At 48.6% G+C, this 64,844-nt stretch overlaps 10 protein-coding genes across 13 annotated transcripts in view; 8 read left to right on the forward strand and 2 right to left on the reverse strand.

Annotated features, from left to right (window-relative positions):
- LOC130402996 (proline-rich protein 36-like) overlaps nt 1-2,334 on the forward strand; it is a 7,989-nt gene extending 5,655 nt beyond the window's left edge. Inside the window, exons 7-9 of the mRNA XM_056607091.1 lie at nt 1-558; nt 946-1,665; nt 1,745-2,334. The exon at nt 1-558 is cut by the window's left edge and continues 147 nt beyond it. Of these exons, the coding sequence (XP_056463066.1) occupies nt 1-558; nt 946-1,665; nt 1,745-1,938 (1,472 nt within the window). The 3' untranslated portion in view covers nt 1,939-2,334. The remainder of the gene's footprint in view (nt 559-945; nt 1,666-1,744) is intronic.
- A 419-nt stretch (nt 2,335-2,753) lies between these two features.
- On the forward strand, nt 2,754-6,014 carry LOC130403418 (cleavage and polyadenylation specificity factor subunit 5). The gene is made up of 7 exons (XM_056607763.1): nt 2,754-3,056; nt 3,469-3,669; nt 3,751-3,814; nt 3,908-3,997; nt 4,309-4,384; nt 4,514-4,628; nt 5,143-6,014. The coding sequence occupies exons 1-7, from the start codon at nt 2,935-2,937 to the stop codon at nt 5,162-5,164; spliced, it is 690 nt and encodes a 229-aa protein (XP_056463738.1). The 5' UTR covers nt 2,754-2,934; the 3' UTR covers nt 5,165-6,014.
- Nucleotides 6,015-6,421: 407 nt separating this feature from the next.
- ogfod1 (2-oxoglutarate and iron-dependent oxygenase domain containing 1) lies at nt 6,422-12,622 on the forward strand. 2 transcript variants are annotated; one of them, XM_056608445.1, is made up of 12 exons: nt 6,422-6,707; nt 7,598-7,743; nt 7,826-7,872; nt 8,028-8,128; nt 8,447-8,563; nt 8,723-8,814; nt 9,613-9,741; nt 9,855-9,968; nt 10,050-10,129; nt 10,244-10,560; nt 10,655-10,783; nt 11,508-12,620. In XM_056608445.1, exons 1-12 carry the CDS (start codon nt 6,548-6,550, stop codon nt 11,726-11,728), a joined length of 1,653 nt encoding a protein of 550 aa, XP_056464420.1. In that variant the 5' UTR covers nt 6,422-6,547; the 3' UTR covers nt 11,729-12,620. The 2 variants fall into 2 exon arrangements, with proteins under 2 accessions (XP_056464420.1, XP_056464419.1); XM_056608444.1 differs by having other exon boundaries at nt 6,428-6,707; nt 8,435-8,563; nt 11,508-12,622.
- A 1,373-nt stretch (nt 12,623-13,995) lies between these two features.
- Nucleotides 13,996-20,323, forward strand: tradd (tnfrsf1a-associated via death domain). The gene is made up of 5 exons (XM_056608463.1): nt 13,996-14,135; nt 16,064-16,205; nt 16,385-16,665; nt 17,297-17,438; nt 19,072-20,323. The coding sequence occupies exons 1-5, from the start codon at nt 14,118-14,120 to the stop codon at nt 19,359-19,361; spliced, it is 873 nt and encodes a 290-aa protein (XP_056464438.1). The 5' UTR covers nt 13,996-14,117; the 3' UTR covers nt 19,362-20,323.
- A 1,397-nt stretch (nt 20,324-21,720) lies between these two features.
- gnao1b (guanine nucleotide binding protein (G protein), alpha activating activity polypeptide O, b) lies at nt 21,721-28,706 on the forward strand. 2 transcript variants are annotated; one of them, XM_056607294.1, is made up of 8 exons: nt 21,721-21,873; nt 22,018-22,060; nt 24,060-24,201; nt 24,666-24,826; nt 26,026-26,154; nt 26,278-26,407; nt 26,503-26,656; nt 26,751-28,706. In XM_056607294.1, the coding sequence occupies exons 1-8, from the start codon at nt 21,756-21,758 to the stop codon at nt 26,936-26,938; spliced, it is 1,065 nt and encodes a 354-aa protein (XP_056463269.1). In that variant the 5' UTR covers nt 21,721-21,755; the 3' UTR covers nt 26,939-28,706. The 2 variants fall into 2 exon arrangements, with proteins under 2 accessions (XP_056463269.1, XP_056463268.1); XM_056607293.1 differs by having other exon boundaries at nt 26,026-26,407.
- On the reverse strand, nt 28,706-46,783 carry cog4 (component of oligomeric golgi complex 4). Its single transcript, XM_056607291.1, has 19 exons — nt 46,608-46,783; nt 45,317-45,399; nt 44,796-44,910; nt 40,576-40,750; nt 39,780-39,973; nt 39,178-39,283; nt 38,717-38,874; nt 37,627-37,688; nt 37,254-37,378; nt 36,047-36,165; nt 35,031-35,197; nt 34,322-34,487; nt 33,611-33,673; nt 33,409-33,522; nt 32,536-32,628; nt 32,147-32,230; nt 31,836-31,937; nt 29,979-30,107; nt 28,706-29,868 (listed from the first exon to the last, which is right to left on the reverse strand). The coding sequence occupies exons 1-19, from the start codon at nt 46,743-46,745 to the stop codon at nt 29,734-29,736; spliced, it is 2,328 nt and encodes a 775-aa protein (XP_056463266.1). The 5' UTR covers nt 46,746-46,783; the 3' UTR covers nt 28,706-29,733.
- Nucleotides 46,784-47,120: 337 nt separating this feature from the next.
- On the reverse strand, nt 47,121-51,936 carry gfod2 (glucose-fructose oxidoreductase domain containing 2). Its single transcript, XM_056607295.1, has 3 exons — nt 51,394-51,936; nt 50,075-50,406; nt 47,121-49,546 (listed from the first exon to the last, which is right to left on the reverse strand). The coding sequence occupies exons 2-3, from the start codon at nt 50,325-50,327 to the stop codon at nt 48,645-48,647; spliced, it is 1,155 nt and encodes a 384-aa protein (XP_056463270.1). The 5' UTR covers nt 50,328-50,406; nt 51,394-51,936; the 3' UTR covers nt 47,121-48,644.
- Nucleotides 51,473-55,218, forward strand: thap11 (THAP domain containing 11). The gene is given in 2 exon segments (XM_056607296.1): nt 51,473-53,363; nt 53,365-55,218. Coding segments are annotated over 2 exon segments (822 nt in total). The 5' UTR covers nt 51,473-52,578; the 3' UTR covers nt 53,402-55,218.
- Nucleotides 55,219-57,401: 2,183 nt separating this feature from the next.
- Nucleotides 57,402-60,715, forward strand: LOC130404084 (neuritin-like protein). 2 transcript variants are annotated; one of them, XM_056608696.1, is made up of 3 exons: nt 57,402-57,486; nt 59,200-59,347; nt 59,525-60,715. In XM_056608696.1, the coding sequence occupies exons 1-3, from the start codon at nt 57,453-57,455 to the stop codon at nt 59,823-59,825; spliced, it is 483 nt and encodes a 160-aa protein (XP_056464671.1). In that variant the 5' UTR covers nt 57,402-57,452; the 3' UTR covers nt 59,826-60,715. The 2 variants fall into 2 exon arrangements, with proteins under 2 accessions (XP_056464671.1, XP_056464670.1); XM_056608695.1 differs by lacking the exon at nt 57,402-57,486 and having other exon boundaries at nt 58,956-59,347.
- Nucleotides 60,716-63,562: 2,847 nt separating this feature from the next.
- The window catches only part of LOC130404083 (putative sodium-coupled neutral amino acid transporter 8), a 6,276-nt gene continuing 4,994 nt past the window's right edge, over nt 63,563-64,844 (forward strand). The window contains exons 1-3 of the mRNA XM_056608694.1: nt 63,563-63,751; nt 64,145-64,343; nt 64,620-64,776. Of these exons, the coding sequence (XP_056464669.1) occupies nt 63,563-63,751; nt 64,145-64,343; nt 64,620-64,776 (545 nt within the window). The remainder of the gene's footprint in view (nt 63,752-64,144; nt 64,344-64,619; nt 64,777-64,844) is intronic.

Genomic DNA, 64,844 nt, shown 5'->3' on the forward strand with positions numbered 1-64,844 from the left:
AGGAGGCTGACGCCCGTCCCCCAGACCCCCCCGTCTCCACCGCCGTCTCCGCCCCCGTAGACCCCCCAACCCCCACCGCCCCGGCCGCGGCCATCGCTCCCTCCGATACTCTGGAGCTACGTCAGATAGAGGCCACGATTCCGATAGAGGCCACACCTCCGATAGAGGCCACACCTCAGATAGAGCTCATCGCTCCGGTAGAGGCTACTCATCCAATAGAGGCCAGCCCTCTAAAAGAGGCCACAGCTCCAAAAGAGGCTACTCCTCCGAGAGAGGCCACGCCTCCGGTAGAGGCCACACCTCCGATAGAGGCCATGCCTCCGGTAGAGGCCACACCTCCGGTAGAGGCCACACCTCTGATAGAGGCCACACCTCTGATAGAGGCCACGCCTCTGATAGAGGCCACGCCTTCGGTAGAGGTCACAGCTCCAGTAGAGGCCAAGCATCCTATAGAGGCCACACCTCCAAAAGAGGCCCCGCCTCCAATAGAGGACACTCCTCCGATAGAGGCCTCGCCCCCGGGGCTCCTTGATGGCAGCGCTGTGGTCGCTACACCGGGTGTGTCTGACCTCCCCCTTCCAGCCCGGCCCCTTTCCTCCTCAGCCGACCCCAGCGGCTCTACAGAGCCATCATCACTGGCCCCTATGCCAAGCGCTGCGGCCCCGGGCTCCTCCACTCCTCCACCCCCTCCCACCACCGTTGCCATGCCCATTAGATCCTCAGGGACATTATCGCCGCTTCCTTCCACTCCCTTTGAGTCCATTACTTTAACCCCCCTCAGTCATTCTTCAACAACAACATCAACAGCCATGCCCTCTGGCCCCTCCTCCTCCGTCTCCATTAGCTCCTCCTCTGCGGTGCCCCTCAACTCATCCCCTTCTTCCCCCTCGCCCGGTCCTGTTGCGGCCGTCCCAAACATGGCTGGTTCTGCTCTGGTTTCTCAAGATCCGTCTTCAGACGCCACCACTGTGGACACGGTCTCCGCGGGAACCTTCCAGAACGCAGCGGGACCCCCCCCCACACATTCCCCCCGTACCGTGAACCACCCGCACCCCGTCCGCACCACAGATATCTCCACCAGCTCTGAGACTCCGGCTCCATCCATAGCGACTCCGGTTCAGGGTTTGGCCAACACGTCTTCTGTCTGTAAGACGCCTGTGGAGGCGGACCCCCCCCCTAGCGCCGGATCAACGGCGTCGTCCTGCGTGGAGGCCACGCCTCCTACCGCTAATGTCACCAGCCTGGTGTCTACTGACAGCGCTCACTCTATTGTAGCATCTCCAAACATTCAGCCAGGCCCCCCCCTCCCCTCTGACACCAACCAGACCTCCTGCCCCGAGTTCTCCACCTCAGGGGCCCCCAACACATCCATCCCTCCCTCCACCTCCACCTCAGGGGCCCCCGACACATCCACCCCTCCCTCCACCTCCACCTCTCAATCAGAACAGCCAGCTTCAGTTAACCTTCGTGTCACAAACCGCCCCGGTGCAACAGGACTGAGCAGTATCAACACTGAGTATACAGAGGTTCCCTCTGTTACCATGACAACGGCAGCTTCCCGTCCGGATTCCACCAGTCCAACAAATCACTGTCGAGCCGAGGTTAACAATGTGCAAACACCGCCGGAGGAAAAGCCCCGGCATGAATCACCGACAAAGGAGAAAGGTATTTGCTGAACACTTAAGTTTATAGATGCCTTCGTCTTAAAGTGGAGCTTAAACTGACTTTGGTGTTTTTCTTTCAGCGACAGATGATGATGTAGACCGCAATGTTCAAAGGAGCAAGCAAGAGGAGAGGAATGGAGACAGCCAGGAGGAGAGCACTACCAAGCACCCAGAGGTGGAGCGAGGAGAGGCCCAGCAGGTCCGAGCAGAAGAGAGGGAGGACCATCTAGTTCCAGACAATAGCACTGTGGTTACAGACCCAGAGACGGCCTAGGCTCAGAGAGACGACCGGAAGAAAAGGAACAGGGGAGACCAGAGGCTGAAGCTCAACCAGATGAAACCAGTTCCATCCATGAAAAATAAGTTCCTAAAGAGAGGCCTACAATAACAATAGCATCCACGTGGGACCAACTACTGTGAGGAGGAAGGAGAGCCAGCAGTAGGGAGTTATGAGGAGGGGCACACGAGTCATGGGACCAAAGAACAGCCCTCCCATTGGATGAGATGATCCAGCAGCGACTTTGTCTGTTTTTTGTTGATGTTTTTTTTTTTATGGATATGATTGAATATTGAACTGCACGTATAAAATGTACTGTATGAGAAGAACTGTGGTAAAAAATATGTTTACAATAGATGGATAAGAGACATACTCTTCACTATTAAATGGATTGTCGACTTCATAATTGAATGTTCTCACTTTTCTCAAGGAAAAATAATGATTATAGAAATTAATTATTCATATAATATATAATAATACTGATATAGTCTGGATTAAAGATTTAAAATTGTTCAGAGCTAATTATAGGCCGTGTGTTATGATTCTTATTTTGAACCAACTAATGAGCCGTAGCAATAAATAAAGAATATCCATTGTACATATGGGTATATATGGGTTATATCATGAGAATATTTTCAAAAGAATGCTTATCTATGATACATCCATGCAATAATTGCGTTTACACTTGCCTTATTACAAGGACATCAACGGATTGAAAGAATATTGAAAATATTGTATTTGAATCAATTCCAAATGACTCTATGGTTGAGTGTAACGCCTGCCTCCCGGACTGAGGGGGCGCTGTGACATAAGCTCCCACTAGAACTACAGCTCAGGAGGCGCGGAGAGGGAGGGCCGAAATAAAGAAACAAGCATTTTTCTTTGTAGTTCCGCGGTTTCTGCAATCCTAACTTTATTTTCCAGATTCGGGCGTCTAGTTCCACGCCGGTCCTCGAAGAAGTGTTGCCGGTTCGTCGCCCGTCCAGCAGCAGCATGTCCATCGTGCCCCCGAGCCGCTCCAGCGCCGGCTGGCCGCGCGGCGGCTCCGTTCAGTTCGGGAACAAATACATGAGCGGGCCCGCCAAGGCGCTGAGCCTGGAGAGGACGATCAATCTGTGAGTCCACACTCCACAGACACAGACACAGACACAGACACAGACACACACACACACACACACACACACACACACACACACACACACACACACACACACACACACACACACACACACACACATTGAGCCTGGAGAGTCCACCACACACACACTGAGACTGGACTGGGTTAAGATCGGTCGCTAGTCTGTATTCATGGAGTATGAACGCTGTGGGTTTGCGTGGCAGATCCAGGTGTTTCCTGCAGGGTCGTTAGGAGACGGGGCAGACGGGTTCACTTGAACCTTCAGGTTCTCAGTTCCCTCTCTGTGTGTGTTGGATGTGTTCCTGGGTGCTCCATTATCTGTACCCCAGTGATCATTTCCGTGGGTCAATAGGAGTTCAGCTCTTCTTAAGCGAGTGATTGTATTCCAGATACCCGCTAACCAACTACACATTCGGCACCAAAGAGCCTCTGTACGAGAAGGACAGCTCGGTGGCCGCCCGCTTCCAGAGGATGAGGGAGGAGTTCGACAAGATGGGGATGAGAAGGACGGTGGAGGGGGTCCTCATCGTCCACGAGCACCGGCTCCCCCACGTGTTACTGCTCCAGCTGGGGACCACCTTCTTCAAGCTGTGAGTACCATCATCCATTGAGTGTTTCCGTACAGTCTGTGGTACAGAGTTCAACACCGTGCTTCCCCCCCCCCCCCCCAGGCCCGGAGGAGAGCTGAGCCCCGGGGAGGACGAGGTGGACGGTCTGAAGCGGCTCATGACGGAGGTACGTACAGAGTGCTCCTGCTGAGCAGCTGGTGGTTGCTGATCTGTTGTTGTTGTTCTGTTGGTCCTACTGCTGCTCTCCGTCCGTCGTCAGATCCTCGGGCGTCAGGACGGAGTGAAGCAGGACTGGGTGATCGATGACTGCATCGGGAACTGGTGGCGCCCCAACTTTGAGCCCCCGCAGGTGAGAGCCCCTCCACACTTCCTGGGGGTCATGAGGCCACGATCTGATGATCAGACATGAATCAGTGCCGACTAGAGAAGCTTCATCTAATATTTGCCTCCATGGATTTCTTTTTTAAAGTAAATCAGTGAGGAACAATGCTGGCCAATCGTAACCATATAATTGTTTGTTAAATCTCTGCCTCATACGTTCCTGGTAATCAAAACATCGGTTGTGTTTTATGGATGAGAAAACACACTGTACATATTGTACAGATTGCATCTCGTTGAGTCTCTCTTCAGCCTGATTGACACGTCCGTCTGTCCGTCCAGTATCCGTACATTCCGGCTCACACAACCAAACCCAAGGAGCACAAGAAGCTGTTTGTGGTTCAGCTCCAGGAAAAAGGTCAGTTTGAACCCAAGCTAACGTCAAAATAGGGCATTTGCTCGTGAATATGATTTCAAAGTTTTGATTGATGAACGTCCAGTCGGGATTGACTCGTGTCCTTGTTTCCTCCTGTCCTTGTTTCCTCAGCGCTGTTTGCGGTCCCTAAGAACTACAAGCTTGTGGCCGCGCCCCTCTTTGAGTTGTACGACAACGCCCCCGGCTACGGACCAATCATATCCAGCCTCCCGCAGCTTCTGAGCAGGTACCTGCCGGCTCCCTGCATGTTTCTTGAAGAGGGGCTGTGAAGTGTCTCTGTTGTATACGGGGAATAGGTTAACCTAGTGATTGTTATTGCTTGGCACATGGTTCTATGAACATCCCTACTGTACCGACCGCGATATATTGCTGTTTCTCTTTCTTCTGAACAATGTACTTGTAAGTCACTTTGGCTAAAAGCGTCTGCTAAACGCTCTCAATGTAAGTAAGGTGTAAAGGAATATGTTTTGGTTTGAAGGTGAACAGCTTAAAGCCAGTGCCTTTATTGGGCTCAGCAGCCTTCTACTGCTGAGCCCAATAAAGTCTTGATGTCTGTTTTTCTCCACGTAGATTAAAAATGATATGCAACTTTAGAATGCAACGGGTTAAGTTTATAATTTGACTTGAATATAAGTATACAATTCTTGGTGTATCATAATACTGACAAAGGCTTCAACATGCAAACCATTATCTTTGATCGTGCTTTTCTTTTTTACATTTCTTTATTTTGTTTTTCTTAGGTTTAACTTCATCTACAACTAAGAGAGGAACGTTTATCTGACGCTGTCTCTGTGAGCACAGCTGTTATGGATGTAGTTCAAGAGGATCTGGTTGTTTTGAAAAACACTGTTCATCACTGAAGGACTGTCCCAGCAGCTCTCCCCCTCACTGGGTGTACGGGACTGCACTGGGCTCCGCTGGGGATGGAGAGGAGATATGGGCCGGGGAATTTGTGTTTGTTTTTTACCAAAAAAAAAAATGATATTTTCTATCTTGTTTCCTTATCCCAATGCTACGAATTCATTTTACTCAAAAGATTTGTCTGATTAAAAAGAAGAAACAGCTACAACTTTGAGTTCCTTGTTTTAACCTGTGATGATGTAAGTGTTTTTTTTATTTTAATAAAACAGTTTGTTAAGAGGAATAAGCTCTTTCTGGAGTGTGTTGATGGATTTATTCAGGTGGTGAGTGCTCACATTTTCCAAAGGGATTGAGACTAATATTTATTAAATTACTAATAAATAGTTTTTTTTTGTTTTTTTACAATGGGGTGAAAATGAAAAGCCATGTCAGGGATTTGCAGCCGTATCGTAAAAAACCGTCCTCCCGAAAATGACAGTTCTGTTCACACTGCAATGACAAACGTTATAATCTGTAAACAAAAGACAGACTCTGGATTAAACTGCTGGGATGAGGGTGTATTTATAGCTTCAGCAGGCAGGATGCTCCAAGTGTTGCTCTGCCCTTCTCTAGGAGTTACAGGCGCAGGCTTGGTAAACCCTTTGAGCATTTCCATTATGTGTTTTATGTATTAGGTCAACTGTTAACATATTCTTTGTAGTGGTTTTAGTGGTGTATTATAAATTGATGCACTACTTGGGAGTGCTCTGGTAAAATAGGCTCCTGGAATATGTTCATATTCTTCTTCTTAATGCAGTAAAGCCAATAAAAAAGGTATTGTGTACATGTGTGTGTATATATATGCATGTGTATACATATGGATGTATATGTATATGTTTATATAAATTATCAAGTCTTTTTAAAATGTTATTTTTATACATTTACTGCATAAATATTTCTGGCCTATACAAATCTATAGATATAATATATATATATTTAATATATATAATTATTATTTATATATTGGCAAACAATATTAATATAATATAGTACATTTATAAAAAAATATTAAAAAGACTTGATAATTTTAAATTGAACAAATGTTGAAAGATAACCAAATGAGGGTTATTTTTATGACGGATACAAAATGTTCGAGCCCGGCCTTAGCTTTTGTGGCGTAGATCCTCCGCGACGTCCCCGGCTGCTAGCACGACGCTGACGTAGACACTGTGCGACCGGACCGGACTTTAATAGAGTGGACCTAACCAAAGTAAACATCCAAATGTGGAGCATGAGGCGTTAGCAATGAGTTCTAAACGATTACAAGAGCACAGCGACAACCCGGAGAAGCGAAAAAGGATAAAGAAACGCGAAGAAGTGGCTCAACTTTCTGTGGTTGTGGATGACGAGGAAGTGAAGAAAGCCGTGAAGGAAGCATGGGCACAAGGAGTCCACTACTCCCATGGTGAGTGGACTAGAGTCCTTACCCTATAGAGTCTTGGTCCTGGAGTCCTAAACCTACACAGTCCTGGTCCCAGAGAGTCCTAACCTACAGAGTCCTGGACCTATAGAGTCATAAACCCAGAGGGTCCTGGTACTAGAGAGTCCTTGTCCCAGAGAGTCCTGGTCCTATGTAGTCCTGGTCCTATGTATTCCTGGTCCTATGTAGTCCTGTTCCTATGTAGTCCTGTTCCTAGGTAGTCCTGGTCCTATGTAGTCCTGGTCCTATTTAGTCCTGGTCCTATATAGTCCTGGTCCTATGTATTCCTGGTCCTAGAGAGTCCTGCAGTTGATTCACTGTACCGGGGTACCAGCCTGGTTTGGACGGGGGGGGTGGGGGGGAGAGACAGGTTAGGACGGAGGACTGAGACGGGTTAGGACAGGGGGGTGAGACGAGTTAGGATGGGGGGAGACGGGTTAGAACACAGGGTGAGAAGAGTTAGGATGGGGGGGGGTAAGACGGGTTCGGGCGGGGGTGTGAGCCCGGTCTCCGGTCTCCTCCAGACCCAGACTGTCAGCTGATCCGAGCATGAAACCATCATCACCTCAGTGATGAGGAGGGGATAGCCTTTTGTTCTCATTAAAAGGACCCCCTACGTTAATGTTACGTTTGTTAATTACACGTTTGTATCCTGTGGAACAATTCATGCATTATTAGAACGTCATCAAACTGAATGTTGTATCACCTGTCCTAAAGCCCCCCTCTGTCTGGGTCGAGTGGTCATCTAGTTTCATCGTTTTGCGCCAAATTCGTCATGGTCTGTTGTGGATCCTCAATGCAATCCGATGGGATGAGGAACACATCAGAACCAGAGTGTATTTGTTCTCACATTTCCTATATCTTTTATTTGACAGAGAACTTGGAGTTGAACTGCTACCCTTTCCCACATTGCATCATCAAGGACTTCATCCACAGTGAGGCGTTCACAGAAAACCTCCAGAAGGAACTTCTAGAGCTGAACTTCCACGAGAAGTCCAACGACCTCTACAAGTTCAAGCAGGTTTGCCCAGTCTCTTGGTCCTGCTGTCCAGCCTGCAGGGCCATGCTGTGGTTAATAACATCTTCTCTCTCTTCTTTTCCAGTCTGATGACTTACAGGAGAGAACAGAATCCCATATATCAGGCTTGAGGTAAAGAGGAAACAACATCTCCCCAGCAAATTGTCTTCTGTATTAATGTTTGCAAACTGTATGATTGGTGGATTGGTCTTGATTTTCTTAACTCACTGTTTTTGGGACGGTCTGTAGTTGATTTTTATTAATTCGTTTTTTATTCTCAATATCAGGGCAGCGTTATTTGGCCGCTTCCGTTGCTGGCTCGGAGACGTTCTGGGTGTTGAGCTCGAACCCACCGTGGACATCTCCTGCGCCAAGTACCAGTATACCGGTAATACTATTAATAATACACCGGCAATGCGTATTATTACACAGGTAATATTTATTAAGAATACACCGCTAATACTATTAATACAGTGGTTATATTTATTAAGAATACAGTGGTAATATTTATTAATACACTCGTAATGTTTATTATGAATATGGGGTAATATTTATTAATAATAGACCAGTAATACTTGTTATCACAGTGTTAATATTTATTAATAAACACGTGGTAATATTTATTAAGAACACAGTGGTAATAATAATTATTACAGTGTTAATATTTATTAAGAATACGTGGTAATATTTCCAGTCCTTCCTCCAGATATCCTCCTCTGTCATGACGATGAGCTGGAGGGCCGGCGGGTGGCTTTCATCCTGTACCTGGTCCCCCCCTGGCAGAGCAGCGACGGGGGCACCCTGGACCTGTACGCCACCGACAGTACGTAGCTCACAGCAGGGGGCGAGGGTCCTGGTTCTCCTTCAACAAAACAAACCATTAAAGATGTCATCAATATTTAGCCTTTTAAGCCCTTTGAGACTGTAATGGTGACTAAGGGCTATACAAATAAAATTGAATTGAATGTTCCCCCTCCACCAGGTCACCTCCAGCCAAAGCACATCGTCAAGTCCCTGGTCCCCTCCTGGAACACCCTGGTGCTGTTCGAAGTGTCTCCGGTGTCCTTCCACCAGGTGAGCCCATCCTCTCTCCCCGGGGGGGGGGGGGGGCAGGACAGACTAGTGTGGAGGGGGTTCCACACCCTTCTGGGTCCGGGCCCCAACGTCTTCCCCCTGTAGTCCTCAAGGATGTTTACTTCAACAACAGTAGTCTGTAAGGCGCTTTGGATAAACTTGTCCGCTGACCTGCCGGTCTAGACCCAAGAATAAAGTCCCCAGAGCACAGGCTTCTACTGCCCCAGAGAACAGGCTTCTACTGCCCCAGAGTAAAGGCTTCTACTGCCCCAGAGTAAAGGCCTCTACTGCCCCGAGTAAAGGCTTCTAATGCCCCAGAGTAAAGGCCTCTACTGCCCCAGAGAACAGGCTTCTACTGCCCCAGAGTAAAGGCTTCTACTGCCCCAGAGTAAAGGCTTCTACTGCCCCAGAGTAAAGGCTTCTACTGCCCCAGAGTAAAGGCTTCTACTGCCCCAGAGTAAAGGCCTCTACTGCCCCCGAGTAAAGGCTTCTAATGCCCCAGAGTAAAGGCCTCTACTGCCCCCGAGTAAAGGCTTCTAATGCCCCAGAGTAAAGGCCTCTACTGCCCCAGAGTAATGGCTTCTACTGCCCCAGAGAACAGGCTTCTACTGCCCCAGAGTAAAGGCTTCTAATGCCCCAGAGTAAAGCCCTCTACTGCACCAGAGTAAAGGCTTCTACTGCCCAAGAGAATAGGCTTCTACTGCCCCAGAGTAAAGGCTTCTACAGCCCCGTTTTAACGGCTGCTCCTGCCCCAGAGTAACGGCTGTTCCTGCCCCAGACTAACGGTTGCCCCTGCAGGTGGCGGAGGTGCTGTCGGAGGATAAGTGCCGTCTGTCGCTGAGCGGCTGGTTCCACGGGCCCTCTCTGGAGCGGCCGTCCCGCCACATTGAGGAACCCCTCCCCCGGAGCCCCCACCTACCCAGGGATGTGAGTCGGGACTCCTGCACACATCTACCTCTGCCTGTCTTGGTACGTACCCATCTTGGTACGTTCAATCTCCATTACCTGAAGCTTGACACGCTGGTCTTTTTTCTTCCCAGGAGACGTTGCTGCTGGAGTGGGTGAACCCCATGTATCTGGACATCTCCTACCAGGAGCAAATCCAGGAGGAGTTTGAAGAGAGCGCGGAAATCCAGCTTAAAGACTTTTTAAAGGTGAGCCTCCTTCTTTATTAGTGTTATTTTTATTTCTTGTTTTTTTCCCCTTCTCGCTGTTGATGCTCTGTCTGTCGTCAGGAGGAGAAGTTTGCGGAGGTCAGCGTGGCTCTGAGGCTCCACGACATCCAGTGGGCCAGGAGAGGGCCGCCCAACAACAGGTCGGCCACCTCCCCTCTCTCCCCCCCCTTTACCTCTCCCCTTATCCCTCCCTTAAACACTGTGGTTACGACAGCGGGAAGTGGTGTTGCTAAGTAACGGCATCTCCTCCCCAGGTCCTATGAGGTGGCGTCTCTGGAGAGCATCCCCCCGTGTGTCAGTGAGTGCTGGGAGCTGCTCTGCTCCGAGGCCTTCTTCCTGCTGCTATCCAACTTCACCGGCCTCAGGCTGCACTTCCTCTGCCCCAACGACGAAGACGACGACGAAGAGGAGGACGAGGATGAAGACGGGGAGAATGAAGAGAAGGAGGAGAAGGAGGAGGAGGAGGAAGAGGAGGTAGAGGAGGCGGAGAGCCAGGAGAGTGCGAGGGGCGGAGAGGCCACGGGGTCCGCGATGGAGACGCCGTCGACGAGGAAGAAGACCAAGGCCAAAGGTAGGGGGGTCCAGGGGGGCGTCGGCCACGCTAGGCCCGCCCATCCTCTCTATGTGAGTCTGTGACGTCTCGTTAACCTCTAACCCCTCCCCAGAGCCGAGCACCCCTGAGTACGTGGGAGAGCTGCGCCGGTGGACCCACGGGGGGTACACGCTGCTCCACGATGGAGAGGCGACGAGGGCCGAGTACGCCTTGGACCTCATCCTCCCCTTCGGCTGCTCAGGTCAGAACACTGACCCTAACCCTATCCCTAACCCCGACCCCAACCCCCGACCCTGACCCCATCCCCAACACCATCCCTAACCCCGACCCCAACCCCGACCCTGACCCCGACCCTGACCCCATCCCCAACCCCGACCCTGACCCCAACCCCGACCATAACCCTAACCCGACCCAGACGTTACTGTGACGCCGTTATGTACAGTTTGACGTAGAGATTTACGGATAACATTTTTTCCTTTCCAATCCCTGAACTTGAGTATCGGCCGATACGAGTATATATCGATACAGCCGCTAGCATTGTAACTTCTAACAGCACTTCGGTTCACTTGCTGTCAACATTTTATGATTTATATTTATAATCTATAATTATAATAATCCATTTGTATTCTTGTAGTTAAGGGCCCATGCATCCATGTTTATTCGACTGGGTAGCTCGAACCCCTGTAGGTCGGAGATGACGCCTTTCCCATTCCGACTTTCCACCTCTGACCGTTAACGAACGCAGCATAACAGTAGTGCAGTGTTTGATGTTCTCTGCCTGTGTAGCTAAGGAGTCGTGTGATGGTATCGGATCGCGTCATAGACTTGCGTACTCGCCTCAGATACGCCTCAGATAGTCTATGGTGAATTTAGTATGATGTTTTGCGATGTGTCTCTGGTTCAGACTTTAAGTGTGTGTGTGTGTGTGTGTGTCTGTGTGTGTGTGTGTGTGTGTGTGTGTGCAGACTGGCCGTCAGAGTTCGGGGGCTTCACGTCGTACGTGGCCAACGAGGAGGACGAGGAGCTGCTCACGGTGAACCCGGAGGACAACTGCCTGGCGCTGGTCTACCGCGACAAGGAGACCCTCAAGTTCGTCAAACACATCAACCATAAGAGCTCCTGTCAGGAGAACGGCAATAACCTTCGTAGAACATTTTACGACTTCTCTTTTGTGTACTATGAATAAATCTTTGTGACTTTTACTGTTTGGTTGTTTCTCCAGTGCTGAATCGATCCAAGCTGTCAATCATACAGTATAAATCAATATCAGGTTATGGAAGGGTCTAGATTAATTACAGCAGGAGGCAAAATATTTTAGATAATAATGTTTGGTAGGTTTTGTTGTTTCTCTGTTAAACTGTACGTCCACACCAGGAGCGACCAAAGCGTCTTCGCTTTGGTCGCTCACAAAGTTTCGCTGCGAATTTTTCTGTTCGCTTTGGTCGCTCATGACGTACAATTCAATCATGCAGACGCAATTAAAGGAACCGTATGCGTTTAGTAGGCCCTACAGACAGCCATATCAAATAGTGAACTCTCCCATACACCTTGGCCATATTGCCGAGACGGTTTTGCTTGTTCGATAAAGTGCTTCGACAACAAGTAGGACAGTGATTCCCCCCAATATAAAAAAAATCCTAAAATGTAGGCTAATTACAACCGAGAACAAAAAACCCTGCATGCTGTAGTAGTTGAAATATGTTTCACTGATCTGGATCTGCAAATCATGATCTGCACTCATTCGTCGCATTCAAAACAAATAGACATTGGCGCACATGGCTAATTTGCATACGTGCACAGGACTGGTTGGCTCCGCAAGGCAAATAATGGAACATATCTATCTATCTAGGCCTTTCTGTCTATCTATCTATCAACGCGTGTCTAGTTTTAATGTGATGTATTGTGTGTATGTCCAGTCAGACTTGTTCTGTGTGGTCTTGTAGGCTACTGTCCTGTGTGGGCCGAAACACCTAAATGGATTCCCGACGATTTGTGTCGTTTGGTATTAATAAAGACTTGACTAGGCTATCTATCTAGACTATTTAATTAACAATTATTCACCTCAGGCTCCGGGAATAGAGGGATAAAAGACAAGCGATATATCCCTTGTCATTTATCCCTCGTCTTGTCGATTAGTTTGTTTATGTGATGATTTCAAAAACGTTTTTGGTTTTGTTTAAAGCATGCTACACGCGATTGGTTGGTTAGATTGGTGGCATGTAGAGCAAATTAAAATGATTCCCGCTTAAATACGAACGTTCTAGATGTAGCCTATAAATACTCCCGCTTATCATCACTTGATATCCAAACCACTATGGCGTTTCGATCTCTGAACTGAAAAAGGGTGGGTTCGTACAACACCGGGTGCCGAGTTACAGCCGCGATTAATACTTCAGCCGACATTTTGTTCAGTGAGTGAATAAAGGAAGGTAGGAACCAAAGTGCCTGCCGATGTTCCCTGGGATCCACGCAAGCGAAGAGCGTCTACATTCCGATTGGCTGTCAGTGTTTGGCCGCTGAAGCGAATAATAGTCATTTGCATAAAGTTAAAAAGTTTTCAACTTCTTTTTGACGCTCTGGTCGCTCAACTTTGGCCGCTGGTAGCGTTGGTCGCTTTGGTCGCTCTGGTCGCTCTTGCCCATAGAAAGTGAATGACTTCCGGCGATTTGGTCGCTCAATTCGCTTCTGGTGTGGACGTAATACTGAATGTGTCAGAAAGGCCAAAACCGTTTCTTTACTAATAACAATTTGTGTATCTATGTTAAAATTATGAAATGTACGAAATAAGAATTGACTGAATTAATAAAATGCATGTATTGTAATTGATAGCAACTAAGACATCCACTTAATGTAGAAACAACTCTGTCGCCCCCCGGTGGCTTAATGAAAACCAACCATGTTTTATCCTGTGGGGCTTAATTTCACATTTTGATGAGAAAAAGGTACTTATTATTCTAAAAGCAATCTCAATCACGTGATTGCGATTGCTTAATCACTCAAACACGAAACGATGATTCAGATAATATAATTACGACTCTGGCGTTTAAATTAATTGGCCAAGACTCCAAATACTTAGTGCTTGGTTGAGCTGCGCAGAACTTGTTCTACCGGCCGGTCTGAGAGGTCCATGGTCCACCAGTATGGGTCTGGTTTAGTTCACCAGTATGGGGCTGGTAATGTCCACCAGTATGGGTCTGGTTTGGTCCAACAGTTTGGGACTGGTTTACCAGTACTAGAATGCTTTGGTCCACCACCAGTATAGGTCTGGTTTGGTCCACCAGTATGAGACTGGTTTATTTCATCAGTATGGGTCTTGTTTGGTTCACCAGAGTGGGCTGGTATGGTTCATCAGTATGGGACTGGTGGTATGGTTCACCAGTATGGGACTGGTTTGGTCAACCAGTATGGGGCGGGTATGGGGGATACGCCATCAACCATTTCCTCTCTGCTGAGGGTCAGCCTCTCGACTTAACCTCGTCCAATCGCAGTGTTCATTGATCTCAGTCAACCAATCACAGGCCGTGACGCTCATAGCAGGCTGTGGGCGTGGTCCTAAGTAGGAAACATCTCGGAACATGGTTACAAAGTTCGAGGTAAGTTCTTAAAAGATTCTGTATCAGAGAGACAACAAAGAGGAACTATCTGTAGGGTGTATCGTCATTACATGTGTGTAGGAGTCGTTTCTTTGTACTTATTTGTAAGTAACTGTCTGTCCTGCAATCCCCGAAGATATTGGTGTTGCTCTGAAACCCATTCAGCAAACCAGTCATGTACTGGTCCTGTACTGGTCCTATACTGGTCGGAGGACTCCGGTTCGTTTTATAAACGAGTCTTTGATAAACCCGATGTGTTTGTTTCTCGGACCGGTTCCTAATTGCTCTCCTTAACACTCCTGTCCCCTGAACCTCGCTGAGTTGAGTCGAGAGTGAGTGGATCTCAACCTGAGGGCACAGTGAACCGCACATTATCACATAATCCTTTACATCTGCGGGGATCTAATCTTACCATTATATTTATAGAATATCAGTGCATAGACATATAGGCATATGATTACATATGGGATAAGGCATCGTATTAGTTTAACAGAAAAGCATAATCCCTTGTGATGTTCTTTCCACGAAGAGCCATTAATGTGCAGAGCAGAAACGCATCAGAACGAAAACAAGTCTGCATCAGAGAGTCAGTCTGTATTCAACGACAGGGGGATTCTGATATTATATTATGGGTTGTACTTTAAATTGGCTTTTTCATATACCTTCTGCTGAAAGTGTCCTCCTATCTGACATGAGCCCTGAATATAAGATTATATTTCCTATAAACCTAATGCTCATGGAAAAATAGTCCCATATATTTTATTAGATTTTCTTAGATTGGCTTAATAGAATAATATAGTAATAATAATAATATATGCATGATATCATCCATTAAGCTTTCCAACGGTTAAACCCTACATTTTAATAGTTATCTTCTAATTTGAGTGAGTTATTTATTTTCTGTGAAGCTAGTAAGTAGCTCTGGAACAACATCTTGGCTGCTAGATCTCCCCCTCTAGAAATCCAACCAAGTGATGGTTTTTCACGTTGCTTATCAGGAAGCTTCTTATAACAACGATATGAGATCCTGCCTTGTGTATGAACCCATGGTTCTTGTGAGCCTGTGTTTAAATGAAGTATAAGGGGAAGCTGGTAACTGTAGACCCTGTGAATGTGTTATTACACCACAGCATTACACCACCAACATGGCTAAAGCAGGACACTCAATTTGGCCAAACGCAAATAAAGAACCGGCTATTTAAAACGCACTCCTGTTATTATAGGCATTACGAAATAAAACAAGTGTTATGAGTGTATTAGTGTCCCCTCACCCCCGGGGACATATCAGGGGCCGCACTCTGAAAACCAGGACCATAAATTATCATAAACTTCAATGTAATGAAGCTCAATGGGATTGTTGAGAATGGATCCTGAATACAGGAGCACATTGTAATGTATATTGGTGGTGTTGCATAATATTTGCTGCAACTGCTGAGATGATTGTTTGATTCTCATGTAGCCAATGAGAGGGGGAGGGGGTGTTGGATATCTGGAAATGAGAAAGGAGAAATGTAGAAATGAGAATGACAAGAAACCAGAATGCTAACTTTTTTTCTACGGCTCAGTCAGTAAGTTGTGGGAAGGTGGAAGCTTTAGTTTATAGCGTGAGCGTGAGTTAAAAACACGGTGCTAATTCCCTCCGGGAGGGATTTGGAGAATGGGAGGTTGTAGGACAAGGAATGATACACGGCACCTGCTCGGTTCCAGTGGCAGATGCATCCGTAAATATTGCGTTTTTTATTATAGTTTATAATTGTTGTAATGATCCCATTAGATTGTAAAAGTGGCACGGCCCTGGTTGTCAAGACTGAAGGATCACATTCTCTGTGTCCTAATGAACTGTGTGTGTGTGTGTGTGCGCATGTGTGTGTACGTGTGGGTGTGTGCCTGTATGTGTGTGTGTGTGTGTGTGTGCGTGTGTGTGTCAGAGCATGGCAGAGATCGGCGGCTGGTCGGGGGGTGCGGTCCTCTTCCTGGAGTCTCTCTGTCCTCACGTGAACCTGCTGTCGCTCTACAAGGACCCGCACCACAAGTTCACCCTCTTCAAGGTCATCAAGCTGACCCTGACAGGTAGACCCCGCCCCCCTCCCCCCTCCCCCCAGGCCCCGCCTCCAACGGGCCACGGCAACCAGACCTCCGACGTCTGTGTGTGCGTGTGTGTGTGTGTTTGCGTGTGAGTTCGTGTGTGCTTATGCATGTGCGTGCGTGTGTGTGTGTGTGTGTGTGTGTGTGTGTGCGCGTGCCCCCAGATTCTGCGGGGGGGCTCGGTGGCTATGAGATCCTGAAGCTGCACGACGCGGACCCCCTGCTGGGCGTGGAGCTGAAGTTCGTCGAGCTGGAGGCGTGCCGGCGCTTCCTGCAGAGCTACGTCTCCGGGACGCTGCGGCAGGCGCTGGCCCAGCACGCCGGACGCCTGCTGGCCGCCGCCCCCGAGGTCAAGGTGGAGACGCAGCTCAAGGCCGGGACGCACACGCTGGACCTCTGCCTGGACAGCCTGGAGGACTGCCTGGAGCACATACACCTCTCCCAGGTAGGGTGCTGCTCATACACCTGTCACAGGTAGGGTGCTGCTCATACACCTCTCCCAGGTAGGGTGCTGCTCATACACCTCTCCCTGGTAGGGTGCTGCTCATACACCTCTCCCTGGTAGGGTGCTGCTCATACACCTCTCCCAGGTAGGGTGCTGCTTGAAGTATTGCCGTCGTTCCTCGGGAGGCGTATTGAATATATCAAATCAATCATTATTAAATGATTTATATTTTATTATATACAGCATTAGTATTAATAACTGTACAATAACATATCCAACATTTAACCATGACATCTGCTATCTACACCTCCGATCTGATCAGGTTATTCCTCACTTCATCTGAGTGTTGTTCAACCCCGATAGCCGTGACCTTTGACCTTAAGGGACGTCCAGGAATGAGGGGTGCAGCGGAAAGGGCAGAAAATGATCAGATGATACCAGTCAGACCTAAAGGCCTGACTGTTACAGTGTTGTCATTTGAGACACAAACCAGGTGCTCTGGTTCTGGTCTATGGTTCTGGGGTCAGTCGTGTTGGAACCCAGAGGATTACTGGGGGGACTGGTGTGGGCCCCCCAGTCTGTGTCTGAGAGGCTTCCAGCTCCCTAAAGTGTTTGATTGATGTGTCCTCAGTCGGCGCGTCTCTGTGACGACGAGATGGAGGACCTGGAGCAGCGGCTCCAAGAGCAGGCCTTGGGGGGGGCGGCCCCGGAGCCCCCCCCGGCCCCGCAGCCCCCGCAGAGAGACTGCTTCCGCTTCCAGACCGGGACGTTCGGTGAGGACTGGTCCGGCCTGAAGTCAGAACAGTGGATTATTGAAGAGTCGACCTTTGACGGTTTTAACGATTTCTCCAGACAAAGCTTGTGAACGTCTTTGTTCTGCTACCAGGACAGATACAGAGGCTTAAGTCCTCAAAACAATCATGGTGACACAGGACTACGTGAAATCAAACAATATCATCTATATCATGAATTAGGAATTATATCATCCCCTTTTAAAGTTGAAAAACAGAACCATATCATATCTGTGTTAGGTGTTCTTCAGTAGACTGAGAGTGATTTAATCAGAATCAAGCCTCACATTAAAGGGGTAGTTCGGAATTTTGGAAATAGGGCCTGATTCCGAAGTGAGCATTGGTATTCTATATAACTGGAGACAGTTTTCAACACATTTCATTCAGTCCTTCTAGTTGCAGAGTTCGCTCGTGCTAGGCTAGCGCACATCAACGGGCAATGCTAGCCTGCTATTAAAAACAGTCTTACCCACTCCACAGTACACCCGAGGTAAATCAATTATAACGCCAGACTATAGATTGAAATGTCTGTGTTGATAGAATAATGTTAGAAATAAAACTAACCTTGCATCGCATGAATCATCGAGGGACTACTTTCTCAGCAGAAGCGGAATTCTACTATGCGCTGGTTAGGTTTGTAACCGAATCACGACAGAAGAACGTAAACAGAGAAGCGTGGGACAGAAGCGCAATTGAACGACTAGGCAACATGATGGTTCAGTGTGCTTTTAGAAATTGTAGAAATAAACGGTACAGATGGGCACCACAAAGTTTCCACCAATTTCCAGTGCGAGATCCAGAAAGGACTCAACTGTGGCTTGTCAAAACACCGGCTCGTACATGTACGGTTCGTTGGATACAACAAATTCCTCATAATCGTCTTCAAAAGCAGATGCATCGCTAAGTCCTCCAAACATGGCCATATCTTGTTAATTTAATACGCTTGTAGAATTCCTTCGTTCACTGTACTCTGCGTTTGTAGCAATGCCGCTGCCGTAGCCTACGTACAGGAATATAAACACTGCTGCTGAGACCCCGCAATTCCCTCAAAATGCAATGCAATGCAAGGTTGGTTTTATTTCTAACATTATTCTATAAACAGACATTTAGATTTATAGTCTGTCGTTATAATTGATTTACCTCGGGTGTACTGTGGAGTGGGTAAGACTGTTTTTAATAGCAGGCTAGCATTGCCCGTTGACGTGCGCTAGCCTAGCACGAGCGAACTCTGCAACTAGAAGGACTGAATGAAATGTGTTGAAAACTGTCTCCAGTGATATAGAATACCAATGCTCACTTCGGAATCAGGCCCTATGTCCAAAATTCCGAACTACCCCTTTAACACCTCTCCCTCCCTCTCCCCCTCTCCCTCTCTCCCCTCCCCTCTCCTCTCTCTCCCTCCCCCTCTCCTCCCTCTCCCCCCTCTCCTCCCTCTCCCCCTCTCTCCCCTCCCTCCCCTCTCTCCCCCCCCTCCCTCTTCCCCTCTCCTCCCTCTCCCCCTCTCACCCCTCCCTCCCCTCTCTCCCCCCCTCCCTCTTCCCCTCTCCTCCCTCTCCCCTTCTCACCCCCCTCTCCCCCTCTCTCCCAACCCTCCCCCCTCCCTCTGGTGGGCCAGAGGACCGTATCCTGACCGCCGCTGACGTCCACAGCTTCTCCAACGGCGTGGGCCGGCAGTGGAAGCACGTGGGCCGGGCGCTGGCCCGGGGCTGCCGCGCCCTTAAGGGTCCCGCCATCGACAACTTGGCCTACGAGTACGAGCGGGAGGGGCTGTACGAGCAGGCCTACCAGATGCTGAGCCGCTTCACGCAGGCCGAGGGCAGCGCCGCCAAGCTTGGCCGGCTGGTCGGCGCGCTGGAGGACTGCCGGCTGACCGGGCTGGCCGAGAGCCTGCTGGGCTCCCAGTGACCGTGTACTCTACTGGGACGGTCTCCATGACCCTGTACTGTACTGGGACGGTCCCATGACCCTGTACTGGGATGGTCTCATGACCCTGTACTTGGATGGTCCCAGTGACCGTACTGTACTGTGACTGTCCCAGTGATTGTGTACTGTACTGGGGCGGTCCCAGTGTACTGTACTGGGACGGTCCCAGTGACCCTGTACTGTACTGGGACAGTCCCAGTGACCCTGTACTGTACTGCACTGGGACGGTTCCAGTGACTGTACTGTACTGGGACGGTCCCAGTGACCCTGTACTGTACTGGGACGGTCCCAGTGACCATGTAACTTACTGGGATTGTCCCAGTGACCACCGGGTTCCTTTTACTGTCCCAGTGACCGTGTACTGTACTGGGACGTCCCAGTGTAGGGTGCAGAGGAGGGGTGGAAGATGTACTTATGAAATTTTTGATCTTTGGTTTGTTTGTGTGTGTCTTTTTTTATGTTTTCTCTATGTGTTTGCGTGTGTGTGTGTGTATGTGTGTGTGTTCCGGTGTTCTTGGTGCAGCAGGCGGCCTTGTGTCTGACTTCCATTTTTATATTTTGAGCGTCGTTGTGTTAATCCTCCAGTACACTCAGCCTCTGGTCACTCCTGTTCTGGCCAAGAGCAAATTGTCAAACGTGCCTTTTCTACTCTCCATTTGTAACCAAAGAATGATTGAATCAGATATAACCTTTGAGGTATTAGACTTGTAAATGCTGAGCACAAATGTGATTGTTACTGGGTATTTCTGTTTAGCCAAATGGGCGGATTAAATGGTTGTAAAACAGTCTGCATGTTTATGTTGGATGCATTAGTATAATTGAAGATGAAAATAATTTAGAAAAAAATTCCCTCAGGTATAATTTGCAATAATCCCTCTCTCTCTCTCTCTCTCTCTCTCTCTCTCTCTCTCTCTCTCTCTCTCTCTCTCTCTCTCTCTCTCTCTCTCTCTCTCTCTCTCTCTCTCTCTCTCTCTGATTAAACGGTTCAGTACGGCCGTATCTTGCGTGTGTCTGTTTGGCAGCGGCTCCAACACCAGGGGGTTGGGGATCCTGAGTCTGGTCCTCCTAGAAGGGGATCTGGGGTGAGTCCTGACTGGTTCCCTAAGGAGGGGGGGGGGGGGGGGGGGGCTGGCTCCATTAGGGCTGATGGTCCTCTGCCCCCCCCTCCGACGCTGCACTTGTCTGCTCATCCAGATGTGATGCGGATTAGAAGCTTTTAACACACTTACATCTGTAGCCCACAAAGGACCAACAGTAAATATGAGATATATATTAATATATATGAATAAATATCACCATGGCATGTGACCTACATACTGAGGCATATAAACAGAGGTAGCCTATATATAGCTCGCTCTGTCAATCTCTTAGATTCAATTCTGTTATACACCTGCAGAAGCTTTTTTGAAAGTGGATCTTTTTTCAGACTCTAACGGTATATTAGCCATTATTCAGCTGCACGTCTTAAACCTCTGAAACATGAACACAGGGTGATGTTCAGGAATGACTTTCCCGCCGCTACAGTGTGTAGTAATGACACAATAAGAGCAGCAGCTCGCTGCTCGTTAAAAAGGCTTTCATTGAAATCATCTTCCCTGGGATGTGATTAAAGCTCTCGGCTGCCGTGACGTCAGCGAGATCGCCTCTCTAGGTGAGTCTCGCGCGCTCTGCCTCCTCCTCTCGCGGCGGCTCGCAGATTGAACGATGCACTCGCTCGCGCGGACTGTTATCAGCGCCGCCCTATAGAGACCCCCACCTCCGAGGCTCGAGCACAACGACCCCACCTCCGAGGCTCGAGCAGAACGACCCCACCTCCGAGGCTCGAGAAGAACGACCCCACTTCAGAGGCTCGAGCACAACGACCCCACCTCCACCTCCGAGGCTCGAGAAGAAGGACCCCACCTCCGAGGCGCGAGCACCACTAACCCACCTCCACCTCCGAGGCGCGAGCAGAACCCCACCCCCTCTCCGAGAGGGACGGCGAGAGACACCGAGCTGTAGCGGACTAAATACCTTTCGGATCCCGCGGCTCCATTCGCCCCGACCGGGCCTAATGCTTTAGCGCGAGCGCAAACGAGAGAGAGAGAGAGAGAGAGAGAGAGAGAGAGAGAGAGAGAGAGAGAGAGAGAGAGAGAGAGAGAGAGAGAGAGAGATGAGAGAGAGAGAGAGAGAGAGAGAGAGAGAGAGAGAGAGAGAGAGAGAGAGAGAGAGAGAGAGAGAGAGAGAGAGAGAGAGAGAGAGAGAGAGAGAGAGAGAGAGAGAGAGAGAGAGAGAGAGAGAGAGAGAGAGAGAGAGAGAGAGAGAGAGAGAGAGATCCGCACTGATTGAGTCGGCAGGGACAGGGCGGAACAGAGGATCCTTCATTCGCTCTGAACCATGGGCTGTACTCTGAGCGCCGAGGAGCGCGAAGCTCTGGACCGGAGCAAGGCCATCGAGAAGAACCTGAAGGAGGATGGCGTCACGGCGGCCAAGGACGTCAAGCTGCTGCTGCTCGGTAAGGACCGGGGCCGGGCAGCGGGAGGGAGGCGCCGCTCCGGGAGGGCGCACCTTGCCTCCTTAGGACCGGGCTGCTCTCCGTGGTTCTGATTTCCTTCGTGGCTCCGTCGAGTCTCACTCTGCCGTTCTCCGTTCTTTGCAGGCGGCGGGGAGTCGGGCAAGAGCACCATCGTGAAGCAGATGAAGTGAGTGTCTTTACGTCAGATTTATTGTGCGGTTTTCCGGCCTCGTCATGGGGGGGGGGGGGGGGGGGGGTAAGGCCCAGATTGCGCCTCCCTTGACTCGCTAAAGCTGAGCCGCCATGTTTCCGGAGGCCGGAGCCCAAGGTCTGCCGGGGACTCGAACCCTCCCGCGGACCGGCTCCCGGGCCGGGCCGGGGGCCGGGGAGGCGCCGTGCCAGCCGTGGTTCCGACCGCCCCGGGGGTTTATATGTGTGTATGGAGGGATTGGCGGATCATACGTGGGTGTTGCTCTGCTCGAATTGGCGTGCCCGCGCAGGCGCGCGCGTGTGTGTGTGTGTTTTTGTGTGTAATGGTTGTGAGGTCACTCTGCTCCATTAGCGGTACCTCCGCTTTAATCTTAATGCCTTTAAGTGCCTCATATCAACCAGAGTACTTTTGCATATAAAGCGGATTTACGCAGAAATATGGCATCTCAACCCGCACCTAAACCGGGCCCCTTCTAATCTAAATCTAAATCGGTGGTATTTTAAATCACTGTTATTTTTCTAAACCTCTGATTTACTTGATGTCGGGGACGCCGAGGTGGTTGTGTGTGTCCTGCACGGCAGACATCTTCTTAGCATCTTGCATCCCTGCGCTATCCGAGCATCCTCTCCCACTCCCTCCCAGCTTCCATTCTGCATTGCACCCCCACTTCCTTTCTCGCTCCTCCTCGATCATTTGTTTATCCATAAACAGTTCTCGATGGTACGCCGTTATCTCAAAAACTGCTTTTTGTCATGCTATCCATTAGCCCCTTTATACATTCACCGGGTAGATTAAGTGCACTGCAGAATTACGGGTTTTGGTTTATGCTCTTCTGCTCTGTGTGTATGTGTGTGTGTGTGTGTGTGTGTGTGTGTGTGTGTGTGTGTGTGTGTGTGTGTGTGTGTGTGTGTGTGTGTGTGTGTGTGTGTGTGTGTATTTGCTTGTGTGTGTGTGTGTGTGTTTTTCGATTTCGATGTGTGTGTGTGTGTGTGTGTGTGTGTGTGTGTGTGTGTGTGTGTGTCTGTGTGTGTGTGTGTGTGTGTGTGTGTGTGTGTGTGTCTGTGTGTGTGTGTGTGTGTGTGTGTGTGTGTGTGTGTGTGTGTGTGTGTGTGTGTGTGTGTGTGTGTTTGGGTGTGTGTGAGTGTGTATGCGTGTGTGAAAACTAGGTTACCCTAAAATGTAATAAAGCACCATAGTTGGGTTTTTTCTGGGGTTATTTTCAGACCATATCTGATTGATTATGCATATGAAAGATGAGTTGTATGCAGTTAATATATCTCTTATAGATACAGTTTCATTTAGATATAGTAAGTATAGCTGGTTGCTAATGTGTGTGTGTGTGTGTGTGTGTGTGTGTGTGTGTGTGTGTGTGTGTGTGTGTGTGTGTGTGTGTGTGTGTGTGTGTGTGTGTGTGTGTGTGTGTGTGTGAGAGAGTGTGCATCTTGGATGTTAATTTTAATCGCTAATTTGTCGTATTATTGAAATCGGTTCTCCGATATTTTGTGGGTTTCCTCATTGGGTGAACCCCCACAGACAGGATGCCTACCCAGGCTGACCTCTCTCCTGATAGGTTAAGCCTGATGAGCCCTGTGTGTGGAGGACATTATACTAACGTTTCTCGTCTTCAAATGTTACCAATATTAGCTCAGAAAGCGTTACATGCTGCGGCTCAGTAGGAATCCGACTCCTCCTGAATTATTAATTCCACTGTCTTGTTCCTCCTTCAGCAATATTAAACATAAACGGCAGAGAATACACTCAATATGTTGGTTAGATATTGATATTATATACAGACGTATATATTTATATAGATATGTTTATACACAAATATATAAGGTGAAAGGTAAATGTAGAGGACAACAACAAACGCACACACGACCGCACACATACACACACACTCACGCACAGGCGCGGGTGTTTTCGCGCTGCGCTGCGAGCAGGTGTGTGTGGCGCTGATTGCGGTGTGTGTGTGCAGGATCATCCACGAGGACGGGTTCTCAGGGGACGACGTGAAGCAGTACAAGCCCGTGGTCTACAGCAACACCATCCAGAGCCTCGCCGCCATCCTCAGGGCCATGGACTCCCTGGCCATCGAGTTTGCGGACAAGGATAGAAAAGTGAGCCCCCCTCCGCGCCGGAACCAACCATCATGGAAATACCAAGCTCCCACTGGGACCAGTGGGACCAGTGCAACATGCAGAAGCAGACACTGCAGTTTGTTCTATTAGAGTAACATAAACGTGGAACCGCTTTATAAATTATTAATACATGTTTTAGAGCTGCAGAGTTCCCTGCTCTAATCACGCCGTCTCAGGGTGCAGGGAGAGAGGTTGTTTGGGTACAGACCCCGAGAAATGTCACATCGTGACATGAATATTTTTCTCAGTGAAAATGGAGATTGGGATTCAGGAACGATCATTCCCACTAATAACGAATCTTATTGCATCACAACGTCGGTCAAAGCATCAAACCTGGAGTCCGATCGTTTAGCCCGTAATGATCCATCCGGTACGATCACACTGTTTCTATCGGTTCACATCCCATAACTGTAATAACTGTGTGTGTGTATGTGCGTTTGCAGGCGGATGCTAAGCTAGTGTGTGACGTGGTGACCCGTATGGAGGACACGGAGCCGTACTCGGCAGAGCTCCTCACGGCCATGCAGAAGGTCTGGGCCGACGCAGGCACCGCCGAGTGCTTCAACCGTGCCCGGGAATACCAGCTCAACGACTCCGCCCAGTAGTGAGTATATTAACATGACTCCGCCCAGTAGTGAGTATTAACATGACAGTAGTGAGTACATAACATGACAGGGGCCGTAGTGAGTATATAACATGATAGTAGTGAGTACATTAACATGACATTAGTGAATACATTAACATGACAGGGACTAAAGCGAGAACATTAACATGACAATGGAGAGTACATTAACATGACAGGGACAATAGTGAGTATGCTAACATGACGGGGATAGTAGTGAGTATACTAACATAACAGGGACAGTAGTGAGTGTATTAACCAGACAGGGACTAGTGAGTACATTAACATGACAGGGAAAGTAGTGAGTACATTAAGATGACAGGGACAAAAGTGAGTATATTAACAATTACAGGGACAGTAGTGAGTATATGAACATTACAGGGACCATAGTGAGTACATTACCATGACAGCTGTGAGCACATTAACATGACAAGGACAAAAGTGAGTGAATTAACATGACAGCAGTGAGTATACTAACATGACAGGGACAGTAGTAGGTATATTAACATGACAGGGACAGTAATGAATACATTAACATGACAGGGACAATAGTGAGTCTATTAACATGACAGGGACAATAGTGAGCCTATTAACATGACAGGGAAAATAGTGAGTTTATATACTCACGATTACTACATGGGGGTGATGGCTGACATTAAGAAAGGGTCAATAGTGAGTATATTAACATGACAGGGACAGTAGTGAGTATATTAACATAAGGACTGACAGGGGCAATAGTGAGTATATTAACATGACAGGGACAATAGGGAGTATATTAACATAAGGACTGACATGGACAATAATGAGTAAATTAACATGGGGGTGATGGCTGACAGGGACAATAGGGAGCACTCACATGGTACATGACAATGCGATGCACTAGCTGCTATAGTGGCCGTTTGGTAGGCTAATGCGTGTGAATAGTGTGAGTGCACTCTGATATTTGTACCGTGGCCGTTCCCCGTGGGAATCGAACCCCCAGCGGCGTTATTTCCATGCCAGTTGAGCTAGACGGTGAAGCGATCCTCATAAGCCAGCGGGCCACATAACAACAACAGTAGCTGTACGAACATGACCCGGGATAAACACTTACATCCAGGGAGATGGAAACACCATTAGAACGAGGAACTGTGTGCTGCGGAGGAAACACCCCATCATCCCTCCCCCTCCCCCCCCCTCAGCTACCTGGACAGTTTAGACCGCATCGGAGCCTCCGACTACCAGCCCACAGAGCAGGACATCCTCAGGACCAGGGTGAAGACCACCGGGATCGTCGAGACCCACTTCACCTTCAAGAACCTTCACTTCAGGTACCTGGTCCCCAGCCCTGGGCCCCTGGGGCCCGTGGCCCCCTGGGGCCTGCATGGCCGCCCGTCACGGCCCCTACGCGTCAGAACTCAGAGGTTGACAGATGTCTGCTCTCTGTCCACCAGGCTGTTTGACGTCGGAGGTCAGCGGTCCGAGAGGAAGAAGTGGATCCACTGCTTTGAGGACGTCACCGCCATCATCTTCTGTGTGGCCCTGAGTGGCTACGACCAGGTGCTCCACGAAGACGAGACAACGGTGAGTGGAGCATCAGAGCATCGCTGCACATCTCCTCTACTCCCTCCAGTGCTCGAGTCGTTAACACTAATCTAACCCCCTTTCTCCCCCCACAGAACCGCATGCACGAGTCCCTCATGCTGTTCGACTCCATCTGCAACAACAAGTTCTTCATCGACACCTCCATCATCCTCTTCCTCAACAAGAAGGATCTGTTCGCTGAGAAGATCAAGAAGTCCCCTTTGAGTATCTGCTTCCCTGAATACATAGGTAGGTCTCCCCCCGCCCCCCTAACCCCCCCCCCCCCCCCCAGACTTGCTGATGGCGGCGTACTGACGTGTGTCTTCCCCCCCCCCCCACCCAGGTGCTAACACCTACGACGACGCCACAGCCTACATCCAGGTTCAGTTTGAGAGTAAGAACCGCTCCCCCAACAAGGAGATCTACTGCCACCTGACCTGTGCCACCGACACTGGGAACATCCAGGTAGTGTTCGACGCGGTCACCGACATCATTATCGCAAACAACCTGAGGGGGTGTGGCTTATACTGAGGCCGGGCCGCCGGCTGCCATGGGGAGTATGAGGTGTTAATAATGATAATTTTGATGATACTAAAACACAAAAATACTGTATGTAAATCGACACGTCCACACGGACCCAAAGAGCTGCCGTCAGACACCACACTGAATTATTGCCATGTTTGGTTCCTCTCCCATCTTCTCTGTTTTGAGTTCACTATACAAACCCTGGGTGTGTTTTAAAAAAAAAAGTGTTTTCACAAAATAAATGTTTAATTGTTTTTTCTTGATTGTACCAGCAATTATGAAGATGAGAACCGCGGCACTAGGGGCTATGAGCAGCCTTGCCTTGTTTTTTGCAAAACCTAGAAATCCGATGCACGGAATGCACAATGTACTCTTTTAACATTTCCTTAAAAAAACACAAAAAAAAAAGATAGTGGTCGTCCTTTACATTTGATCAGCGAGGCCGAGAGAGCCGCTGTCCTGCTGAATAACCCCTGGTGCCGCCCGGCCACAGATGCTCTACTTCTATATATATATAGGTGGTGGTGGTGGTGTAGGGGGGGAACTGTACCGGTGGCTGGGGGTCATGCTGGAGATGAACAGAGCTCTTTAGCGCTCACTGGGACAAAGCTCCCCTTTCTTCTGGTCGCACATGACTGCTTAATGCCAGTAGCCTGCAGGAACCTCCGTTTGTCTTTCTCACTCTTTCTTTCTCTTCAAACACATAAAGGAGATGAGGATGGCTCTGTTAAAGTGGCGCCGGCTCTTTTTATATTGGGCCCCCTGCAGTGGATAGAATGCCTCTGATCAGCCAATGATAGGTGGGGGGGGGGATGTCATATCAGTGCCAACCTTCTGAGAATGACAGGGAGAAGCCATCATGGGTCACTAGTGTCGAATCACCTAATGTCATTGAAGCAACACCTTGCATTTTAATATCATCGGATGAGTTATTTAGACCTCATGCCCTGCATGCACCCTCCCACCTCCTTAGAACATGCCCTCATCCCCCCGTCACTCGAGGGGGGGCAGTAACCTGTGAACGAGTCGGAGGGCTCCGCCACCGCGACCGCCTGCAGCCCCCACTCTGATAGACGTAGAACTCTACCGGGATGGCGCCTTGACACGCCCCCCCTCTCCTGGGGGTTTACCCCCGCCCCCTCTCCAGTGAGCTAGGCGTCTAACCCTGCCCCCTCTCCAGTGAGCTAGGCGTCTAACCCCGCCCCCTCTCCAGTGAGCTAGGCGTTTAGCCCAGCCTCCTCTCCACTGAGCTAGGCGTTAAGCCCCCCCCCCTATCCAGTGAGCTAGGCGTTTAGCCCCGCCCCCTCTCCAGTGAGCTAGGCGTTTAGCCCCGCCCCCTCTCCAGTGAGCTAGGCGTTTAGCCCCGCCCCCTCTCCAGTGAGCTAGGCGTTTAGCCCCGCCCCCTCTCCAGTGAGCTAGGCGTTTAGCCCTGCCCCTTCACAGACACAGTGCACCACCGCCCCCCGGTCTGTGGGTCTGTCAGCTGAGAAGAGGAAGTACAGCTCTCCATCTCTCCACTCCTGATATCCATCCTCCATCCTCCTTTCCCTGTATACTCTTTATCTATCACATATCACTCCTCATATGCTCTTTCCATTCTCACCTTGAAACACCGTACTGTATATATATATTATGATTATACCAGATTTTTTTTTTACTGTGAATGTTTTTGTGCTGCATCCCATCCTACTCCGTAGTTTTATTGGTTGCTCTCATGTGGAATGTTTGTGCTGAGCCAATCGAATGTTGTGTTTACATTAAAGCCACACTTTTCCTAACTATTCCCAATGTCTGCCGCGTCTTTAATCCACGTGCACCACACACAAACACACACACAGAGCAGTGTACTATCACTCTGTCTCCTCAGCAGACCCGTCTACAGATTAAGGTTAGCTGTGGAGATGAGGCGACGTTATTAGAGTGGCCCTCTTTTAATGGTTCATTACCTTGTGCATAATGCGCTGTACTCAGTGACTCCGATGTGGCCGCAATACAAAGGCTTTGTGGAGGCCTCCGCGCTGATAGGACAGCACTTTGCAGAATGTAGCACAGCAGAGATCAACAGCATTGTACAGCCTCTCAATTTATTAGGTTAAAAGTGTCCCATCAGCGCAGACAAGAAGCTATTCATGTGTTGAACGTTGGATCAGTCGTCTGACCCGCTTCTGTCCTCTAATGGAGTGTGTTCATTACGCGCTGCCTGACACATCTAGCGCAGTCTTACTTACAGATATAAAAAAACTCAACTCCCAGATCGACGTTATCATGAAATTAAACATTTGCCAGATTCTTTTACATTTCATATTCCCCTGAAACGCTCCGATGCCCCCCGGGCCGGAGCCCAGACCCACTCCGACTCAGCGGTGCTCACAGGAAGGCTGAGGTGTTTAACGCCAGGGAAAATATTCTCCTTCCTCAAGACTAATCACAGTCCCACCCCCCACCCTGATAACATGTACACAAGAACTGGTCTGGAAGGACACAAGTAAAGAATGGATCTACGAGTTCAGTCCCAGCAGAGCCTCAGCAGCCCGCTGCCGCACGATGGACGGCGACCCGATCCATGATCCTGGTCCCGGTTCCAGACCGCGTCCCGGTCCTTGTCTCGGGCTGCGTCCTGGTTCCAGACCGAATCCTGGTCCCGGTCCCAGACTGCGTCCCGGTCCTTGTCTCGGGCTGCGTCCTGGTCCCAGACCAGGACTTGGTCTCGGGCCTCGTCCGGGTTCCAGACCGGTCTTGGTCCCGGTCCCAGACCGCATCCTGGTCTTGGTCTCAGACACAGGTCCCCCCCATCCCCCCCCCTACAGGCGGAGCCGCTTTATGTCTTCGCTGCGGAAGTCGATGCGGAGTGCAAGGACCTGCCGCACCTCGGCGGGGGTCAGGCGCCAGGTCAGGGGCCCCGAGTTGGGCCCCCAGTAGTCCAGGATCTCCGTGACCTGCAACACACCACAGAGTCACCCCCCGCCCCCCCAACCCTAACCCTGACCCTTAGTGGGGTGGGGTGTGGGGGGGTGGGGGCAGGTGAAGAGGGGGTTGGGGGCGTTACCCTCTCCAGGTTGAGGACGGTGGCCATCTGTGTGAGGCGGGCGAACTTGTCGCGGATGGTCCAGGTGGTGACGGTGGTCAGGTACGCCACCAGCGAGCGCAGCTCCTTGTCAAACTGCAGCCCCCCGAGCTGCGGTAGCGGGAACAGAACCGGGTCAGCGGGGTGCGGTCGGCCGCGGGGCGGTGTCGCGCTTCTCAGCTTCAGTCGGCCGCGATGGACCCATCCAACATGGCCGCCACAGACGCTACACAATTAAAATCTATTTCTGCTGCACCACAAGGAACCAGCGTCACGGGAGAGAGGAAGTGGTTAGATACCAGGAAGGGGGGAAGAGGGGGCGTGCTCACTGAGGGAGAACCGGAGGAATCCTACCCACGCAGTACCTCCGTCACCTCCGTCACCTCGGATACCTCGGATACCTCTGTTCCAACCGGCCAGCCGTACAGCCGTTAGCATGGGTCACGTGTGTGTGTGTGTGTGCGCGCGCGCGCGTGCGCGCGTGCGTGTGTGTGTGTGTGGGGGGGGGGGGGGTGTGTAGGGGGTGTTCTCCTGGGGGGGCCTGCCCTACAGCTGTGGGCTGCGTCAGTATCAGCCTCGTCTGAACAAATCTAAACACTCAGTGACTAGATCACAAATAGCATCAGGGGGAGGGAGGGAGGCTGAGGGAGGGAGGGAGGGAGGGAGGCTGAGGGAGGCTGGGGGAGGGAGGGAGGGAGGGAGGCTGAGGGAGGCTGGGGGAGGGAGGGAGGGAGGGAGGCTGAGGGAGGCTTGGGGAGGGAGGGAGGCTGAGGGAGGCTGGGGGAGGCTGAGGGGAGGGAGGGAGGCTTGGGGAGGGAGGGAGGCTGGGGGAGGCTGAGGGGAGGGAGGGAGGCTGAGGGAGGCTGGGGGAGGCTGAGGGGAAGGTGGGAGGCTGAGGGCGGCTGGGGGAGGGAGGGAGGGAGGCTGAGGGAGGCTGGGGGAGGCTGAGGGAGGCTGAGGGGAGGGAGGCTGAGGGAGGCTGGGGGAGGGAGGGAGGCTGAGGGAGGGAGGGAGGGAGGCTGGGGAAGGGAGGGAGGCTGAGGGAGGCTGGGGGAGGGAGGGAGGCTGGGGGAGGCAGGGAGGCTGAGGGGAGGGAGGGAGGCTGGGGGAGGCTTGGGGAGACTGAGGAGAGGGAGGGAGGGGGAGGGAGCAAGGCTGGGGGAGGCTGAGGGAGGGGGAGGGAGGCTGAGTGAGGCTGAGGGAGGCTGAGTGAGGCTGAGGGAGGGAGGGAGGCTGAGGGAGGCTGGGGGAGGGAGGGAGGCTGATAGAGGCTTGGGGGTCTGAGGACGCTGAGGAGGGGGGGGGGGGGGGGGCTGGGGAGGCCGTTCTTCCCGTCTGCAGATCTTCCATCTGGGCGGTGACTGGTTTCTGCCGCTGCTCTACTTAAAATATAGATAGATGCCATTGTGCGGAAACCTTTTTCTGTTGCCCTTTCTGGAGTCATAAATAAATCATGGTTCAGGGCGGGTCTGTTCACCACATCTGTGTCAGTGATGTAACGCCTGGCAGGGGCAGCACAGCGCCCCCCTGTGGCCCAGTGCGCGTGCGCTCACTCCTCACAGCCTCTCACTCCAACACCCTCTCCCTCCAACACCCTCTCACTCCCCTCTCCCTCCAACACCCTCTCACTCCCCTCTCCCTCCAACACCCTCTCACTCCCCTCTCCCTCTCACTCCCCTCACCCTCTCACTCCCCTCACCCTCTAACTCCCAACACCCCCTCACACTCCCCAGACCCTCTCACCCTATCACTCTCCTCTCTCTCACTCTACACCCTCTCAACCCCCACACCCTCTCATCCCCTTCACCCTCTCACTCCCCACACCCCTCACCCTCTCACCCGGCTGAAGGTGCACTTCAGGACCGTCTTCTCCATCTCCATGGCGACCAGGCTGGTCATGAGGCTGGTGAGGGTGTCATAGGAGGCCGGGGTGAGGCCGGTCTGGGGACGGGGAGAGAGTGGGCAGGTCAGAGGGTGGAAACTGCATCCTGATTGTTCAATGTTCCATACGCAGAATCTATCAATTTTATGAGCAATAGAATATTTTCAGTACAATCTTGCATCTTTAGTAAGCAGCCATGAATTAAGGCAGATAATGTACAGCCCGCATGCACACGGCCTTACGTAACGCTCACGATGTTCTGCTGTACCTTGAACTCCGCCATCACCTGCTCCAGACTCACGATGAGCTGCTGGACCCACGGGTCGTTGGCCTCGTACTCATTGAACTCCTCCTGGGGACGCACACACACACACACACACACACACACACACACACACACACACACACACACACACACACACACACACACACACACACACACACACACACACACACACACACACACACACACACACACACACACACACACACACTATTTGTTAGATCCACGTTTTTAGACTTTCCCACAGACTCAGACCCTGGTTGGTCAGGAGAACACAGAGAGACCAGGGCAGTCAGCTCATGGAGCCTGTCTGAGGTGATGCTCAGCAGGGATTTTGTCCTGCAGCCAAAGCACCAGCATGGCGGCCATCTTGCCTCCTCGATGTTATGAGAGATGGAGAGGAAAGCGTTGATCCAGGGCTTCACTTGGGGCTTTATGGCCGTGCTGTTCAGCTCTGTGAGGCCCTCCTGGGAACAGACAGTAGATCAACATCAACAAAACAAACTCAGTCCTGTGCTCTTAATATTAATAGGGACGATTAATATGAATTAATTAACTATTATTATCAATAGTTCTTCTAAGATCTCCATGTACTCTCTACCGAACCTTTGGTTAAACAGCCGTTGATAAGGCTGTTCATAAAACGTCAGAAGCTAAAGTGAGGTGAGCTATGACAATAGTGTTCCTTTCACCCGCAACGCCTCATCAGAGCACATGACCACCTGCTCAGCCTACTGCCCTCTGGTAGGAGGTACAGGAGCCTGAAGTGCAGAACCAACAGACTGAACAAAAGCTTCTTTCCTTGGGCAATCAGAACACTTAACACTCATAAAACTTGAAACACAGATTCCTCACTTTCTATATAGTGCAATATGCTTACGGCCTTTATGTTTATTTATTCTGACATCACCTTTCCTTGTCTTGTACCAAATGTTTTTCTTATTTCTGTCTTGTTTTTGTTTTTTACAATTTTTAACTTAAACTGCTTGTTTATTTATTTATTTGTTTATTTATTTTGTATGTGTAATGCACCTTCAGTTGGCACTCCCAATTTCGTTGTATAGGTGACTGTACAATGACAATAAAGTCTTATCTTATCTTATCTTATGAACACGAACATGAGCACATGAACATGAAGAGATGAACATGACATGAACACATGAACAGGAACATGAGGACATGAACATGAACACATGAACTATGTGTCAGATGGAGGCGGGGCTTGTGATTCGTGGGCGGGCTCAGACCTGCAGGAGGTCCTTGAACTTGCTGGATGTGTTGACAAGATCCGACAGGCAGCTGTCAATCTTGGCGTGGTCGCCCGAGGCGGGTCCTTGCATGAACAACTTGGAGCAGTCGTTCTGCGGAGGAAATGAGAAAACAAATGTTCAGAGTCTGAGGGGAAGCCGTCTGTGTGGCACGCTGAGCAGATATTCCCGCTCTCCCTACCTCCAGGTTCCTCTTCAGCGTGGTGATGTTCTCGCTGCAAACCTCCGAGTTGTTCAGAGTCACCTGGGGGGCAGCAGAGAGCCGTCAGAGAGTAGGTCAGCGCGCCGTAACGCGGCGATCCTCCCGAGGGACTCTGACATTAACTTAACACCGAGTAGGTAGACACCGTCCGTAGGGAGAGGAAGAGCTGGAGAAGGTACAGCGAGCGACTAAGAGGAGACAGCTGGCGACAGACTTTAGGGATGAAGGTCAGCAGTATTGATGCGCAGATAAATAACTAATAAATGTCAAAAGTCACGTGGCATAAAGGATGAGAAATGTCACGCTGGAGTACATGACAGCAGTACACCATCATCATGAACCATAACCTGTTAACTGCTCTGGATCAAGACCATGTTCAACGACTATAATAGATAGTGAATAGTATTATAAATAATCCTATTTTCTCTTCACAACTGATGGTAATTCATTGAAGGGTTCGAACACGATAGAAATGTCAGTTCTACCACATCGTTCATCATGATGACTTATTACTGATGGGAAATCTGTTTGGATCCGAACCGCATAATAACCAATCATACGGCCGGAACACTTGCGTCTGTGCCTGTGCGCTTGTGTGTCTGTCTGTGTCTGTGTGTGTGGTTGTGCGTTTGGCTGTGCACGTGTGTGCGTGTGCTTGTGTGTGTGTGTGTGTACTGTACACCCTCCTACCAGGAAGGCCGCCTTGGCGTTCTCGGTGCTCTCGATGCCGAGCGCGTTGAACTTGCCCTGCTGCAGGCTGCTCTGCATCAGGCTCACAGCGCTGCTCACGCCTCGCTGGAAGTCCTGCAGCGTGGTGGCGGGGTAGCCCTGCCTCAGCTTATTATACAGCACCTCCCTGGGACACCCACACAGAGAGAGAGACACACACACACACATACACAAACAAACAAACAGGCACAAACACACAGAGAGACACACACAGAGAGAGACACACACAGAGGCCCACACACACACACACACACACACACACACACACACACACACACACACACACACACACACACACACACACACACACACACACACACACACACACACACACACACACACACACACACACACACACACACACACACGAGCAGAAACACACAGAGGCACACACACACCCACAGACAAACAGAGACACACAAACACACACACACACACACACACACACACACACACACACACACACACACACACACACACACACACACACACAGACAAACAGAGACACACACACACAAACACACACAGGGTCACACAGCAACAGAGACACACACACACACACACACAGGCACAGAGGCAGAAACAGACGCACACACACACACAGAAGGGTATGTGTGAGTCTGGATCAATAGAGCAGATGGTGGAACAGCGTGAATGCTTCCAGCCTTACCTGAAGTCGGACTCCAGCGCCGAGGTGGAGTGGTTGATCATGGCGCACAGGCAGTCGATGTTGGAGCTGGACAGCGCGCGGCTGATGCACTTCTTCACGATGTAGAAGCAGTCGTCCGCCATGCTGGACGTCAGCTGGCCCTTCTCGTACGAGTCCATGGCAACGGCCTGAAGACAGGGGTCATCGTTAGGAACCAGAAGACATCGTTAGGAAGAAGGAGTCATCGTTAGGAACCATGAGGGGTCATCATTAAGGACAGGAGGGGTCACCGTTAGGGACCGGGAGGGGGCATCATAAGGGACTAGGGGGGGTTATCGTTAGGGACCAGGAGGGGTCAACGTTAGGGACTAGGAGTAGGAGGGCTCATCGTTAGGAACCAGGAGTCATCGTTTGGAACCAGGAGTCATCTTTAGGAGCCAGGAGGTTTTAGGATCATGCCTCGTTTCCATTGTCCAGTTGTGGCCATTTTCCTCCCAATTAACATGAATTCATGAAACTTTGAATGTGAAGACGTCTTCTCCCATTCCTGCCGTCTCAGCAGCCTCCCAGCTCCTCCTGACCATTAGCGCTCGGCTAATGGAGACCAGCAGTGGTCAGCTAACCTGTACTCGTCTTTGATTAATTTCAGTTGATCTGAAGAGCTTCATACATCCTCAACTCTATTCTTAAAATGGCCACAGATACCTCATACGTTAGCATAATACATTTAAAATCAATACAATGATTATTTTTTATATGGTGGCTACAACATTAGTAACCTTAATCTCCACGCTACATCTTTATGAGAACGTTCTCCAGCTCAGCAGGTCGGGAGCAGCGACCTGGAGATGATCTGCTGCCCCCAACAGTCCGTCAGCATCACTCACCTTCCAGTGTTAAATCAACACGCCACTGTAGGGGACCCCTCTAGCACCGGTGTCCCTTCCCCCCCCCTCAGTGTCCTGCCCCCCCCTCCCTCAGTGTTCTGCCCACCCCCTCAGAGTCCCGCCCCTCCCCATAGAGTCCCGCCCCCTCACCTTGTTCACCGACTCCCTCATGTAGTACTCCTCCATGGGGATGTAGTAGCCAATCAGCTCCTGCATGGTGGTGCTCAGCAGGCAGTGCTTTAGCAGCTTCTCCACGTTCTGCTGGTGCTCTGAGAGGAACCACACAAGAGGACCTTAAAGATCTACTGGTGCTCTGTGGAGAACAGGAGGACCCTAAAGATCTACTGGTGCTCTGTGGAGAACAGGAGGACCCTAAAGATCTACTGGTGCTCTGTGGAGAACAGAGGACCTTAAAGATCTACTGGTGCTCTGTGGAGAACAGGAGGACCTTAAAGATCTACTGGTGCTCTGTGGAGAACAGGAGGACCTTAAAGATCTACTGGTGCTCTGTGGAGAACAGGAGGACCTTAAAGATCTACTGGTGCTCTGTGGAGAACAGGAGGACCTTAAAGATCTACTGGTGCTCTGTGGAGAACAGGAGGACCTTAAAGATCTACTGGTGCTCTGTGGAGAACAGGAGGACCTTAAAGATCTACTGGTGCTCTGTGGAGAACAGGAGGACCTTAAAGATCTACTGGTGCTCTGTGGAGAACAGGAGGACCTTAAAGATCTACTGGTGCTCTGTGGAGGACAGGAGGACCTTAAAGATCTACTGGTGCTCTGTGGAGAACAGGAGGACCTTAAAGATCTACTGGTGCTCTGTGGAGGACAGGAGGACCTTAAAGATCTACTGGTGCTCTGTGGAGAACAGGAGGACCTTAAAGATCTACTGGTGCTCTGTGGAGAACAGGAGGACCTTAAAGATCTACTGGTGCTCTGTGGAGAACAGGAGGACCTTAAAGATCTACTGGTGCTCTGCAGAGAACCGCAAGGAGGTCTTTGGTGAATGGGAGGGGTTTAATATGAGTGGGAGAGGTCTTTGGTGAGTTGGCGGGGTCGTTGGTGAATGGGAGGCGTCGTTGGTGAATGGGAGGGGTCGTTGGTGAATGGGAGGGGTCTTTGGTGTGTGGGAGGGGTCTTTGGTGTGTGGGAGGGGTTTAGGATTATTAGGAGGGGTTCAGGGTGAGTGGGAGGGGATTATGGCAAGTGTGAGGGTTTTAGTGTGAGCGAGTGTGGATAGTAACATTCTTGTTACTATAGACTTGCTATGATATGACTACAGAAATGTCGAGGTTATGTTAGAGAGTCTCCGGTCTTTTGACCCTGTGACCCTGTGACCCCTGTGCTTGAGACCCACCCTGTGTGGTGCTCTGGGCGTCGCCGACCTCCAGGTCCGCCATCAGACGGCGCCGCAGGAAGCGCAGGTAGAGCTCCGAGCGGGCGTTCATCAGGGTCACCTCCATCAGCACCGGGTCCAGCTCCCTGCACACACACACACACACACACACACACACACACACACACACACACACACACACACACACACACACACACACACACACACACACACACACACACACACGCACACGCACACGCACACGCACACGCGCACACACGCACACACGCACACAAGTGAGGAAGCCTATTGGCTGATGGGCTATAGCCGGGCGGGCAGCCAGGAGGCCTTGGGGTGGGCGTGGAGTGAGGTGGAGTGAGGCGGAGTGAGGTACCTGGGCTCGATCCTCTCCGTCGGCAGCGGACTCTTCATCATGCTGTTCTGGACGACCTGGAACTACGAGAACACAACGAGGTCAGAGCACTGATGTGTTCCAGTGGAGACTGGAACACATCACCATAATCTAGCCCTAACCCTTATCCACACCCTCACCCCTCCTACCTCAGTCCCTCCCTGCTCCCTGCTGATGAGGGCGGCACAGACCTGAAGACCTCAGGAGTGGCCCATCAGATCAGTGTCAAGAGAATCGTCTTTATTCAAAGGACACCTGCTCAAAGACTCTGCCTCGGTCTGTGGGGAGCAGGACTCACCTAGGTTTGAAAGCCTCTCTCTAGGTGTGACTCACCTTGCTGTGGTCTCTACCTAGTCTCTACCTAGGACTACTGTGGTAGTCTATAGCTAGGTCTACTGTGGTAGTCTCTACCTAGGTCTATTGTGGTGGTCTCTACCTAGGTCTATTGTGGTAGTCTCTACCTAGGTCTATTGTGGTAGTCTCTACCTAGGTCTACTGTGGTAGTCTCTACCTAGGACTACTGTGGTAGTCTCTACCTAGGTCTACTGTGGTAGTCTCTACCTAGGTCTATTGTGGTAGTCTCTACCTAGGACTACTGTGGTAGTCTCTACCTAGGTCTATTGTGGTAGTCTCTACCTAGGTCTATTGTGGTAGTCTCTACCTAGGTCTACTGTGGTAGTCTCTACCTAGGTATATTGTGGTAGTCTCTACCTAGGTCTACTGTGGTAGTCTCTACCTAGGTATATTGTGGTAGTCTCTACCTAGGTCTATTGTGGTAGTCTCTACCTAGGTCTTTTGTGGTAGTCTCTACCTAGGTCTACTGTGGTAGTCTCTACCTAGGACTACTGTGGTAGTCTCTACCTAGGTCTACTGTGGTAGTCTCTACCTAGGTATATTGTGGTAGTCTCTACCTAGGACTACTGTGGTAGTCTCTACCTAGGTCTATTGTGGTAGTCTCTACCTAGGTCTATTGTGGTAGTCTCTACCTAGGTCTACTGTGGTAGTCTCTACCTAGGTCTATTGTGGTAGTCTCTACCTAGGTCTATTGTGGTAGTCTCTAGGTGTGACTCACCTTGTTGTGGTAGTCCCTCTGCTGGATGAACTTGTCGACGATCTTCTGGGCCTGCCGGTCGCACTCCTGCTGCAGGTGGATGATGAGCGTGTAGAGGTGGCCCGGCCCGTAGTACGTCTCCACGATGGGCTGGTGGGTCTCCACCACACGGGCGATGCCTGGCAGACAGGAACCATCGTATGAGGACGGATGACTGACAGGCCGTGTGGGCTCTTGAACTGACTTAATTTGACACATTTACACATTTAGCTTGCTAGATTATACTATCTAGCGTACTTCATAACATGATATATATTGCTCATCAAGTAACATTAACATGTTCCTTAACTAAAGTCAATATGAGTAGTATGCATGTTCTCTATTCAGAGGGGACTAGTGGAGAGAGAGCGGTCTGAGCATGTGCAGACGGACCCTCAATACGAGGTTGAACTATAACCAGCCGGTCCTGCTGGTGATCTAACCTTCTAGCAGCAGAGTCAGAGTGTCAGCAAAGACCAACGGGGCCCTCTTCTCATGGACGTCTGCCCCCGTCGCCAGCAGCAGGTTCTCCTCTGCTTTGGAGGCCAGCTGTCCACAGGTTCAAGATGCAGGATGTCAGCGTGGGGACCAGAGGCAGAGCATGAGGCAGAGAACCAATGCTACAGTCATCATCTGGCAGAGGCCTCGTTTCACAGGGACCTTGGTTAATGCACTAAACTCTCCTCCAGAGTATTTCTCAATCACTAACAAATGAACTGAATGGTTCTATGGGTCGGGAATGAGGGCCAGGAACCCTCCGGTAGCACCGGCCCCAACCCAGCTCAGGGGAAAGGCTTCAAAACACAAAATACAACAGAGAGGCTTAACTGTTAACTACTGGAATAGTATTTGATGCTTCATTAAATGTGACTTTTATGTTCAACATTTGACTTTGCCTTCTAAGATACCTTCTTGACGTTTGTCTACCAAAACGTCTTTGACTTCCAGCTCTGGAGGTAAGAGGCTGCTGGAGATGAAGCCTGGGTTGGTGGGTGGAGGGGCTGACCTGGCTGCAGAGGGTCTAGTGTGTGTGTGGGGGGCTGACCTGGCTGCAGAGGTACTGGCCGAAGCGGGCCAGGCCCTGCTGATGGAGGCCCAGCAGGGGGAAGATCTTGAAGAAGCGCTCCACCTGCACAAGGTCCACGGCCGCTACGGCCGCGTCCAGACGCTCGGCCACGATCACCTTCAGCTTCTGCTCCGCCTCCTGCAGCAGCACCAGGCTGGCGTCCACCGAGCTGCCTGGGGGGAGGAGGGGTCAGCAACATCGTCACGGGACGGGAGCTATGGAGCTCTATAGGGTCCCAATGTCAAGTCTGCCTCAAAGTAAGACTCTCTTTGTTATTGGGCTTGTCAAAGTGGAATACAATCTTTAAAAAAGGCTATTTAGGATGCAAGTGGATGTCAATGTCAGTGGCATCACAATACTTTCCAATGTTGTCTTTATTCACAAGGATAATGTTTCCAGAGCTGGTGACCTACACCCCATCACAGAGTCATTCCGGTGTGGAGGAACAACACTAGGGATAAGACTTGTTCTCCCACCTCCTCCTGACTCCCACCTGGCTGGGAGCAGGGGTCTCTGAGAGCTACAGTGAGCCTCATCACCACAGCGGCCATAATTCTGGAGTTCGCTCCGACCTCAACAACCTCAAATGGTTATGGAAGACACAGCCGGCCAGCCGAATAAGATGATATATGTTATTAATCCCAGTAGCGATATCAGGGAACACAAACCACATTGGAAAGGATCAGGGGCATTGACTTATTATGACCTAAAACTAAAGTGATTCACACCCTTTAAGGGTAAATGTAACGGGATACTGGTCTGAACTAGGACTCACCCTCCTCCCCCTGGCGGCTGAGCTCGATCACCGATTGGTCCAGGGACAGGTAGCGGTGGATGTGTGCGGCCGCCTGCTCGTAGTCCTCGTTGTGCAGTGAGGTCTGAACACCGTCCATGCAGAACTTCAGGTCCAGGATGTCATCGGCGCGCTGGATCACCTTATAGAGACGCGTCTGCACGGGGACGCAGCATGTTGGTAACCTTATAGAGGACCAGCTTATAGGGGACCACCTTATAGAGGACCACCTTATAGAGGATCACCTTATAGAGGACCATCTTATAGAGGGTCACCTTATAGAGGACCACCTTATAGAGGACCACCTAATAGGGGACCACCTTATAGGGGACCACCTTATAGGGGACCACCTTATAGAGGTTCACCTTATAGAGGACCACCTTACAGGCTATAAGGCTTAACTCCAGGCTATGCCGACTGTTCTCACAGCCTACACCCTTGCCCTAACTTTAGGAGCTTCCACAGCAATGTGTGAAAAGTCATTTTCCAAGCTGAAAAACGTCTTCTCAGAGCATCGGCGCATTATGTTGCACAGACGCAAGGCCCAGCTGATTCAGCTTGCTTTGGAAAAGGACCTGACTCACAAGTTTACATCTGAGTGGAAGGATATGTTGATGAGGAGGTTCAGCTCGGAGAAACGCCGCCTCCCGCTGAGGACAGGGAGGGAGGGAGGTGTGTGTGTGTGTGTGTGTGTGTGTGTGTGTGTGTGTGTGTGTGTGTGTGTGTGTGTGTGTGTGTGTGTGTGTGTGTGTGTGTGTGTGTGTGTGTGTGTGTGTGTGTGTGTATGCATCAGTGGCGGCTGGTGGTTTTTAAAGTGAGGGAGGAAGGACTGCGCGCTTGGTTGCCATTGGCATGCTTGCACTGTTGGTGTATGGTGGCATAAGAATGTGAGACTCAAGTTGTTTCAGGGTGTTTTGGTGAACTACAAAATAGCAGGGAGGGAGTTATGTGAACAAAATGTATACAAAGCCACCAGTGGCATCACTGTCATTTGAGAAGGAAAGGATGCAAAGCATATTAGTCAAATCAGGCCTACTATTGATTTGTAAAAGTAAATCAAAAAATCTGGGCCTATCATTGGGCCTATTTTTGCCCTCACTGACTGAAGTTATTTAGCTATGTTTATTTTCAGTTACAATTGCTTGTAATGCTACCAGTAAGTCATGCGTACCTAGCAAACCATGTAGCACTCACAACACTGAGGTTGCCATTACTTCTGGTGACCTTGATTTTGGGAAGTGGTCTACCTCTTTCTTTGGTCGCTAACTTAGCACTGTAACTGAATGAATGGAATGCTTTTTGTAATAAGACGTTAACAATGTCCTCCGTTTCCAATGTTTCCATTGTGCATTTAGGATCGCGCTATCGCAGATTTCACTTGCTCTGCGTCTTTCAGACTGAACACCGCGGCAATGCAGACCGGGTTTGCTATCGACAGCGTTGCCAGATTGGGCAGATTTCCCGCCCAATGATGATCTTTCCAGCCTAACATGGTTAAAAGTAGCCCAATTGGGTGGGAAACACTGCTCAACATCCAGGGATCCTGCTTATTGGTTCATAGCGCAGACGGATAGATTTTTGCGCGAATCAGACCCCTTAAGGTCCCACCCACTCAGAGGAGGATTTTCCTCCTCTCTCCCATTGAAACCCATGTTATCCACCGGCCGCCAGTACTTTCGGGAAAATGAATGGGAGTGGACGGCGGCTTCCGGAGGACGTTCCTCCCTGAAGTAATTGTCAATAGGCGATAGGGGGTGCTAATGTCCCTTTACCCAGGGAAACGAACATTATATATTCAAAGGCAATAAAGTAGTCATATTTAAGGGCATTAATTCATTACAATAGTCTGGGCAATCTACATTTTTTATTCTCAACAATGTTAGGGAGGATCTTCCTCCCTCTCCTCAATGGAGAAGCCTCCACTGGTATGCATATATGTGGTGTGTGTTTGGGGTGTGTGTGTGTGTGTGTGTGTGTGTGTGTGTGTGTGTGTGTGTGTGTGTGTGTGTGTGTGTGTGTGTGTAATGGCAATGCATATCCCTCTGTTAACTGCTTTTACACCTAATATGTTGTATAGTCCAGTGTTTTATGGATATATATTCATAGCATTGCTTCTATGTAATGTATTGCTTTAAATGACAAGGAACGATGTGATGTTGTAGGGCAGGCTATAGGCTACCGGGTCATATTGCTGTTGGTTATGATTAACGTGATGATTATGTGCTGCGAGGAAATAGAGGAAATAATAGAGGAAATATACGTACTGTAGGCTAATAATAATTGTGCCCCCCTATGCATTTCATATTCCCCCCTTCAGACTCAGGTCTGGCGACAGGTCTCACCTTATAGAGGGTCACCTTATAGAGGACCACCTTATAGAGGGTCACCTTATAGAGGACCACCTTATAGAGGACCACCTTATAGAGGGTCACCTTATAGAGGACCACCTTATAGAGGACCACCTTATAGAGGGTCACCTTATAGGAGGGTCACCTTATAGAGGATCACCTTATAGAGGACCACCTTATAGAGGACCACCTTATAGAGGGTCACCTTAACGAGGACCACCTTATAGAGGCCCACCTTATAGAGGGTCACCTTATAGAGGACCACCTTATAGAGGACCACCTTATAGAGGGTCACCTTATAGAGGGCCATCTTATAGAGGGTCACCATATAGAGGACCACCTTATAGAGGGTCACCTTATAGAGGACCACCTTATAGAGGACCACCTTATAGAGGGTCACCTTATAGAGGACCACCTTATAGAGGACCACCTTATAGAGGACCAGCTTATAGAGGACCACCTTATAGAGGGTCAGCCACCTTATAGAGGACCACCTTATAGAGGACCACCTTATTACGGTGACACAGCCTGCATGTTGGTTTACACTCTAGGGCTGGGAACCAGTACCAGTACCAGTATCAGTACCCTGGTGGTTTCTGGGAATGCGTGGGCATGTAGACTGTGGAACGCCCTCCCTGACCACCTGAGGGCCCCACAAACTACAGCTGTTTTTGCTCAACTTAAAAACGTATATTTTTAAAAAAGCATTTTGCTAAATTGTCGTTTATAGGTTCTCCTTTTAACCATTTATTGATATTCTTAATTACCGTTTTATTGCATTTATTCTCATCGATTTTTTTTTACTTCTCTGTAGCACTTTCAGATTCCTGAAATATAAGCTGCAATGCAAATATAATGTATTATTACTATTATTATTATGTGTGTGCAGTGTTGGGGAGTAACAGAATAAATGTACCGGCGCTATGTATTCAGAACACAAATTATAGCTAACTGTATTCCGTTACAGTTACAATTTAAATAGTTGGTATTTAGAATACAGTTACATTGTTGAAATCAATGGATTACATGACGATACTTCTGTTTCAACAGTTTATTCGTGCTTTCACACCAACAGCATTTAGTGCACACTAAACGAGTTTGGTCCCCTTGGTTCGGTACGTTTGCGTGGGTGTAAATGCAACCACCTCACTTCGATGTGAACCAAATCAGCCGACCGAGACCTCCCTGAACAGCTGGTCTCGGTTCGCTTCCAAACGAACCCTGGTACGGTTGGCTTGTGATGTGAAAGCGAACGCACCTCGGTCCGATCCAGTTCTACAAAGCATATGCCTCTTTGGACGTAACAGGCACCCGCTCAGCCGCGCGCATTATGGGAAATATTGTTTGAGTAACGGTAACTCCAATACTAGCAGCAAATTGTCGGATCGTCTGGGAATTTGGACAGACACATAAAAACGTATGCTGGAAAACACACAAATGCAGATGATTGAGCGATCCTCTCTCTCTCTCTCTCGATTTTATAGGCAACACCTATGCACTAAGCTCAGTGAAAATACCCTTATAGGCTTTATTCAACTACAGCAAATTAAATTAAATAGTTCACTTTCAGGGAGACTTGGGCCTAACACATTCAGCCAGATTGAACAGAAGAACACACCAGAATAGGCCTGTTTAGTAAGCAGGATTTGATGCCGCATTCCTACACTTATAAAATGCAATTCAAAAGTAATCCAAGTATTCAGAATACAATACTCAGATTGAGTGATGAAACGGAATACGTTACATATTACATTTTGGGTATGTATTCTGTATTCTGTAACTGGATACATTTTAAAAATAGCCTTCCCAACACTGTGTGTGTGTGTGTGTGTGCGTCAGTGTGTGCGGGGCTACCTTGGCCAGGTCCAGCTGGCGGACCTTGCGGCTGACGTTCTCGGCCAGGCTGCAGGTGAAGGTGATCATCCCCGATAGCTGGCTGGCATCGCCCTCGATCAGCTGCAGGTTCGGCCTGGGGGGGATCAAAGCCTTAATAGTTCATCACACTATAACAGTTTATATTATTAAAATACGATACATGTCACTACGGTAAGTTATTGTGAACATGTACAGGATTTAGTAGGCGAAAGAACACAACTTTTAACGTTCCTCCCCTGAAAGCTAAATGTAGGCGTGTTGGACAGTTTTTTTTTTTTTACCAGTACGTCCTGGGTAGTTCACTTGTTTGATTGCAGCACTCCAAACATGCGCGAGCACAGTGTGATGTTTCAAATAACTAATTGGACGAGGGGAAGTCGTCATAAAGAACAGAGTCGTTTTAGAGTGACTCCACAGCGACTTCTGTTCCTCCAGGATCTTAAGGAGCAGCAGCAGCTAGAGGGGAACCAGATCATGGCTGGACGGGACGTCTTGCTCACCCCATTCTCTGCAGCGTCAGCATCTTGCTGTTGATGGTTCCCTGCTGACCGACCAGCTTGTCCAGCTCCACCTCAACAGCTTTCTGCGAGGGAACACATTTATTTTGAGTATTATTACCACAAATATGAATCTTTGAAAAGATGAATGTAGTCAGTCTAGAACAGGGGTGCCCAACCTTTTTTGACCCAAGATCTACTTTTCAAGTAGCCAACCTCCCGAGATCTACCAGCAAACCTACCTTCAAGCCGGGGGGGGGGGGGGGGGGGGGGGGGGGGTAGAGAACAATTGTTGACCGGGGGGGGGGGGGGGGGGGGGGGGGGGTTGTATCGTGAACCTACGGACTTCAATGGGGGTTTCATTCCGTCTGCGCACGGCACCTTCTCAAGGTAGGTCTTAGCTTGTTTCCCCTCAGCCATGCCAACGTTTAGGAGTGTGTAACTACTGTTGACGGCTTTCAACTGCTGTTAACAGCACATGCGCTACCGCGCGTATATGCTACCGCGCAAATTTAATTTCATTAAAAAAAAAAAAAAATTTTTTTTTTTTTTTTTTTTTTTTTTTTCTTCACCCCTTCGCGATCGACTTGGGATCTGTCGGCGATCTACTGGTAGACCGCGATCGACTGGTTGGGCACCCCTGGTCTAGAATGATCGTTCAATGTATGATCAACATTTGTACAACACATGCCTCATCCTGTGTACAAAGGATAACTATGTTTAGGACCAAACCTAAACACAATAAAGGGTTCGTTCTGTGTGTGGTTGTGTTCGGAGTGCGTCCTGCTTCACTAGTCACACACTAGTCTCACACACTAGTCAACAGTCACACACTAGTCCCACACTTGTCACAGACTAAATCAGTAGTCACACACTAGTCATAGACTAGTCACACACTAGTCAATAACTAGTCAACAGACACACACTAGTCACTCACTAGTCACACACTAGACATTAGTGTGTGACTAGTGTGTGACACTAGTCACTGGTCACATACTAGTCACTTGTCACAAACGAGTCATACACTAGTGACAGACTAGTCAGACTTCAGACTGGTCACACCCACTTCCGCGTCGTCAACAGACCTGTCGTGTTGGTGTTGACCAGTTGACGTTTATGCAGGTGTCGTACAACCAGACATTACCCCCATGTCCACAGTGCAGATACGATGTTTATGTTTCATACCTTTCATTTCACTCCCAGTGGAGTCGATCATAAACAGGCAGATAAACCCATACGAGCGGACCTGTCTACAGCCAGAAGAACCTTCACCAGGCTCCTGCTCAGCACTCACCTCCTCGGTGCACAGCTGCTGGTAGACCCGCTCCAGGTCCTCCAGCTCCGTCAGGGAGGTGATGGTCTCCATGCTGACAGAAGATTTGCTCAAAGAGTCGATCTTCCGGACCGAGAGGAGACCGCTGGTGTCTGCCATCTTCGTCAACACACGCTTTACGGCAGGAGAGGAGACCAGCTCGGTTTACGACACATTATCGACACGACAGCAACGTAGCGTCATAGATGGATTATAAAAGGAAGAGTCGTGTATGACGTTACCATTCGTAAAGGATGTATAATAAGATAATAATGGTAAGATTCGTGCATAACATTACCATTCATAAAGGATGTTTTAATTAGTCTCATGCATTACATTACCAAACATAAAAGAGGTATTGTTATTCAATGCGCAGAACAGTTTGAACGCTGGAGAGCAGATGGGCTACGATGGAGAAGTGTTTATAGAGTATTTATAGAGAACAGTTAGGAGTAGAAGAGAGTCATTCTACATACTATGAATGCTTATTCTTCTGTTCCACGTACTAGAAATGTGCTCCATAATTCACACCATGATGTGTGTGAACAGCTCATCCTAATCACATCCTACGACCAAGTTATTAAGATAATATAAGGTCCAAAAGTCCTCAAATCTAGGAATTAAAAATACTTAATGACACATTAATACAACTGGATTTATTTGTGGTCGAACATTTAATGGAAAAATTGTGTTTCCTTGTCAAGGCTCAATGCTCCTGGTGTAAATGCAATACAAGTTATGTTCACAAAGCAAAGGCTGACATGAAACAGAAGTTAAATATTACAGCTTAACAGAAATTCACAGGCTGGAAAATATACAGTGCGAGAATTTTAATCCACACCAAAACATACAAAATAAATACAACAGTTAGGAACATGACTGCAGCGACTGGCTGGTAGACACAATACACTGCTTAAGAACGTGGCATTGATTCAGTGCAATAAAAGAATGTTTAGTAGTTGTAAAAGCCTGAAGGTATAAGTAATACGTGTCCTTAAGACACGATGTAAACATCTTTTTTAAGCACTATTAAGACAGCGTGAGGCAAGCATGTGACATCAAACGATAGTCTCCTCACCTGCATTGGATTACTCAATACATCGCTATACTGCAACCCCACCAGCTCTCTTCGCCTGGAGAACCCATATTGCAAACATCTTAAATAAAGTGAAACACAGCCCTTTTCGTGTGTTCGAGGTCCAAAGCCGTTCACTTCCTGTTCCTGGAGCCTTACCCGGGGTGGGTAGGATGACACTATCTAGTATCGGTCACACATCAATCCAGTGGTTCACCTCCACCGAATCTAAAGTACAACGCATCAAAGAAGAGGCTGCGCTCTACACGGGGAAACGGAAGATTCCAGAAAGATCAGAGAATCTAAAAAATGAAAAAATATATTAATTCAATCGGTTTCTTTTTCTACATGTAAACACGGTTACATACATCCTTGAAACATTAACACGCGTGTTCTGCTGGATGCTCGTCGGGATTTGAAAACAAAAGCAAATATGGGATTTCTTTAGTTAATTTTCTAAATTGACAAACTGACATCAAATGAAAAAAAAAAACTGATGAAAAATTATTTTGGAAACACTTTCAAACTTGTAATCCTATTAAAAAAATGTAGACCAAAACATTTAAATAAAAAAACAGTTCCATTACCCTCATTTTGTGTCTCTGTACATACATTTCTGTCAATGAAGTTAGGAAAATAGTTTGCAGTGTTTAGCATATTACAAAAAAACAAACAAAATAACACTCCCCTGGAATTCTAGCGCTCATAATTGTGTAAAGAAAATAATAATTTAAAAGAAAGGTTTGACATGTTCAAAGGTTAGACCGTCCAATATTTGAATTCTTGACAATATTCCAGTCAGAAGAAAACCGACATTATTTTAAAACCAGTTAAGAAGAGGCGACAGAACATGACGGTGTTCTCCGTTGAGCTCAGCGGCCGTTAGTTCTTGTTCCTCTGCAGGCCCTCACGCAGGTTGTGGTTAGGGTCCGGTTCGGCGGTTCTTAGTTCTTGTTCCTCTGCAGGCCCTCACACAGGTTGTGGTTGGGGTCGGGCTCCTGGGTCATGACCTCCACACACTCCCACTCCCCGCTGCGGCTGGACCTCTTCACCGCCTCCACCACCGTCTGCACGTACAGCCCGTCCTCGAAGGAGGGCGCCGCCGCCACCGGCTCGCGGGCCCAGGACCGCCGCTCTCCATGGGCCTGGAACGAGTGTCTGAGCGCCGTCACCATGGAGCCCAGCCCGCGGAGGTGGGGCAGCAGGGGGTCTGCCGGCCCCGCCCGCCCGCCGTCGCCCAGCAGCAGCTCCTCGCCGCCGCCCCCGTGGCGTTCTCCGTACAGCTGCGTGCCGCGGGCCACCAGCCGCCCCGCCGACCCCACCACCATCACCTCCTGGGTGAACGCCCCGGGCATGTTGAAGTTCAGCGTGACCGTGCAGCACACGCCGCCGGACCCTGCCCCCGGCCCCGCCTCCCCCATCAACATCTGGAAGAAGCAGAAGTCGTCGCTGGTCACGCGGCGGATCCCGCAGATGGAGGCGCTCTGCGTCAGGAAGGTGCGCAGCAGGCCGTGCACGCGCTGTGCCCGGGAGCCCAGCAGGTGGCTGAGCAGGTCGATGACGGTGGAGCCCACCGTGTGAAGCCCGCCGCCGCCCATCAGCTCCTCACAGGTCCAGCCGTAGGCCCGGTCCAGCAGGCTGGGCCCGCACACCCGCACGTCGCACACCTGCACCTCGCCGACATAGCCCTCCAGCAGCCGCCGCCGCATCGCCACGAACGCAGGCAGGAAGCGCAGGGTGTTACCCACGATGCTCAGCAGCTGGGGGTAGTAGCGGGCCGCCGTCACCATCTTGAAGGAATCCACAGCAGTCGCAGCTTTCTCACAGACAACGTTCTTCCCGATGCCTGGGACAGGGAGCAGTGATCCGTTAGACTTCTGTTTCAATACGCCTACATAATTCCTACATTATTCAGTCCCACAATACATTTTACATTTTTCAAGTGTGCATTCAAGTCTTATTCCTGCCATAATTCGCCACAATATTGTCCGGTGATTCTGTTGGGATGTGACAAACCCAGGAAGCTGAAACAGGAAGCTGAGGTAAACGGTCAGGAATTGCTGAGATAAGCGAGCTGCTACCACACCCTCTTGAATTCCTATCTCAGTGCGTTGTGCATGAGCTCACAGGCTAACAGAGGATCGGGGCTGCATTGAGGACGGCCGTACAGAGAAACATACAGAACATGACCTCCTATGATCATATGGGACGTAGAGTCATCATCATAGGTGTTCCAGAGCATTCGTGAGATCATCTAGGTGTCAAATTTGTAATATCGAGGTTGGTGTGTGTCCTGCTGCTCCCGTTTCACCCACACTGTGTTCTTTCCCCGTCTGTCTGTCTGTCTGTCTGTCTGTCTGTCTGTCTGTCTCACCCAGCGCATTGACGGCGATCTGCCGCGTCATGGGCGGGGGGATGTAGATGCAGACCAGATGTACGTCGGGGTGCAGCAGCACGTCGTCTGAGCGGCTGGTGCTGAAGGGGATGCCCAGCTCCCGGGCCAGGCCCCCCGCCTCCTCCTCGCTCTGCCCCCACAGCGCGTGCACCTGGAAGCCCTCGGCCTGCAGCAGTGGCACTAGCATCCGGGCCGTGCTGCCCGTCCCGAACACGCCCACCCCGGGCAACATGGCACCTCACAGCCCTCCGGTCCGACGCATCCTCACACACGCCGCCCAAACCAAACCGACCGTCTCCACGAGAGAACACCTGTGAGGATCAGACATCGGACATGAGACTCTAATCGATATATATCATTACTGTTGACTGGCTGTTAAACGGAGTGCATCACACCGCGCTTTTCTAACCAGTGGCCACTCACTGTGCTTTACAATATTGCCTAACATTCACCAATTCATGCACACATTAACACACCAACGGCGGAGTCAACAACGCAAGGCGACAGCCAGACCGTCCGGAGCAGTCAGGGTGAGGTGCCTTGCTCAAGGGCACCTCAGACCTGATGCCTGTGTGCTCTCCGCATGTTAAAGCGGTTGCTGAGCAACAATGCAAACGTGATGTAAATGTAATTTATCAGGTCTCAGGTCAGCTGAGAGTCGTTCTATAGCAGGGAGCTGTGGAACATACTGTCAGACACTGGTCAACATATTTGATGTGCACACAAGGTGTCTGTCTGGGTATCAAATACACCTGGAGAGAGAGAGAGAGAGAGAGAGAGAGAGAGAGAGAGAGAGAGAGAGAGAGAGAGAGAGAGAGAGAGAGAGAGAGAGAGAGAGAGAGAGCACCTGCTCCTGTCAGAACACAAGAAAGATGAATTCACCTGTCCCCTATATTTTAATCTATTTAGCTTTCCTTTAAATAGCTGGTCGCGCATACTCCAACACCACAGCATCAAGCTGTCCAGCGTCATAAGGAGCTAACGGATTAGCAACTACACCACCAGTGTGTGAGCGCGTCACGTCAGAACGTGATCTCAGCCGACGCTCGGTACTTCTGGGGTCTCGCGGTGAACCGTTAGTAGAACCGTCCAGAACGCGCTGCTCTGGGCTCGCGAAGCGGCTCCACCGAACACCCTGAGCTCCCGCTGAGGGCGGAACTAGCAGCACTACACGACTCTTTAATCATTGCTTCCGTATTAAGTGAACTGTAACTGACGAAACAGACAAACAAGAAACACACGACCGCATCAAAACACAACATTAAACTGAATGGTGTTAAATCATATCGTTAAAATACCTGTTCCCAAGACGACAGCAGTGGCGGTCGTGATACTCGGCTCATCCGGATCCGGGCGCTGCCCAGTTGCTAGCAGGTTGCTAGGCAGTAACGTCTGTGGGCAGTAGCCTATCAGACGTCTACGATGAGAAAAACAACTCAACATGTTGCTGGCAGGTTGCTAGGCAGTACCCTATGACACGTTTAGGATGATTAAAACAACGTATTGTGTTGCGAGGCAACAGCCTATCACTTGGATACGATGATAAAAACAACGTAACGTGCCAGATGAGGAATCAAGTCCATCTTGTTTAGTTGTTTAAGTGTTCTCCAAGTAAACGCCACATAAAGGTCAGAACCGTGCCCAACAACGTCAAAGACAATAGATTTATAATTGATTAGGAATAATTAATAGCTGATATAGTTTTACACTTCAGTTCTTCACACTATACACTCAAAAGTAAATGAGTAGTCTTAATGTAAAAACATTATCTCAATGTATCTCAACACAGCGCCAAATCGTTACAGCATATCAAACATTGAATAATATAAAACATGCCACATGTCGTGTCACTTTCCACACGCTAGAGGACGCTGTGGCGCAATATATCAAACGAAAGAAGAAGAAATCCTTTATAGCAAACAAAACCAAACTTTTGACCACTTCTAATCATCAATCGTGGTATCTAGGTACACGAATGGCCATCAACCGTCGATTGTATTCGTGTATTGTAGTCTCTTGAAACTGGTTTGAGTCTGAGCCTACCATATAATAGCATTTTTTAATGTGGCTGGTATATGGGTTCGGTTTGTCCGTTAAAGACTACAACTCCCGCCAGCAGGGGCAGTGGCGCTATCGTGTTCCAGCTCAAAACTAAAGGGATTATGGGAGATGTAGTTCTTCTCGAAGGCGCTCGAGAAAATTTAAAATCCTAACTTTTGACCAATATGAAAACCAGCGAAATAATATAAATGAGGTGAATTGTAAGCATCTTTGATTAAAGTCAATTCGATTTGGTGTTTTGGTGTTTGTTATATGAGATTTTTTTTGTTGGAAACTATACCGGAAGCTGTAAGCATTGTGGGACGTGTAGTTCCGCCTAGAGGCGCTGGGCTTGATAACAACGCGCAGAAGAACGAAACAAAAATAAAATAACCGTAACTCATTTAAAATAACCTATTTTTAAACTATACAGCACACTAAGGATGCCTGGGTTCACTTGCTGTGTCCCTGGCTGTTACAACAACTCGCACCGGGACAGGGAGCTGCGTTTCTACACGTTTCCTAAGGACGTGACGCAGAGGGAGCTGTGGCTGAAGAACATCTCCCGGGCCGGGGTCAGCGGCTGCTTCAACACCTTCCAGCCCACCACAGGACACCGGGTGTGCAGCGTGCACTTCTCCGGGGGACGCAAAACTTACAACATTCGAGTCCCAACTCAGTTCCCCCTGCGGGGCGTGAATGAGCGGAAACACCGGAGGGGAAGGGGCCGGGGCAAGAAAGGGTCCGCAGCCGTTGCGGCGGCGCAGCCGCGTACTGCAGCTCACTCCGGGATCGTGATCTCCAACGTGTACTCTACTTCCCCCGGGGATGCCGACAGCAACACGACCGCCGAGACCGGCATCGACAGCCTGACGGTGGTACAGATCGACCAAAACGGGGAGTACGTGGGCTCCACCAGCGTGGCGGTGCAGCCCTACCGGATCGGCGTGCCCGCGGATGTCTCCAGCACCACCGAACCCACCAAGGAGGAGCAGTCCCCGGAAGAGCCCCTCGACTACATCAGCGTGATCAGCAACCCCCTTGACCACTCGTACTCGCTGACCACCGGGACCACCTCCACCGAGCTTCTGCGGAAGCTGAACGAGCAGCGAGACATCATCGCGCTGATGGAGGTGAAGATGAAGGAGATGAAAGCCACCATCCGCCAGCTCCGCGTGAGCGAGGCCAAGCTGCAGGAGGAGGTCCGGGACCGGGACCGGGAACGGTCCCGCTGCCGTGGCCTTCACCGTGAGGAAGAAGATTTGATCCGCTGGAAGTAGTAGGTCAGCTCAAAGACTCTCTTGGGACGCCGACATCAGGTCCTGAGAACAAGCCCTGTTTTCTACCAATTTACGAGCTCCGACCATTTATACACATTAGAGCCAATAGATACATTTTCATAGGCTGACATTTTCATCTATTGAAGACGAAATAACTACTCATGCTGATGATCTAGAATGGTCGTCCAGTTTAGTCCAGGTTTGAAGTGCACTGCTGGTCTGCTCTAGTGATGAGTTTCTGTAATCATGACACCGTAGGCGATGCTCATATGCAGGCTTAGATATTAAAGACAGGAGTATGAAAGTCTAACATGTATCCCACGCGGTTGCATTGTTTACCCGCTGTATCCTGTGACATGCTGTGCAGCACACAGACAGCCGCTGCTTTCATGTCCAAGGATTTGATGCGAAGAATGTTACTTTATTATTTTTCACAAAATTATATGAAACTTCCAGGTCATACATGATTTTTTATTTATTTTTTTCGACCTAATTATCAATTTGAAGTAACTGTTTTTTGAGAAGGGGGGATTAGCCTGAGTGACTCAAAGCCTTCTAAGATGTATTCTTGGTAAGGTGAGATATCTTGTAGATATTTCTGCACAGAACAGAAACTGCTGATTTGGGAAGTTCCCAATGTTTCTGTTATACCCCTAGGAAGATTGAGATTAGGCCATTGCATCGCTAATAAAACAATGGGACAGTGGACGTCACCAGACCTGGAAGACTGTTGGTTGAACTGTTGTTTTTTGGTATACATGCAAAACCATAGGATTTGTCATTTATTTATTTTTGATACGTAGGCCTGCCACTAGTCATAGGATATTAGAAAAGGTATATCTATGTTTCTGATTGCAACAGCTTGCGAAAAAGGTACATTTCCATTTCATTAATAAAAAATGAATTAGTACAAATAGCATTGAACCATTCTAGAGTAACGCTTAATGCTAATCACATTGTGTATGTTGAATGAAAGGTCTTAAAACCTGCTGCATGTTCAGGTGGAATCAGGGATGAGCAGAGGCACTTGTTAGACATGTGGGAGGGACCAAGAGGTGTCAGAACACTGATCCATCACATCAGGATCAATCACATGCTCAGACTTCTGGCCTCTATTGGATTAAAGAAAAATGAAAATCTGATGTGGTTTACAAAAGACCCACAAAAAATTGCATAATAGCACTGACAGGGAATTTGGGTAAAGAACAGGGTGTATTGTTTATTCAATATTTATTCAGCAATCCTAGTGTCTAATAGTCATATGCACTATGTGTTCAACAGCTCCTATTTGGAGCAATCAATGCTTCAAAAAAAGATTAAAAAATAAGCAGAGCAAGCATCCACACAACAACCACATGTTTATGTGACAGAAGTTGGCTCATGATAAGGAATACAGTTAAGATTATCAGACAGATAATGCTTTACGCAGTCATTGAAATATATTGATGAAACGCCGTCGCCCTCCATGCTGCCTCTGTTGAGGTTTAAGAAGAAGATTCAACAGCCTCTCTTGGTGTTACACAAAAATCATGTTCTTATCACAACTCTAAACCACGGCTCCTCTACAAGTTTGTTTTCATTATATTAAATATATTGTGTGGCAGGGCGGTAACATCGGCTGCATGTTTCATATGATCTGTACAAAATATATAAATCTAAAATAGTTGTCGATTATAAGTACATTTTCTGTTTGTATAGTGGAATCAAACAGCCTAACATAACCTGTAGATGGCAGCACGTTAAATATTCTCTAAGGTCTAATTAAATGCGTGGGGGTGTGGGTATGCGTTGGTGTGCGTGGTTGGGGGTGTGGGTATGTGTGTGCGGGTGGGGTATGTGTTGCATACACACTGCATGATTGGTGCATGGCGTCATTTCGGATTTGTGCCGTAGATCTGTCCCGGTTGTTCTGCAGAAACCGCCAGCGGAGATGAATGGATGGAGGGAGAGCAATGAAGAGATGGAATGATCCTAATCTCATCGGGATTTATTTGTATTTATTTATTTTGTTCTCCAAGCAGAGTTGCATAATGCCTTAATCCACGGCTGTGGATCAAACGTGCTCATCGCCCCCCCTGCTCTGCTGATATCACCCCGGCCCCACGCTAGAACCCTCCATTGATAGAAATAGAATGCAACATTGAATGACCCTACTCTGTGATTGGACCAATAACCTGTACATTTAGGCAATGTCCAATTCACAAATTAATAATATACTATTACAGTGTGAAATAATGAATTATAAGAAGACTAAAACATTGCTCATTGATTACAAGAGAAAAGTTCTTTATTCCTTTGAATCCTTTTTCTTAATTTCTGCAGTAGGTTTTTCCCTCATGAAGAGGATCAGCTGTGTACAGTTCAGTGAACTGAACCTAAAGTCTTTACATGCGTGAAAAAACTGCTGTTTGGACAACATCTGTTCTGGTACAACTTAAAGGCTAGAACCAGCATGCAGGGTCTCTGGGGTTTTATATCTAAGCTTTCCGATTCTCTCTTCTCCCTTTTTTTAGTTCAGGGGAAAAATTGCACTTCCAAAATCACAAATTCAACACAAATTCACAGACATTCAGTTTTGGATATTTTTCATTGAATAACTTCAACAGAAACCTAACACACTCCAAAAACATTATCCTGACAAACATGATTATTATTATTATTATTAAAGTGTTTTTCTGTATTGAACAAGCTTAAATTAACAGGCTCCGGCTTACAATCTCACACCAGATAGTCTCTCTCTCTCTCTCTCTCTCTCTCTCTCTCTCTCTCTCTCTCTCTCTCTCTCTCTCTCTCTCTCTTTGCCAGGTAGTGTGACCATGATGGTTTTTGTATTTCGTTAATGGTGGTTCTAAGCAGTAGAATAACATGGAGTAAGCGTTCCTCTTGATGTCCAAGAGGATTTATGCCCACAGGAAACGCCATCTGGCTGCAGTCGATTCGAGGTGAGGGATGGACCTGGTCAGTAAGGACAGTGAATCAATAAAGGGAGTGTTGACTTTATTTCGGTAAGGACAGTGAATCAATAAAGGGAGTGTTGACTTTATTCCGGTAAGGAAAGTGAATAGATAAAGGGAGTGTTGACTTTATTTCGGTAAGGACAGTGAATCAATAAAGGGAGTGTTGACTTGTGTGTCAAAGGATCCCATTAGCTCAGAGTAAGTCTCCTCTCTGCTCCTGTGAACAACAGCAGCATGCTTTCTGAGGAGCTCCCCAACCACCCAGGGGCAGCAGGGCTCCAGAGAGGGTGTGAGGGGTCCCTGGTGGAGAGGACCTCTACGTCAGAGAGGGTCTCACTACGCAGGCCGCCTCCCGTGGGGGCGTGGCCCTCGAATCCTCTATGGGACAGCATCCATCTGGCAGCAGCCTCCTGGAACATCTGATTATCCCCTCTTTCCCGCGGAGCCTGCCGGCCGCGGAGCAGAGCTGGGTACTTACTGCGCTCTGAAGCATCCCTCAGTGTCCTATAATCTCTATTGTAATGCAGGTTTCGGTCCTACCTCGACTTTTTTCTTCTTCTTGAACTTAATACCGGAAATGAGAATGCTTTCCCACCGGCTAATCCGAGCAGCCGGGCTGCAGAGCGCCGAGCTGAGCGCTTACACCAAAGCTCCACGCTTTACCTTGGGCCCCGCCCCCTGGACACATGCATACACACACATATACGCACACACACACACATGTAGAAACACACACAAGCACGCAGACACAAACAACCCCCCCCCCCCCGACACACACACACACACACACACACACACACACACACACACACACACACACACACACACACACAGAGCAGCCCCACGGGCTCTCTGTGATCCATCGGTTTATGTCATTTTAATCCCCTGGTCTGTGGGTTTGTGTGGCTCTAGTATTTTTGCTGTTTTTTGACGGATTCCCAAACTGATGACAGCACACAGAAACTTTCGGTTTGGAATAATAACATCTCAGAAAACATCAAGTCACAGCCTTCAAAAGAAGAGGTTCCACTGAACTCTGCTGGACTGGTCTGGTCATCAGGTTGTCTGGCTGTCAGCAGCATGTCTCTGTGGCTGCAGCTCGCTCTGAGCCTGGGTAAGGATCTGCTGTCAAGGAAAAACCTGTTCGTTTCTGGGTCTTCATGCAAAGTGTGCGTGTTCATGTTTATGTGGTACAATGTCCTGCCTCCTGCCTCTGTCGAGGTATTAATACCCATGTTTTAGAATATGGATATTGTGGGATGGATGTTTGTAGTACATATATGTATTTAAATCATGAGGACAATACAAAGATAGCACCATGTTGCTCGACACAAAACAAACAGAATCATTATCAATTCTGAAATACTAAACTATTTCAGAACAAGGTCCATTGAGCTTGTTCTGAAATAGTTTAGTTCTGAAGTCGTTTTTGTAAAAGCACTTATCTTCTAGTTTAGTTTATTTCTAGTATATGCTTTGTTTTGTTTAGATGAGATTTCACATGGTTTGAGAGCCTTATAGTTACAATGATAGTAAATGATGGATCCTTTTACTACTACTGCTGCTACTTTCATTACCAAAACTACTACCACTGTGACCTATACTGCAGCGGCTAGTTGAACACCAATGATAACCCTTTAGAACTAAACTATGAAATTAATTATTTGTGAATAAATATGGAATGTCAGATGACTTATACAAACGGGTCAGGCCGTGTGTTTGATAACTGCTTCATTCAATCATCTGGAGCTGCAGGACTCCTAGAAGATCCTGTCTGACAAGAGATTAGAACAAATAAGTACAGGGGTCACACCTCAACCTAGCCCCTCGACTTCGGCATACTTTGACCCCATTCCTGAACAGGAAGTGAATCTAATCTTTAGTAACGGCACAATTTAAGTTAAGTTATTTAAAAACGGAGTAAAACCCACTTCTAAATAAATGCTGGAAAGGTGTCCCATGATTTGACTACAGAAAATATGACAAAAATTAACAATTACATTATCAGTCTCTTCCTACTAATGGTTGAAGAGACTACAGAGGCTACAGGGAAAATGTCCAAACAGTATCAGCGTACCCTGGTGTGAAGCGTTTGGTGGACTCACTGGAATCCTGTTATGTCTACATATTCTGGTCGCTCGCCATTTGCAAGTGGGCAGCACCAAATGACCCTTTCAGCATAATCTCTCCATATGAATGAGGCGGATATATTTTGGTAGTAGTTTAATCTTTCCCAATAGTACAGCAAACAAGGTCCAACTCTGAGGGTCAGAGTAGTCTGAATAAAGCGACGGTCCATTGTTGTAACTCTATACAGCACTATATACCAACAACTGAGCAATTCATGGTTAACCACAGCTACCTCCTATTTTCAGCGTATCTATACCTCTTTACCGTTAAGTCATTTTGGAGGAAAACTTATGCTAAAAAACATCTGCTGAATAATAAATGTGACGCCTATGGTTGGAATGTGCCTAAACGCATTCCATGCGATCATGGTGAGCATCAGTGTGGTTCCCTATTGATGAAACGTTATGATGGTCAGGGTGTCTAACCTCCTACCTGTCTAACCTCCTACTTGTGTAACCTCATACCTGAGGGAACCTCAAAATAGTACTTAGAATCGTGCAGCATCGCTGGTGTAGACGGGGAGTGGTTTAACCTAGTGATTGTTAGTGCTTGGCACTTGGTTCTATGAACATCCTTACTGTACCGAAAGAGATTGTTGTTTCTCTTTCTTCTGACAAATATACTTATTGTAAGTCGCTTTGGATAAAAGCGTCTGCTGAACGCCCTGAATGTAATGTAAATGTACCTGTGTTCTCAGGGCTACTCCCCGTGTGTTGGGCGGCATCAGTTCCTGTTTCCTGTGGCTCAATCTACAAGAGCTTTGCGGGGTGTCTGGTCACCCTGGGGGACAGCATGGGGGACACGCAGAAGGACTCCAGCACACAGGACATCGACGCGATCTGCAGGTTTGTATTCGCTCTACCTAGAGTTTCAGGAAAGGTTAAAAACAAATTGATCCTTATTATTTAGTATTGTTATATATTATTATATTCCTGTGTAGAGCTACACTGTGTGTGTCTGTGTGTCCATCAGTCCGTCTGTGTGTCTGTGTGTCATCAGTCAGTCTGTTTGTCTGCCCTCAGGTCGTGGAATGCCTTCCATGTTTGTGCCAGCTCTGCGCTGTCCGGTTGCCCCGGCGACGCAGCAGCTGTCTGGGAGTCACTCCGCCAGGAGTCCAGAAAGACAGAGTTCTCCGGAAACCTTTACGATCTGTGTGCCAGCCGCACGACCCTGGCACCCAGCACCCTGCCCCCGTCCCAAGGACCACCCACTTCAGATCAGACCAATCAGGAGACGCTGAAAGGCCACTGCTCCAAACAGAGGCCGGTTTCCCCTGTTCTCCTGGTGGCCCTTGCCAGCCTGCTGCTGGCACTCATGGCCTAGCACTGCCTGGGTGAACACGTGACTTTTGGCTGGCCGGTTATGGGCGGTTCTGTCTGATTCTGTCTGGTTCTGGCTTGTTCTGGCCGGTTCTGGCCAATTCTGTCCGGTTCTATCTGGTTCTGGCCGGTGCTGGCCGGTTTTGTCTGGTTCTGGCTGCTTCTGGCTGGTTCTGTCTGGGTTTGGCCGGTCCGAACAGGTGGACGTGATGAACACTTGTACAGGACTCAGTGTGGATGTGTGGACTTTCCTTCAAGGTTATTCGTGTTAAGTGACTTTTCTTTTACGCTTAACCTTGAAGATCACACTGATGAAGATTCCAAAAATAAAATCTAGAACAATCCATCGAATGGCACATGATAATATTATGCATGTATTTAGTCTGCTTTGATCAGGTCTGGATAATAAAGGGAGGTTTTGACATTGATTTGATTGACAGGTTTTCAGCTCTGTCGGAGATCCAATAGTTGTTTTGTTTCTTAACAAAGGACATCTTACTTTGTGAAGACAGAATATATTTTTTTACTGAAAACATTCCCCATCCTGTTAAAATCAGGGCTTTCCTCAATATGTCAAAGTCTGACCTAAACATATTCTTCCTTATATGTCAAAACCTATTCTTAATGAAATTTTAAAATGCAAAGCAAGGCATTCTATACATAATGATAACAACAGTATTTTATTTTTTCATTGCATATGTTCAATTATTAACACATTGATTTTTGTACAAAATCTATGATTTTGTGCATAACGTAAGTAATTAGCACAATTCCCTCCTTCAAAAACCGCCAAACCTTGTGATACAATTTAAATCTCATTATTTGTATGGGTCATTAAAGAATGACTAAATACGCAGATGTTTCTAACACTAAGTAATAAAATCTCTTTGGAGTGTTTGGATGCTGGCCCTTGTCTGATTGGACACTGGTGCTCGGTGGGGCTGCACACCTGGTGCACATTGAGTCAGTGTGCACAGGTAAGACCAGCCATCTCCTCAGGGTAGCATGGACCTCCAGCCCCATGAGACACACTGGAAAAAGCCTTCTGTTGAACCAATTAAAAAAATCTAGGGTAATGGTTCACATCTATATTACATAACTTGAGCCAATGACCAATATATAGCTTGCCTCAAACAATATTTCCTATGTTCATAAAAACAAAATAATACAACTTGGCACCAAGTATAATTCTATTCTTTGAATGAAGTTAATACATTTAAATCGTATGTTAAATCCTAAACAAAAAAATATTGATTCACTCCAACAATTGTTTCTCATTTAAGAAATATCTATCAGAAATAATTTGTTTTATCCAATCAAAAAGATTAAAATTTAATCAAACAATTGTTTCTCATTTAAACATGAACATTTTTAAACATAACATATTTTTGTATACAATATATATTAAAAATCTAAATGGCAGAGTTAGGCCTACTCCAGACCTCCCTCCAGACACAGACAGGCTGTGCTAGCTCACAGAACCATGAGTCATCGTCACTCTGGTCAAGGCTCTCTACTGCAGGTTCAGCTGTAGGTGCTACCTTGAATGAATAAGCAGCCGATGTTCCAAAAAGCTTCAAAACATGATCAGGCAGCTGGTGCTCAAAGCAAGCATCACCTGACAGCTTTAATCCATATCGGATGTATAGGATGGAGTTTAAGGTCTGCAAGGACATCCGGTTCCTGAGTTTGATTTTTACCACGAGGACTGAGCTGCCTGTAAGTGCGTTGAGACGGGGGAGGGGCCGCGCAGGCACCCGGTGCTCGTTGTGAAGAGGTAATAGCGATAGTGCTTTCACCTCAAAAAATCGCCAAAAGTCACCAATAGCAGCTGAAAGAGGAGCTAGATTTGTCGCTTGTCGCTGTTTTGAAAAAAAGTTGCCAAAGGGGTCTGAAAAGTAGCTAAATATAGCGTCAAAATCGCTAAGTTGGCAACACTGCGGTTTGGTCCAGTAGTCGTAAGCGTCTTTGTATTTAATGCGCGTGCGCAGGCTTGTACGTAACCTTGAAATTGTACATTTGTCTAAACAAATATTTCTAAATTGAGCTCCTAATCAAATATAACTGTGTTTTAGGAAGAAAACCAAAACATTTTATTTGGATTGAATGACAAAATTATTAATCAGTTGAATACACAACCTTAAAATTTTACATTTGTCAAAATGGATATTTCTTAATTGAGCTCCTAATTAAAAATATCTATATTTCACAGTATTTTGAAATAAAAAAAAGTTATTTTAAAAATAAAACAAAAAATGTTTATTTGAATTGAATTACAAAATAATAATCAGATGAAGTACGGCTTAAAAACCTTTTTCCAGTGCATGTAAGAGTGTTGGGACCCATGTGATCCTCAGACCTGCAGACAGGGGGACCAGCCGACCGCTCACTAACTATAACTAACTTGAACTATAGCTATTACACAGACACATGTACAGGGTGGTTTTTATATGTCACACTGGAGTGCTATAGACTGGTGTTGAACCTTCTGTGTGTCTGCTCTCGGGTCCGAAGTGTCCTCTTTATGGGGAGTAAGGAGCAGGAGATCATCCTGTATGCAGATAATATAATGTCATAATGCCTGGGAGATTATTACAGTGGCTGCTCGGGGATTATGGCATTGTGTTATTTGATCCAGAGCTCAGTATTTTCGTTCGAGGGCTTTGGCCTCTCCCAAGACGACTGAGAAGAAGGGAAGCTGATGTTGATCGCAAGGCCGTCAGAATAATGCATGTTCACCATTTGTAGTTTGATTAAGATTGTAGTTTAGTGCATTTGCCATCGGCTGAGAAGCTATTTTTTAATTATTTAATTGTCACCGCAATAGGCAAATGTCTTTCATTTTAATGTAGTGTTACACGAACATTGTGCGTTAGTTAATAAACGCCTTGAGCATTGAAATAAAAAACAATCATCAAAACAATATTATTATTTTTATTTTTTATTACTGGTCATTACACAAGTCCAGACGATGAGCATCTCGCCTGTGAATAGATTTCCACTGAAACTGTAGACAGATGGTCTGTTCTGTACTTAAATCTTTAACCCATCACAGATTTCAAACAACACAAAAGAGTTTCCAAATTGTGCCAACGGTACTTTTACCTCGTGACCTTGAGGCGGCAGAAGGAGCATCTCGAGTCGAGCGGAGGCCACAGATCAACACTATGGTGTCAAATGTTTCACCGCTCAGCGAAATGTTTGATCATGAAGCGTCTAATTAGTGCGGACCTGTGTGTGTGTGTGTGTGTGTGTGTGTGTGTGTGTGTGTGTGTGTGTGTGTGTGTGTGTGTGTGTGTGTGTGTGTGTGTGTGTGTGTGTGTGTGTGTGTGTGTGTGTGTGTGTGTGTGTGTGTGTGTGTGTGTGTGGTGGGGGGAGGCGGGTGGGGGGGGGGGGGTGGGTGGTACTTCTAGGACTACTTCTAGGGACTGGGCGCGCGGCGCTCGGGTCTCTGCCAAACCAGCTTCTGAGAGTGTGCGGCTGTAGGCCTATATATTCATATATATTACTATATTACTATAAACAACCCTATATACATCCCTACATATATTTGCTTGCATTTAGACTAAGTCGCCTGGCATTTTTTGGGTTCCCGGAAGAAGGACTGAACCACTCTAAGATGGAACCTCTTAGGTGTATTTTTGTAACCTGATGTTTCCAGTTCTCAGTCCTCCCTGAAGCGCTCTGCAGTCTTTCTGACGGTCCTATCCAGGTGATTTATAATCGTAGTTCTGATAAACGATGGAGGAGCTCGCTCGGGAGAGCATCTGTCTGCTGGCCCGGTCCGCGTCCCACGCCGACCCGCCCCGGCTCGGTTCCTTCGGCGCGATCTTCATCATGCTGAAGTCCGCCCTGGGAGCTGGACTCCTTAACTTCCCCTGGGCCTTCCAGAAGGCCGGCGGAGTGAACATCGCCATCAGCGTGGAGATGGTAGAGCTACAGCAGGCCATTGCATGTCTCACTGTATCGATACGTGATGATGCGCTGTGTGAATAGGAACCGTGATGGCCGATCTGCGTGGCCGATCTACCCCTTCAAATTGAATGTCCATTAACAACGTCTTAAAAATCAACTAAAAATGAAGTTTAACATAAACTTAAATATCGTGTGTGCCTGTGTGTGTGTGTGTGTGTGTGTGTGTGTGTCTGTGTGCGTGCGCGTGCGCGCGTGTGTGTGTGTACAACTTCCGATCCACATGTTTTCTCTCCTTGGTGTGAAAGTGAGCGTCAGTTCTCATCATGGTACTAATGAAAGGCCTGTCTGGCATGGTCACGCTTGAATTCTGATGAATTCTCCCCCTCCCCCCCCCCCCCCCCCCCCCAGGTGTCCCTGGTCTTCCTTATCAGCGGTCTTGTGGTGCTGGGCTACGCGGCGTCCGTCAGCAGGAAGGACAGCTACCAGGACGTGGTGCGGGAGGTGTGCGGCGCTGCCACCGGCAAGCTCTGTGAGGTCTGCTTCTGCTTCAACCTCTTCATGATCTCCGTGGCCTTCCTGGTGGTGGTCCAGGACCAGCTGGAGAAACGTGGGTCTGCCCCTCAGCACACGCATAACACAGACTGTGGGTGGGGGTGTGTCCCCGTGTGGGTGTTTGTGTCTCGGTGTGTGTGTGTGTGTGTGTGTGTGTGTGTGTGTGTGTGTGTGTGTGTGTGTGTGTGTGTGTGTGTGTGTGTGTGTGTGTGTGTGTGTGTGTGTTATCCATATGATGTGTCTTTGAAACATTCTGCACACCGTCAGTCTCTATCACACAAAGGTATTGCTCTGTGCAGGACGGTGAGTCGCTCCTCTACTGTGTCCTCAGTGTGTGTGTCTCTGTACGGGACGGTGACGGGCTCCTCGGAGGCCCTCGTGCCGTACCACTGGTACACCGACCAGCGCTTCGCCCTCTTCATCGTGTGCCTCCTCTTCATCCTCCCTCTGTCCATCCCCAAGGAGATCGGGATCCAAAAGTACACCAGGTACCGTCAGCACCTTGTCCTAGTACTAGTACTAGTCGTTATCTATTACTCATTCTAGTTCTTATCTA

Source organism: Gadus chalcogrammus, chromosome 14, assembly GCF_026213295.1.
Source record: "Gadus chalcogrammus isolate NIFS_2021 chromosome 14, NIFS_Gcha_1.0, whole genome shotgun sequence".
Taxonomy (NCBI): domain Eukaryota; kingdom Metazoa; phylum Chordata; class Actinopteri; order Gadiformes; family Gadidae; genus Gadus; species Gadus chalcogrammus.

Coding starts and splice junctions, on each gene's coding strand:
- LOC130403418 (XM_056607763.1), top strand. CDS start 2,935: ATGTCCATCGTGCCCCCGAGCCGCTCCAGCGCCGGCTGGCCGCGCGGC. Junction 3,998..4,308: donor CCAACTTTGAGCCCCCGCAG/GTGAGAGCCCCT, acceptor CTGTCCGTCCAG/TATCCGTACATTCCGGCTCA. Junction 4,385..4,513: donor GGTTCAGCTCCAGGAAAAAG/GTCAGTTTGAAC, acceptor TTGTTTCCTCAG/CGCTGTTTGCGGTCCCTAAG.
- ogfod1 (XM_056608444.1), top strand. CDS start 6,548: ATGAGTTCTAAACGATTACAAGAGCACAGCGACAACCCGGAGAAGCGA. Junction 6,708..7,597: donor AGGAGTCCACTACTCCCATG/GTGAGTGGACTA, acceptor TTTATTTGACAG/AGAACTTGGAGTTGAACTGC. Junction 7,744..7,825: donor ACCTCTACAAGTTCAAGCAG/GTTTGCCCAGTC, acceptor CTTCTTTTCCAG/TCTGATGACTTACAGGAGAG.
- tradd (XM_056608463.1), top strand. Junction 16,206..16,384: donor CATCAAGCTGACCCTGACAG/GTAGACCCCGCC, acceptor GCGTGCCCCCAG/ATTCTGCGGGGGGGCTCGGT. Junction 17,439..19,071: donor CTTCCAGACCGGGACGTTCG/GTGAGGACTGGT, acceptor CTGGTGGGCCAG/AGGACCGTATCCTGACCGCC.
- gnao1b (XM_056607293.1), top strand. CDS start 21,756: ATGGGCTGTACTCTGAGCGCCGAGGAGCGCGAAGCTCTGGACCGGAGC. Junction 21,874..22,017: donor CGTCAAGCTGCTGCTGCTCG/GTAAGGACCGGG, acceptor CGTTCTTTGCAG/GCGGCGGGGAGTCGGGCAAG. Junction 22,061..24,059: donor ACCATCGTGAAGCAGATGAA/GTGAGTGTCTTT, acceptor GTGTGTGTGCAG/GATCATCCACGAGGACGGGT.
- cog4 (XM_056607291.1), bottom strand. CDS start 46,745: ATGGCAGACACCAGCGGTCTCCTCTCGGTCCGGAAGATCGACTCTTTG. Junction 39,974..40,575: donor CAGCCGCCAGGGGGAGGAGG/GTGAGTCCTAGT, acceptor TCCTCCCCCCAG/GCAGCTCGGTGGACGCCAGC. Junction 33,674..34,321: donor ACGCCAAGGCGGCCTTCCTG/GTAGGAGGGTGT, acceptor GCTGCCCCCCAG/GTGACTCTGAACAACTCGGA.
- gfod2 (XM_056607295.1), bottom strand. CDS start 50,327: ATGTTGCCCGGGGTGGGCGTGTTCGGGACGGGCAGCACGGCCCGGATG. Junction 49,547..50,074: donor GATCGCCGTCAATGCGCTGG/GTGAGACAGACA, acceptor TCCCTGTCCCAG/GCATCGGGAAGAACGTTGTC.
- LOC130404084 (XM_056608695.1), top strand. CDS start 59,067: ATGAACATCCTTACTGTACCGAAAGAGATTGTTGTTTCTCTTTCTTCT. Junction 59,348..59,524: donor GACATCGACGCGATCTGCAG/GTTTGTATTCGC, acceptor GTCTGCCCTCAG/GTCGTGGAATGCCTTCCATG.